We start from the raw sequence: 71,192 nt of genomic DNA on the forward strand, positions 1-71,192 counted from the left end.
AAATATAAAGCATGTCATTGCTGTATAACCTTGAATGAATCTCTAAATAAATATCATAATGCATTTGTAGTACAGAAATCATGTCCTAATAAAATTCACTTACAAACTTAGACCTATACATTACAATCTTCCTTAATTACTTTGGACAACAACACATCTATAATCAAATAACACACAGTAATGCTCAAACCTGGAATGAGCAGCAGCAGGATCAGCGGTGAGAGTCTGGAGTTCATGATCTTCACTTTGTGTAAATTAACATATACAATGAAAGACACAGAGCTGTTCATGCTGAAGAAAGACAAAAGACACTCACTGAGCTTCATTCTGACACATTCGACACTTTATTCGTCTGTTATTATAGTTCATGCAACAAAAAACCAAGGTTACATTTTATGTCCTTGTTACAGTGTAATTGTTTATTTAAGTAATGAGGAATATTAATTAACAACATGTACTGACTGTAGGGTAAGAGTTAGGGCGTGCTTTAGGGTTATTGCATGTAATTATGCATAATATACTGTTATTACTAAGTACATGTAACATGCGCAATGACACTGTAAAATAAAGTCTAGGGACACTCCATCCCAAAATGAAAATTTTGTCATTATTCACTTACCCCCATGTCGTTCAAAACCCGTAAAAGCTCTGTTCATCTTCGGAACACAATTCATGATATTTTGGATTCCCGTCACTTCATATAACCCAGATTGCATGTCTGATGGCAGATGGAGTATTCTGATGACAACTTTCATACCTTTTATGGACCTTGACACTGTTATTTACTTGGCAGTCTATGGGACAGCCACAGGCCTCCCGGTTTTCATCCAAAATCTTTTACGGGTTTGGAACGACATGGGGGTAAGTGATTAATGACAAAATTTTCATTTTGCTGTGGAGTAACCCTTTAAGTCACTTATTGCCTTTAGTCTAAATAAAGCCGGGTCTTCATGTGTACACTCTTTAAAAAAATGGGGTTTTCACAGCAGGTCCACAGAAGAGCTAGTTCTTAAAAACAAAAAACAGTTCTTAAAAGAAACATTTCACTAATCTAAATCAACTTTTTTTTCACTATGAAGAACCTTTTGTTCAATGGAAAGATTGCATGCATGCTAAAGGTTCTTCATGGAACCATAAATGCCAATAAAGAACCTCAATTTTTAAGTGTAGGTATTGGAAAAACTTTGATTTCCCATAAATTTACAACACTATGTTTATTTTAATATTCTTCTTAAATTGTAATGACAGAACCATAAGCTGAAAAGAATAATATATATGTAAATGAATGTATTTCTTTTAATTGCATCAGAAGACTGCCACCCCCCACCATCTTTTGAACTGAGACTAAAGTCAAATCTTCAGGTTGATTGTTTTTTCTCCTGTTTGTACTTTATTTCACGATGAACTAGAACACCGTTTTTTATGTTGATGTTGGATTATGAGCACCTCAGTGTCACTTGGGACCCCTTCACAGCACAAATACTCTGTTGACTACAGGTCACATTCAAGAGGTCCAGTGTCAAGGAACCTGAGCAAGAAAACAAGCTGTTATTGAGATGTTTGTAGGGTATCAGACCCGAATCAGACAATTTAAGATGTTGAAACATGAGGAGCCGAATTCCAAGGGTGAAGCCCAAGACACAGGATGTTCATAAATCAAATTCTCACACCAGCCAGTCTGAAGCAAGCCTAACAATGCAACTCTTTCACAAAACAGATTTCAGCATTAAACAAAAGAACACTTACTGACAATTCCAACGCAGGAAGGAGATTGGCAATTTTTGGGGCAAGTAAGCAAGATTAATGGTCAAAAACACAGCATATCATGACCATCACATGAGGAAAATCATTAGTAGAAACTGCATTGGGTGGTTTCCCCCAACTAGAAGAAAAGAACCAGACTGAGATTCCTCAGGAGACCTTTTAACCTCTCTGGTCTTCACAGAACATGTCCTTACGTTTAGAATGGCACAGAAACTACCTTTCCATGTATATACAGTATGCACCTAAATGACACTTAAAGGACTTATGAGCAACTAATCATTTATATCCATAACTCCATATTATGTATGTAACCCACTTTCACATCTAATTCATTATTGGTGTTCACTATTGACAACATGACCTTACGTTTAGTAAACCCCCAAAAACATTTTTTTGTTTAATTCACGTATGCAGAAACTACCTAATCCATGTATGTATCCAGTACTGCTCCTAAATGACACAAATATTGTAAAGGACTGAAAGTATGAGCAACTAATCATTTTATATTACATTTTTTTCCACCATTGTTGAACCCCTATTTTTTGGCTATTTGTTTGTAGCATACTTGTACACATGTAAAAAATAAGATGTGAATTTTAACTGGTCAATGTGGTGTTAATTAGGTTTAACATGTATCATGTTCATATTATTGTGTGTGTACTTTTATATGCTATTTGAATAGTTTTCAAAAATAGGATGAATTATGTGACGGTCATTTGAAAGTATGTTGTGAGTGTCATTTGGGCTTTATGTTACATCTGCTGCTTAAATGATGGTGTTTTTGTTTTGCATTGTTCACCTTACTATTATGAATATAAACTTCCAAAGCTACTTGTATACTTTGTCAAAAGGTACAAAACCGATTTTAAATAGCAGTGGTGCGATGTTGAATTTACTGATTTACATTCAAATCATGGCAACCACAGCTGCCAAAATTATTTTTGTAAAAATTCAGACTTTTTTTTTACATGGGTACTGTAAATTTTACAGTTTTTGGCCGTATACAGTTTTCTGTATTTTTTACAAAAGTATTCTGGCAACCACAGCTGCCAAAATTATACTCAGTGCTGTAAAATTTGTAAGACAGTTTTTTTGAAGCTGCCAAAATTATGCTTTTTTTATACAGGATATTCCATGCTTTAAATGTTTCTATCAATCAATACTTTGTCAAATGTATCTTATGTCCAAAAATATACTCTGCAAGAGCGGGAAAATGCGGACCATGTGACTGATAAGATAACATTTGATTTATGTATTGGGAGAAAAAAACATTGCAACACCCCGAGCTATAATTGGTCAGGGCACCATTTGGGGTGTGTCTAACAACCTGGTTTAAATATCCAGGACACCATAAAACTTCGCTTTTTGCTTTTAGCTTTTTGCCACTGCTTTAAGCTTTTCGCTTCTAGTCATGATTGCCTTTTAGCTCTTTAGCTTTTTTGTCATGGCATGTAGCCATGCTTTTAGCTTTTTAGCTTTTAGCTTTTGCTTTTAGTCATTGCTTTTTAGTTATGTCTGCTTTTTTAGGTTTTCCTTTTGCCACCGCGTTTTGACGCTGCTTTTTAGTGCTCTTTGAGCGTGCTCTGGCTTACATGCCAGCTCCTCCAAAACCATGAGGAGAAATGCCACCTAGTCTCGTCAAACCCTACTTCTATTTCTTTACTTAAGTTTCTTTTCCCTTCTTTTGAGAGTTTCGTGTTCTGAGTTAAGTTTTGCCAAACGCCATGTATCCGAGTCCAACCCCGAGTGCAGTCTAAAACTTCAACCAGCCCACAACTCTGCAACTTCAGCCGAGTTGAGCCAACAGCCAACCACTGGTTTCCCAAGATGTCACTTTCAAACGACCACTTAACTTCCAGCCAATCAGCAACCTCTGGAAACCTCCTTTTGGCAACCAGACAACAAAGGGGAACCCCTTACAAAGGCAACACAAGTACCTCCAGAATTTAGCTGAACTGGTGCATTTAATATACATTTAACCTCATTGAGGAACTCAATGCGAGGGTTAATTAAGTGATTGATGGTTGTTCATTTCTATGCAATTGCACCTATTGCTATAAACTTGGGATTTCACATTTTCATTCTCTTAAACTTTTTCTTTCCTTACTTTCTATCTTTCTGTAACTTGTGTGAATGCGTGTTCATTTGTTATATTAGTTTATATGTCTTAGATTTATCCAATAAAGCCTTCATATTGAAAAGAGAAGTATCTTGTGTTTCATCCTTACAAGTTAATGTCTTAAACTGCCGATCTTATTACTGCACTAATTAATAGTTTTCACTATACTTTGGATATTAATATCCATTGCAGAGTTGATGTTATACGGCTCGTTCAATGAATTGCTGGCCGTCTCAGTGATCAGCCGTAAAATAGTAATTCTGTCCAATTTCCCTTACATGTTCTTCAGTTCACAAATGCATGTGGCGTTTGAGTATGACCAAGGTAATCAGATTAAGCTTGCTATCTTAACTCTTGAGAGACTAGAAAAGAAGAAATGAAAGTACAGTAGTAATCAACATGTGGAAAAACTGTCACAATAGTGAGGCAATCAGCAGTTTATATACTCTTGCATAATAATTGACAGAATTAGATTAAAGGGTTGGTTCGGCCAAAAATGAAAATTCTGTCATTAATTACTCACCCTCATGACAATCTAAACCCGTAAGATCTTTGTTCGTCTTCGGAGCACAAATTAAGATATTTTTGATTCATTCTGAGAGATCTCTGACCCTCCCATAGAAAGCAATGTAATTACCATGATCAAGGTCCAGAAACGTAGCTGCATCACATGGATATGCTTTCTACGTTGTTTATGCTTTGATTTGAATGAAAACAATGTATCCGCATGACGCAGCTGACACAGAACAGCATACGCTGTTTACGTTCAGTGGATACTCTCCAAAATGGCACCAGGATGATACGGAGGAGATGAATTGTTGAATAAAGTTGTTATTTTTGTATTCTTTGCATAGGAGATTTTCTTGTAGCTTCTTCTTTTGAACCCCTGATGTCATATGGATTTTTTTTACCGATCTCCATGCTACGTTTCTGGACCTTGATTGTGGTAATTACATTGCTGTCTATAAGAGGGTCAGAGAGCTCTCAGAATTCATAAAAAATATCTTAATTTGTGTTCCAAAGTTGAACGGCGGTCTTACGGGTTTGGAACAACATGAGGGTGAGCAATAAATGACATAATTTTCATTTTTTGGTGAACTTTGTTTTTTTATATATATTTATAATACGATTCTGAATTATGTTGAAAAATTTGGAAAAATGTGAATTAATTTGGTAAAATTGCTATATAAAATTAATGTTCAACAAATCTAAAGTGCAAAAGTATTTTACATATTATGTATTTCTTTTTCACTGACTATCTGTCATATACAAATGGAAAAGATTTAGTTAAGCCACAAAGTGTGTATTTACACAAGTCCTAACCGGTGTATATACAGGTGCAATCCAATGACATTGCATACACTACAAGCAGTTGTAAACAAGTAATTATCTTACATTGAAATGTATAGAAATGTACATCTGAATAATTTTGGTGAACAAAACTGTAATCTACTGGTACACAATACTCTTACCTGGAAAGTGCAGCAGTAGGATTAGTAAAGGTCTGAAGTCAATGTTCTCTCTGCATAAATTCACATATACAGCACAAGACACAAAACAAAACAGTAGCAGGGTGATGTAAAGAAACAAATTAAGAAACTAATTTTATTTCCTTCCCTTTTCTACTAAATATCCTGTGGTGGAAAAAAAACACCCTCCTCCACATCTCACTAGGTTACTAGTTTTTGGCTATAAACTATACATGGCACACCAGTTAATAAAATGTTCCCTATTTCACATCCTCTAACTGGTTATAATACTGATTTAGAGGCTGTGCTCACTCATCAAGGCCGTTACATGTTTCTCATTTCCTGTCATTGCTGTTTAACCAAGGGGTCAAAGTTTGCGGGTTCAGAAAGATTATTCACATGTCATTTACAGCTCATGCGATTGGCTAAAAAGCAATCGCAATGTTGCCTGCAAAGCACATAAGCTGTCAGTAAAGATGACATATTTCCCTTTCTTACAACTGACTGTGAGTTTACTCTCAGAACTTCCTCCATTCAATCAACAACCAATAGCTAGAACCAATTTCCTGTCACATATTTATTATATTATTTTCTAAGTTGTATAAAAGAGTTTTTATAGTTGAAGGCCACTATGAAGAAGCTCTTGTTCAGTGGAAAGATTGCATGGATGCTAAAGGTTCTTTATGGAACCATAAATGCCAATAAAGAACCTTAATTTTTAAGTGTAGTTATTGGAAAAAACTTTGATTTCCCATAAATTAACAACACTGTGTTTATTTGTATATTCTTCTTAAACTTTAATGACAGCTGAAAAAAATAATATATATGTAAATGAATGTATTTCTTTCAACTGCATTGGAAGACCCCACCCCCACCATCTACTGAACTGAAGACACAAGATTATGGGTCTTACAAAGACTAAATCAACTGGGGTTTAAATACTGCGCTTGGTAAGGTTTCAGCACAAATCATCTTGATTCCTTCTTTTTTCTGCCTGAAGATGATGTGAAGGAAAAAATATTCTATTTTCTTTTACAAGGATTGCTAATTATATTTCCCAACAATGCTTTTTTTTATTGTTTATTACTGAGCAACAGAATTAGGGTTAAACCTTCACATACTCATGGCTAGAGATGTTGGGTACACAAAGATTCTTTACATGAGTATTTAAATTAATGGAAAGAGGAATAAAATGTTTAATTGTTTGGCTAAATCAGATGGGCAAAACACTATCACTTTACTTTGATTCATTAAACTGGAGCAAGTTTACAGCCATCCATTTGACATCATCCACAATCAAGCAGAAAAGTTAGTTTAGAATTATCATTATACTTTAATGGTTGATTCAACTAAGTACTGTCCACATAGTATGCAAATAAATTCCAATAGAAGCATATATCAAGAAAAAAAAAGCAGGGCCAAGAACAGAACCCTGAGGAACCACAGAGGAGATGAGGACAGTAAAGGAAGTAAATTTCCCTAATTCAAAAGCTTCTCTTTCCTGTTCTCTCCTTCATATGAGAAAATAACTACTTGTGTGCCCCCAAATCCTCACACACCGACTTGAGCAGTCTAAGAGAATCCCATGATCTTCTGTGAAAAGTCATGGTAATATCAAGGATCTCTAAAATACCACAATTCCCTGAATCTACTGGCAATAAATTGTTAGTGCATTTAATTTCATATATATATCCCATCCTTCGCATGAGATGTTAAACTGAGGTCCTGACCCTCTGTGGTCACAAAAATCCCATGGCACTTCTCGTAAAGAAAAAGTGTGTCCTGGTGTCCTGGCCAAATTCCTTCCACTGGCCCTTGTCAGTCATGGCCTCTTAATAAATCCCCATCCACTGAATTGGCTCTATCTCTCTCTCTCCTCTCCACCTGTAGCTGGTGTGTGGTGAGCGCACTGGCACCATTGTACTGTGACTGCCGTCCATTCCTCCAGGTGGATGCTATACACTGGTGGTGGCTGAGGAGAGACCCCCCTCATGATGATGTACAGCAATACACAATATAGTGCTATATAAATGCCTCATTCATTCATTCTTAAAACAAACTTGAAAAATGAAATGATGGCTTATTAATTTTGGTTTGCCTTTTTTTTTTAATTTTATTGTTACAAATACCTCACAAAGATTTTCGAGACTCCTTTCTAGAAATTAAATCTGTTTGCATAATGTAAATTTGCTTTATTGTAAAAAAAATGTGTTTAGCAGTTGAGCAATTTGCTTTCGTTTACAGAAAAAACAAAATAGAACTCAAGAACAGCTTGTTGCTTTGGCATGGGTTCATTAACACAGCTACTATTAAATATGAGTCATCTTAATATATAATATATATATATATATATATATATATATATATATATATATATATATATATAAATAAAATTATTATTATTATTATATATGACACCCATTTAATTGATTAAATATAGATTATCTGTTACCACTGATAAATGACCATCTCAATGGAACCTTAAGTTTTGTATTAAACAGCATGTGGATATTTTGGTCAAAAATAAAAATAAATACAAATAGACATGTCATAATAAATATGATATACAGGTATGTGGATGTTGTGCCTTGCTGCCTAGTTAAATGTAGTGGGATATAATCTGCTGACAAAGGCAGTGTAAAGACTAAAGCAAGAATAAATACTGAATCATCTTCTTTGTTTATGAAACACATACTGATTTAATAATTTGGAAAATAAAAAAACAATATACACATCTATGTTTACCCATTGAATTACTCACCACAAACTTTGGATAATTTCAGTAAAATATGGTTTAGAAGGAGTTACACCGCACTCAAAATCACCAAGGTGCCAGACAAACAAGACTGAAAATCTCAAAAAATAAACTGTCCACACACTTGAATCCTTAAAGCAAATTTAATCACCAAGCTTTCGGTCAAACGACCATCCTCAGGGCATACAGACAATAAATGTAGCAATCAGCTTAACTGTGTTCAAACACATCAGGACAATCAACAGTGATTACCACACCTGTGAAGGCCAGGTAGGAGAGTTGTAGTCCAATGGTGGGAGTTGTAGTTTTTCTTTAACCTACCCGACATACTGAGTTATCTAGGTAATTTACACCTTTACTCCCCATAGTGAAAATCCCCACTACAAGAAACAAACATAAATACAAATATACAAAAATATACTTCATAGACTGCAATATTCAAGACTTATAAAAACAGTATTCAAGACTTATAAAAATGGTACAGCTGTGACTATAGCATGACACTCATGTCGAAGTCCACATTTAAACCTTTGGGATGTAAGGCATCCAAAGTATGAATCCAGTACAGTTCCCTTTGAAATAGCACTTTATCAATGTTGCCACCTCTAGGTAATTTAATCTGCTCAATTACCTGAAAACGGAGAGAAGAGACTGAATGAGCACACTCTGTAAAGTGACAGTGTATTATTACATTGGGCACAATAGCCACAGGGATAGTTACCATACCTAAGAGGTGCTAAGAGTGTTTGGGTAGGAGCTGATTTTATACATGCTTTAACTACCTTATTGCGGAGGTTAGGGCCCAGTCTGGACACAAACAAAGGTGGATCCCTAAATTTATCCTGAAGAGAAGGATCATCAGATATTAGATGCAAATATTTCATAATGGTGTTTTTAATTATAAAGGATCTTGGAGTAAAAGTAGTTATGCAGGAGACATAAAACTTTTTATCCTTTTTAACACTCTTTTTCAAAAGGTGTGGCCGTGGTGTAGAAAGGGCGATATTATATGCCTCTTCAGTACTTTTAGTGGGATAACCCCTGGCTAGAAATCTTTGCTTCATATCTATAGCATTCTCCTTAAACTCTTCAAATGAATGACAAATCCGTCTAAGTCTATAGATTTGACTCTTAGGCAGGCCATTTTTTAGGGCACTGGGATGCGAGCTGCTTGCCAGAAGGAACGAATTGCGATCAGTCTCTTTACCATAGAGGGTTGTGGTCAGTCTACCATCTTCTAGTTTGATCCACATGTCTAAGAAATGCACACGTTTGGAGTCAGATTCTACAGTGAATTTTAGATCTGAGCATTAAAATATGGTTTAAAAATATGTAAATACACAGGATTTGCTTGAAGCTAGAAGCAAAAGCTTGAAACTATGTAGCAGACAGATGCGAATGTTGGATTGGTGAGTATAGGTGTATTTTAAGCTGGGGCTTAGCTAAGGTTCAGCTGAACTTCACAGCAGCATAATGAACATCATCTATGGTTGAATGAACAGCAGTAGGAACCGAAGCTGTGTTCTTTGTGTGAGACTGCTTGAAATTAATAGTTGAATAATGAACGTCCTGATCCTTTATGTGAACTTGTTGTGTGCAGACTGTAGACAAGGCTGCAGTATCATCATACAACATAGCTGGACCTGACTAAGAGTTTGGGCAGAAAAGAGGACAGAAAACAATATATCAGTGAAAGAACGCAAAATATATTTTAGCATGTGTGTGTGTGGGAAATTAAATCTGTTAAATGCTCTCACCTGTGCACTCCCCTTATTGTCCTCATGTTGTTGAGATGAATGATTCTTTCTCCTCCTGTTTAAAAGGCATCATGAGAACTAATATTTTCAGTCAGAGAAGGTGGAAAATGGTCATGCAAATTGTTCCCATGACAAATATTACAAGTGGACATAAGAGAAAAATACAATACACGATATTAAACAGAATTTTACCTGTACCACACGACTCCTATGAGCATAAGAATCAGCAATACAGACAGTATGATTACAGTGCTCAGTAAAGCTGTGCTGGACTCTGGACTTGTTGGGTCTTCAAAAACAAAAGCATAAGACAAGTTCAGATACACTCAAAGAGAAATGAGATATAAATATGATACACACTTGTGACATTAAAGCACTAACTAAATATTATGTACTTCATCTGTAAATATTTCACACTGAAGCACATGTATCATGAGAGATGTGTCATCTTCTACAGCACAGGAATACTGGTGAAGCTCTTCATCACTGACTGAGTCCAGGTACAGCTTGTTGTCTTTAGTGAATCCATCTGTTACCTGTCGTCCATTCTTGTACCAGATGTAAGAGGTGTTGTTGTTCAGAGTGCATTTTGTTGAACAGATTAATAACACTTCCTGTCCCTCTGATACAAAGAATGGGCTTCTTTTAATCTGTGTACCTAAAAATAATAAAAGTCTATTAGAAATTATACAGGAAACATTTTGAACATAAGTTTATTATGATCAGTTACCTGTAACAGTAAGATTGACTCCAGGTGATCCAGAGTATTGGCTGCTTAAGTCTGTCATGTTCCTGAATCGATATTCTCCAGAGTCTCTGATCTTCAGCTCTTTGATTCTCAGTTTGTTCCCCACATACTCCACACGACCAGCAAACTGATGCTCCTCACGCAGATCCTTGAAGCCCCCAGATGGGTAGTGCCAGAATGTTTTATTTACAGTATAACCAGAGGGAAGTGAATATGTGCCGGAAATGTCTACTGTTGAGCCGACCAAAGCACAGACTCTTCTAGAGGTGTAAGTCACATCCCAGCAGCCACTCTTAGAAATGCCTGAAAGAGACACAGATTAACATGCAAAACTCACAGTTACTTTAAATCTATGTTTAAATATACAGTTTGGTCAAACTTTAACATACCTTGCGTTATGTTGTAAATTTTATTTATTTGTCAGTATTTAGGGTGGTTTTGTATAATGCATGTTATATTTTATTTAGTACTGACCTGAATAAGATATTTCACATAAAAGATGTTTACATATAGTCCACACGAGAAAATTATGGTTGAATTTATAAAAATGACCCCGTTTACATAAGCTTGATTCTTAATACTGTGTAGTTACCTTTTTTTGAAGAACAGCGGGCTGTTTAACTGTTCAGGACAAGCAATGGTCTCATGAACAACTATCACAATAAATAAATAAATAAATACAAAAAAAAATTAAAAAACGTGGATCATCCACATAACAACACTATAAATTCAACTATAATTTTCTCTTGTGGAATATATGTAAGCATCTTTTATGAGAAATATCTTATTCAGTTAGGTTCTTTTATGAGAATTAACGTGAATTTTGTATGATCCCTCTTATTTTGGTCAAATAATTAGCATTTTGCAGATAAGTTTGACTGCAACTGTACACGAGTATGAACAAACAATATTACATACTATTCCATTTATAGCTACAGTATATACAGATTTGTTTATTATTTGACACTCACACACAGAAGAGGAGGGATGTTTAAGGTTTGGATCAAAAGAACAAGAAAAGCTTCCAGCATCTCTGCTGACTGACACAGATATTTCTGAGGACTTTGAATTTTTGAAATACTGTCCATTCTTCATCCAGTAATAGTGAACTTCAGAGGTGAAATCACAGGAAGAATCACAGATCAGGTCTACTGTCTCATCTGTCTGGTTTGTAGATGCAGGATTCATCCTCACCTGCAGGACTGAATAGAGTAAAGATTAAGAAAACTTCATCACATGTCAAATGAAAACAGCTGAAGTGAGCAGAATCTCGACTCAGTTTCACCTGTGACTGTTAGACTGACGGCCGCTGAGCTGAGATGTTTAACTCCATCCTTCATGATGAACATGAGCTGATATTCTCCAGAGTCTCTCTCTCTCACGTCTGATATTGTGAGAGTTGAATGGTCTTTTGTGACCGTCTGCTCCACCCGTCCTGAGTAATCTGAGTCTAAAGTCAAATCTTCAGGTTCATTGTTTTTTCTCCAGTTCGTACTTTGTTTCTCGCTGAACCAGAACAAAGTTTTGATTTTGTTGCTGGAGTAAGAGCACCTCAGTGTCGCCTGGGTCCCGCTTAATGCACAAATACTCTTTTGACTACAGGTCACAGAGAGACGGTCCAATGTTACAAAGCCTGAACAAGAAAATGTTACAATGTTACAATGCCTGCTCTCTGCCAACGCAACCACATTGCTCAATTTATTTGTTTGTTTGTTTATTTGTTAAAATGTCAAATATAAAGGGTCATGAAATGCAGATCGTTTGTGATTCTGGCTGTCATCCTTTCTTGCATTGTCTTGAGCCTTCACTTTGCCAGTTATAAGCGATATTGTTAGTAGTCTGGATAGCCCACAGTCATTATGCTACACCATATCGCCCTGCTGGGTGTGAAATGCTCTGCAGTACATTTTGTCATTTCAGAATGTTAAGTTCTACTTCTGTAGTTATTTCGGTGAAAGTAACTCAAAATTAATACAGGAGTCATGTAACGCATTACAATTCTGAGACAGTAATATTGTAAGGTAAGGAATTACTTTTAAATAACAGTAACAAGTAATCTATAATGTATTACAGTTTGGAAGTAACTTGCACAACACTGATGATTACATACGATGATGATGCATGTTATGGGGATGCTGAGAGGAAATAGTGACGTCATGATTCTGCCGATTTCAAAACTGGGTGATTCAGAAGGGTGTAAAATAATAATTTATATTTTAAACTGGTTAGTTCTAAGTTCTGAAACGTGCAGTATATGTTTTTTATTATATGTGTAAATATCAGGATCATTTTGATTCTCCATTTCATGACTCCTTTAAACGTATCTATACTCACATTTGTAAATATATATATATATATAGTCCGAAAATCCTGCCCAATTGGAGAGTTAAATTAGACCATCATTAAGATTGACATTCTGACCTAATGGACACCAAGTTAAAGGTGCCATGTGTAAAAAATTGAGGTAAAAATATCCAAAAAATGACCTACACGCATCAAAAGAATGAGAAGAAATAAGGGCGATGATGTCATTAAAAAAATGTCAAGTTATAGTGCTGCAGAGATATCAACCTTAATTAGCATTAGCATTACAAGCCACTGCCCCGACAGGTGTCGTAATACCAGTTTCGGCCATGGGAGGCGATATGCGGGCAACATAACCACCAGCCAACCTGCAATACACGAATAACTCGTACGGCTTGTGGGCGTACTGGAACCTGATGTCAATCGTGTGGAAGGTACAGCCCACTACTTCATTTCAGTTCAGGGAAGAGAGCGGAAGGATGGCTGAAGCCCTTGGCAAGAGACACCTACCACCACCACCCGCTACAGGGAAACAACCGCGCTCGGAATCACAAATCAAATCCGATAAGAAAATGAGCCGAACCAGAGTAAACATCGGCACTGCTTTCCATCGCTGGAGACAACTGATGGACTTGAAAGAAATGAGGTTCGACTCCGAACTTGCAACATTTCTTTTGGATTGGTAAGTAAGATGCTGTTAGTATTTCGCTAGAAGTTTGTTTTTTATATGTTTGCATATTTTTTTTGGGATGTTATAACATAGAAATGTATCGAAGGCTGTTCAATGAACGTGCTAATGTTAGCGATGGCTAACCGTAGCTGCGTTTGATAATTAGCTAGCTATAACTTACCCACAGATCCGATCCGGTTTTCACCTGTTATCTACCAAAGCCCGTCTCTACCAAGCTGATGCTAAATTGTAACATTACCTAAGAAGCTTGAAATGTCTTCGATGATAATGAACCCGAGAGAGAGAGAGAGAGAGAGAGAGAGAGAGAGAGAGAGAGAGAGAGCGATAGAGCGCCCCGGCCGCGCGCGCACTCACCCACTATATTCAGAGCGGTCAAGTTTTTGATAGCGTGTGAAAAGAGTCAATTGCGTGTGTCTCACGGTGAATGCTTGAGAGTTGGCAGCTCTGGTTACGTTGGTTGGCGCTAGCTTGGTCAACATCAGCTGTCTGATGTTGACCAAGAATGACAGCTGCTGTCTGTCAAATTAATTAATTCAAATAATGTTGTATATACAACTCAAAAATGTAATATGAACAAAACGAATATGAACATATTCACTGGTAAAGGTGAAGGGGAGTAGCTTGAAGATGTCATGTTTCAAAATCACTTGACATCACCCAACGTTCCTCTGGAGGGAAAAAAACGTCCTTTAGGCTTCGGCTATGGCTCTAGGGTTGTTGTGAAGGTAGGGGCGGAGCATAGAGACTATGGCCGTTTTCTCGTTTGTTACTCTAGAGTAGACCAATTCACTTTATTGAGGCATACTGCCCCCATCTGGTATGGAATGTGGAGTATGACTTGATTTTTTTGCCAGACATTACACATGGCTCCTTTAAAGTCTTCTGAAATGATTTCAACTGTTTGAAAGTATAAAGCGATGATGATCTAAGAAATCACTCTTTGAACACTTGAAATATAATTATAGCCACATTTAAAGGAAAACATTACAGAGGAGAAACACACACACACACACACACACACACACACACACACACACACACACACACAAACACAAGAGGAGACAGAGACACACACACACAATGCTCAAACCTGGAATGAGCAGCAGCAGGATCAGCGGTGAGAGTCTGGAGTTCATGATCTTCACTTTGTGTAAATTAACATACAATGAAAGACACAGAGCTGCTCATGCTGAATAGAAGACTTTTGAGTTTGAGTTTAACTGTGACATACTTGAAGGGTTCATTACAGTCAAAATCATGAATACAGTAAAACACTTTAGAAAGGCAGGCTTAAAATGACATTTTAAAACAATTAAATATTAGGTTTACCTACATTAAATGTTGCAGTTGTTCTCTGATGTTAGTTATGATTCGACAGTCTGCTTTCAAAGCTGTGGCAGACACTCTACTGATCTTATTTCCTTCCCTTTTCTTACTGACAAACTTGAACAAAGATATATATATATATATATATATATATATATATATATATATATATATATATATATATTATATATATATTTTTTTTTTTATTTATTTATTTTTTAAATGACATAAGAGGGAATGGGTTTTAAATAACAATGGTGAACATTTAGAATATAGCGATTTTTGTCCATAAATTAAATAAATAAATGTTTGAACATTTTTCTTACAATAATGTGGTAACAGGGAATCAGATGCCCTTTTAATTTGTTTTCACCAATGTCTGATCAAGATGAAAAAAGTTAAGTAAAATAAAATAAATAATATTTGTAGCAAACAAAAGCTTAAAATTTTACAGCTCAGATCATGAAGCACTGAAGTCTACCAAGCTGTGTTTAAACAGGACAAAGCACTGCTCGGCCCTAAAATATTAACACAAATACTGAGTTTTTCCACTTATTAAATTGCTGTATTAAACTTGCTTATTAAACTGTACAGTAAATATGAAACGGTGATAAAAATGTGTTATATAAAAGTAGCACAATGCCTAGACTCAAAGGTCAACAGAAGTACATATCTAAGACTGTGCTAGGTGGGGTTCAACACACAATTTATGATAATCAGGAGCTTTATCCATGGTGCCACATTCAGCTAGACCTGCAGCCAAACAGACAAAAGATGAGTACGGAGCCCAGGACGTCACCTGTAGGAGAAAAAAAATCAATTGGTGGCGACGGTTTTGCAATCCGTCCCCTCAGTTTATAAACCGTGCTCACGAATTCTTAAACTGTTCCCTCGGTTTAACAAATCGTGCCCACGAATTAATAAACCGTGCGCACGCTTTCGCAATCCGTTCCCTCGGATTTGTAAACTGTACTCACGGATTCATGCAGAAAGCTCAAAGGTAGCCTATGTGTTAACATACAGTTTTATTGTCTATTATTATGTGGAATAGGCCTACAGCAAATTTAATAAGAAAGATGTGCATCAAAATCTTGTTTAATTTGTGATAATCTTAGAACTTGATTATTATTGTAAAATAAACCTGGCATTGACTGACTCTGGAGTAATTTGTTCCTCTTTTGTAAGTCGTTTTGGATAAAAGTTTCTTATGCATAACCTGTATAATAATATGTGATAATAATAATAAAAATAAGTTATTTTTATTATTATTATTTTCATTTATAGGCAAAATAAATAAGTGCACTTAAGACAGTAAAAATGTTTGTCATAAAATAATTAATGAATGCTTTATTTTTAAATAACTTTTTACAGTTTTGGAAATGTGTTTGTGTACTATTCTTTCTTAACATGAAAACTTATTTTGGTGATTTTTATTATACTAGCTTTTGTTCCCCCCCAGAGTTAGATGCACGCTTCACTGTTTATTTTTATTATTAAATAATTAGGCCTATTATAACATTGCTTTGTACCTTTTTTTTTTTTTTTTTTTTTAATATTGCAATTCAGGGAATTTTCTATTCTTTTTACCTTTTATTTTAGGCTATAAAACACAGGCGGCGGTGTATTATCCTATTGGTGATTAATGTAAAATAAACGCTAAAAAAGAAGACTAGGATACTATGAAAAAAAAAAAGACGAAGGTACGGTTTACAAAATCTGAGGTTTATTAATCCGTGGTCAGTATTTGTTGAACGTTTTGTTAAGTTTAGGGGTTCAGTTTGTGAGTTCGTTTTTTAGGTTTATGGGGATGGGTTGAAGGATTGTTGAAAAGTTTTGACTTTTTTTTTTTTTTAGGTGACGTCCTGGGCTCCCTAGATGAGTGTCGAGCAAAAGAGAGATATTTGTAGCAAACACAAACAGTTCACTAGATGTCACTGTCTCCAAACTGCTAGGACACTTTCAGAAAAACGTTATTTATTATACTGTTGGTTATGAGCAGATTTATACATTTTCTTTTTGACCAAAAGGTGACGCTGTCTTTTCAGGAAATCACAGACCATGGAAGTATCTCTATCACAGCACTGCTTCGGCAAAAACTATAAGAACACACAAGGTGTTTTTTTTTTTTTTTTTTTTTTTCTTATTAAAAAACTTTTTTTTATTGATTTTGCTGTTGTTTTTTTCCACACAAAAGGCCTGTTCACACCAAGAACTGTAACCATAAAATCGCTGATAATGACATGGAGAAAAAATAAAATGAAATGGTTGCGATCACTTCCAGAGCAATTTATTTATTTTTTAGATGATGAACAATAAAAACACTGACAGCCAATCAAAATCCACACAACTTAATCACTGGTGGTTAAATCTGTTGAAATATAAAATATGAAAGCATTCACTCATACTGAAATAAAGAAAAAAACAGATAAAAAAATAAACAGAACAGAACAGAACTTTCACTCCTTCACTTAAGGAATCTCTTACATGATCTTAAAAATATAATAAATTGTGCTTAGATTTAGTAGAAGAAGGAGAAATAAAAGACCAAAACCTAGATTTTTTTTTTTTTTGCAGACATTTTTCAGTCCTTTTTTGGGAAAAGAAAGAGACTTTGTTAATAAATAGTTTGATGTCTGAAGAAAGGCTCTTACTATGAATAGATCTGAGCATTAGACTTTGCAGACTGACAGTCAATGATATGTCACTGTCTATGACATCACTGTATCACTGATGTTGCTGCTGACAGTTCTGACTGTTGCTAGGTGATGATGTCACAATGGAAGAACACAATGACATCACTGCAGCGGCTCTGATGGACAGACAGCAGATGTACAGACGTGGAACATCAGACTCTGAGACAGACAAATACAAAGACATCAAATACATTGAAACCAACGTCGCTGCCATTGCATCTTTTATATTATAGCAGATTCTCTATATGCATAATTTCTCACCTTCACTTTTGTTTTCAGTTTGGTTTTGAAACGAGATGCATTTTGATGAAAAACCTGTTGAAATAAAAATCACATTTTTATAATCTGAATTAATTTCAATATATTCACTGTATGTCATGGATTTGAGAATTTAACTAGATATTTTACTCACCACATCCACAGAGCTGCTATTATGAGAAACTGAGGTAAAAAACACCAGCAGAGTGACTGTATAATGACTGAACGCTGGTGCTGTCCACTGGATCATCACAACACAAAGAAGTGAATCATGACTATCAGAGAAACCACCTGAACTCATCAAATATTTCACACTCAAGCACATGTATCATGAGAGATGTGTCACCTCCTACAGCACAGGAATACTGGTGAAGCTCTTCATTGCTGACTGAGTCCAGGTACAGCTTGTTGTCTTTAGTGAATCCATCTGTTACCTGTCGTCCGTTCTTGTACCAGATGTAAGTATGTTTGTAGTTCAGAGTGCATTTAGTTGAACAGATTAATGTCACTTCCTGTCCCTCTGATACAAAGAATGGGCTTCTTTTAATCTGTGTACCTAAAAATAATTAAAGTCTATTAGAAATTATACAGAAAACATTTTGAACATAAGTTTATCATGATCAGTTACCTGTAACAGTAAGAATGACTCCAGGTGATCCAGAGCATTTGCCTTTTGTCATGTTAGTGATGATCCTGAATCGATATTCTCCAGAGTCTCTGATCTTCAGCTCTTTGATTCTCAGTTTGTTCTCCACATACTCCACACGACCAGCAAACTGATGCTCCTCACGCAGATCCTTGAAGCCCCCAGATTGGTAATGCCAGAATGTTTTATTTACAGTATAACCAGAGGGAAGTGAATATGTGCAGGAAATGTCTACTGTTGAGCCGACCAAAGCACAGACTCTTCTAGAGGTGTAAGTCACATCCCAGCAGCCACTCTTAGAAATGCCTGAAAGAGACACAGATTAACATGCAAAACTCACAGTTTAAATGAATCTGTTTAAATATACAGTTTGGTCAAAATTTAACATACGTTGCAGTATCTGCAAAATGTTAATTATTTTACCAAAATAAGAGGGATCATACAAAATACATGTTATTTTTTATTTAGTACTGACCTGAATAAGATATTTCACATAAAAGATGTTTACATATAGTCCACACGAGAAAATTATAGTTGAATTTATAAAAATGACCCAGTTTACATATGCTTGATTCTTAATACTATGTTGTTACCTGGATGATCCACCGGGTTTTTTTTTTTTTTTTTTTTTTTTTTTTTTTTTTTGAAGAACAGCTGGCTGTTTAACTGTTCAGGACAAGCAATGGTCTCATGAACAACTATCACAAAAAATAAAATAAATAAATAATACATAAATATTTAAATACGTGGATAATTAAGATAATGGAACTATAAATTCAACTATAATTTTCACTTGTGGAATATATGTAAGCATCTTTTATGAGAAAATAAAAATAAAATCAGTGCTAAATAAAAAATAACATGAATTTTGTATGATCCCTCTTATTTTGGTAAAATAATTAACATTTTGCAGATACTCCAAAATGTATGTAAAAGTTTGACTGCAACTGTACACAAGTATGAACAAACAATATCACATACTATTCCATTTATAGCTACAGTATATAGAAAACTGTTTATTATTTGACACTCACACACAGAAGAGGAGGGATGTTTAAGCTTTGGGTCAACAGAACAGGAAAAGCTGCCAGCATCTCTGCTGACTGACACAGACATGTTGGGGGACTTTGAATTTTTGAAATACTGTCCATTCTTCATCCAGTAATAGTGAACTTCAGAGGTGAAATCACAGGAAGAATCACAGATCAGTTCTACTGTCTCATCTGTCTGGTCTGTAGATGCAGGATTCATCCTCACCTGCAGGACTGAATAGAGTAAAGATTAAGAAAACTTCATCACATGTCAAATGAAAACAGCAGAAGTGACCAGAATCTCGACTCAGTTTCACCTGTGACTGTTAGACTGACGGCCGCTGAGCTGAGATGTTTAACTCCATCCTTCATGAACATGAGCTGATATTCTCCAGAGTCTCTCTCTCTCACGTCTGATATTGTGAGTTGAATGGTCTCATATTTACCAATGATCTGCTCCACCCGTCCTGAGTAATCTGAGTCTAAAGTCAAATCTTCAGGTTCATTGTTTTTTCTCCAGTTTGTACTTTGATTCTCGCTGAACCAGAACACAGTTTTGATTTTGTTGCTGGAGTAAGAGCACCTCAGTGTCGCCTGGGACCCGCTTAATGCACAAATACTCTTTTGACTACAGGTCACTGAGAGACGGTCCAATGTTACAAAGCCTGAACAAGAAAATGTTACAATGTTACAATGCCTGCTCTCTGCCAACGCAACCACATTGCTCAATTTATTTATTTGTTTGTTTGTTAAAATGTCAAATTTAAAGGGTCATGAAATGCAGTTTTAGGATTTATATTGTTTTTTCTCAAGGTTAGTTTATAAAGTTTGAAACTTTTTTTTTGTTTTTTTTTCTTCATAAACATTTAAATATATATATATATATATAATTATATATATATAAATATATATATACGTATATATATGACTTACATGACTCCTGTATTACATATATTCCTGCTCTGTCTAATAATATGAATAGACCCAAGCTATTCACAGATATTTGCAGATAATCACTTTACCTATACCATACTTTTAACAGACTGGGATCATTTGTGATTCTGGCTGTCATCCTTTATTGCATTGTCTTGATCCTTCACTTCTATGATTATAAGCGATATTGTTAGTAGTCTGGATATCCCACAGTCCATTATGCTACACCATATCGCCCTGCTGGGTGTTGAAATGCTCTGCAGTACATTTTGTCATTTTAGAACGTTAAGTTCTACTTCTGTAGTTATTTTGGTGAAAGTAACTCAGGAGTAATGTAACGCATTACAATTCTGAGACAGTAATATTGTAAGGTAAATAATTACTTTTAAATAACAGTATGAAGCAATCTAGAATGTTTTACAGTTTGGAAGTAACTTGCACAACACTGATGATTACATACGATGATAGTGACGTCATGATTATGCCAATTTCAAAACTGGGTGATTCAGAAGGGTGTAAAAGAATAATTTATATTTTAAACGGGTTAGTTCTAAGTTCTGAAACGTGCAGTATATGTTTTTATTATATGTGTAAATATCAGGATCATTTTGATTCACCATTTCATGACTCCTTTAAACGTATCTATACTCACATTTGTAAATATATATATAGTCCGAAAATCCTGCCCACGTGGAGAGTTAAATTAAACCAACATTAAGATTGACATTCTGACCTAATGGACACCAAGTCAAACTCTTCTGAAATGATTTCAACTGTTTGAAAGTATAAAGCGATAATGATCCAAGTAATCACTCTTTGAACACTTGAAATATAATTAAAGCCACATTTAAAGGAAAACATTACAGAGGAGAAACACACACACACACACAATGCTCAAACCTGTAATGAGCAGCAGCAGGATCAGCGGTGAGAGTCTGGAGTTCATGATCTTCACTTTGTGCAAATTAACATATACAATGAAAGACACAGAGCTGCTCGTTGCTGAAAAAGAAGACTCTCATTGAGTTTAACTGTGACACACTTGAAGGGTCGTTACAGTCAAAAATCATGAATACAATAAAACTCTTTAGAAACAGGCTTTAAAATGACATTTTAAAACAATTAAATATTAGGTTTACCTACATTAACATGTTGCAGTTGTTCCTCTTGATGTTAGTTGTGATTTCGACAGTCTGATTTCAAAGCTGGGGCAGACACTCTACAGATCTTGTTTCCTTCCCTTTTCTTACTGACACACGTGACACAAAATATATATATATAGCATCTATATATATATAAAAAATAAAAAAATATATTAGCTATTTTTTAACACATTTCAATTCATATTCAAGTATATATCTATATATATATATATATATATTTAATATATAAAATATAGTAAAAGGGAATGGGTTTTAAAGCAAACAAAAAGCTTTAAATTATAGCGCTTCAGATCCATAAATTAACTAAATAAATGTTTGACTGTGTTCTAACAGGATGTGGTAACTGCTCGGTGCCCTTTTAAAATGTTAACACAAATACTAATCACCAGTTTTTTTCCAGTAAAATAAAATAAATAATATTGTAGCAAACAAAAAGCTTAAAATGTTACTGCAGCTCAGCATCATGAAGCGCACTGAAGTCTACCAATGTGTTTACAGAAAATAAATCAGAAGTTTAAGATAAACAGAACACAAAAGTGCCCCTTTAAATTATCTTTAAAGAATAAAAGGTTTTTTTTCCACTTAGCAAATTGCTTTAAAACCTGGACCATGCGTTGTGTTTTTTTTGAAATATGCAGACTGTCACGCAGTCAAAATGTGTCAGACTGTTAAGAGTAAAACAGATCACTGAATTGCCATTTCTGCAGACTGGACAGTCAGTGATGTGTCACTGTCTATGACATCACTGTATCACTGATATTGCCATTTTCTTTTTCTTTTCTTTTCTTTGTATTCATTAGAACTGTTTTATAATTTCCCAGTTGATGAAACTCTTGAAAACATCCCACTACACACCCTTGGCATCGACTCACTGGTATTTAATAATCATTGAATTTTAGGAGTGTCAAGTCACATTTTATATTTAGTCACATGACAAACCAGTGCATTTGACAATAACGTCTCTTACTAGTTGACAAAGTAAGACTCGAGATCACTTCAAGACCAGCACTTTATTTTATATTAATTAAAACCTCAATTTAATCCTTCATTGTTTTTATGATATAGGCCTAAAATGATGAAGGACTTTTGTTTTATCAATAAATGCTGCTCTACTCTGAAGCCGCTTTTCTTTTCCCCTAAAATTTGGAGATTGGGGCACCACAATACAGTCCCACATAGAACACAAAATATGTCCATTTCATTCCATAATGAAAAGGATGAAATGCCTGAAAATATTATTTGGTTTCCATTTAGTCTAATTGTAATTAAGAAAAGCATTTCTGTTTTCAAGAATATGCTGCTTATAGAAATAATCTAGTTGCATAATGTAATTCTGTATAATAGATATAATATAATAATACAATAAAACATTCTTTTAAAAGATGACATGTAAGCTACATGATAAGTACAGTTTTGTAACTGGAATTTCTCTGAAAGTGTTTAGGAATAGAATTTCCTTTTCTTTTATTTATAAAAGAAGAAAATCACAACTCAAAAACAACTTTGCTTTTTTTTGATTTATTTATTGTTTATGTTGCTTTATAAATTGTTTTAAAAATGTTTTGAGATTAATTTAATTTAAATGTAGATAATTGTTTTTATTAAACCTTTTCATATTTTATGATAGTAAATTACATGTAATGCAAATAAATTTTTTTTTTTTTTTTTTTTTAAAAAAATAAATGCCTAATTTCTTATAAAAAAATAAATGCCATATTATATGTCAATTTGGGGCCAGATTATACTCACCAAGGCTGCATTTTTATGATCAAAAACACATTCAAAAACATTGAATTAATCAGAATTAAATTCTATTTAAAAATAGAATTAAAAAAATATTTTTATATATTTCATTATTTTCTGTAATGGCAAAGCTCCATTTTAAGCAGCGGAAACCATGATACAGTTTGCTTTTTCTGGGTTATTTAATGAACAGAAAAGTTTATTAAAGTTTATTAAAAGAAAAAATGAAAAAATGGAAAAGAAAAAAAATACATATATTATCTACAGGCTCCTATGAATCACACACCTCAACATTTTGTCCATAAATTTGAGTAAATTCTATAAAATTCCGTAAAACTATGCAAATATGCAGGACATTCATAGACATTTGATATGAGCAAAAGCTTGGTCACAATACAGCAGACAGCAACAGTTGGGTTGTTTAGTACTGTAGGTCTATTTTAAGCTGGGGCTTAGCTAAGGTTCAGCTGAACTTCAAAGCAGCATAATGAACATCATCTGTGGGTGAGTGTACCACAGTAGGAGCTGATGATGTGTTCTTTGTGTGAGACTGCTTGAAATTAATAGCTGAATATTGAATGTCCTGATCGTTCATGTGATCTTCTGTGGAAACCGTAGACAAGGCTGCAGTATTATCAAACAGCGCAGCAGAACCCGACTGAGAGTTTGGGCAGAAAAGATGACAGAAAACAAAATATCAGTGACCGAACACAAAATATATTTCAGCATGTGCATGTGAAATTAAATATGTTTGTCCAGATCCTCTCACCTGTACACTCCCGTTATTGTCCACATGTTGTTGAGATGAATTAGTCTTTCTCCTCTTTTAAAAGTTTAAAAGGTATCATGTCAAAAAAAAAAAAAAATTATGGATCTAAAAGACTGAAAGACTTCTTCCTCACAATCTAAACAGTCCACCAACTGAAACTAAGCTTCAAAACCAGCTCGTTCCAAAACCGCAACACATTGACCATCACCACCCATTCATTTACACAGCAGTGTCAACTTTCCGAAGCTCAGCACACACACATTCATGGTAAACCAATGAGGAAGAAGCAAGACAGATGGTATTATTTTAAAAGTCCCATTGCAGTCACTAGTTGTATCCCTTAAAAGTCACCTTTTTAAATTTTATTAAAAAAAAAAATCTTAAAATGGCATGAATGTAACTTTACACCATTCAGTGGCAGTTCTAGCTTGTATGGTGCCCTGGGTGAACCCCCTTTCGGTATAATTTTTATTAGCTGTTTGAATAACTGTGTAAAAGAAAGTGTAGCTTACAATGTTTTTAATAAACTGATCAAGTTAAATACAAATACATTCGTATTAAAATAATTTATGACATGGCCCCCATATCTGGTTTATGATGCGCGTTGGGTAAACATTAGGCAACTTTTAGCCTTATCCCGGACTTTGTTCACCCTCCGTATGCGTCTAAGTGAGAGAACTTTTCTCTGGGCGCACACCAAGGCCCGAGCAGATATTGACCCACGCGGTGACATGATATTGACGTGCCATGCAAATGAGCGGTAAAAACCTGATAGAGCATTTCATTTATTTATTTCTTTTTCTGGTGCAGGCACCTCATGCCACCCCTGGCAAGATGCCGCCCTGGGCGGATGCCCATGTCGCCCATGCCTAAATCCACCACTGACATCATTACCACATTGAGTATCCAGGAATATGCTACCTAGTTCCCGCCTTAACTCATTCGCACTAACTCGGACCTTCACAGTTTCAAAGTTAACAGAAGTAAATGCCATAGTAAACGCTACACAATGGCAATCTTGGATTAATAGTTATCACTATGTCATTCACTATTTTCGAGAATGAATTTGCAAGTGAATATATTCAAATTCTGAATGGATTACAGCCTAGAAAGACAAAGAGCGCTCCCCTTATAACCACCAAAAAGCTGTCACTCCTCTTAGTTAATCGCAATTTCATTAACGTTATAATCAAAGCGCAGTTAGTGTCTTATTTACATCGTGTCACTTGTTTTTTATAGTGAGAGGATCCGGGAGCGCACAGAACTCATCGCTGAACAGAACGTTTTAAGCGGCGAGTGGATTTTGACTAACTTAAGTGCTTCTGATTGGCCACTGCATTCAAGAAATCAACGGATATGTGTATGATTAGCTACATTACTCAATGCTTCAAAAAAAATTTGTAAATAGAAACCTTTTACCAGATATAAAAACCCCACCCTGCAAGTTGACAGGATTGGTTACATGCGGCAGGAAACAGGTGCTTCAAACAGACACTTTGGCACACCACAGTTTTAAGGAGAAAATACTCGCCTGATTGATGAAGTTGCACATGGTTTGTCTTTAAGCATATTAAAAATGCCAGACACACATGTAAACAACATATGAAGGTTTATCTTTGTGAGGTTTGGTTAGCAGTGACTGAAACGCAGCTTTACACACAACTGCCAGTCTACATGGAGAGGATCTTGAGACTCCAGTAGCTTCAAACACCTGTCTGCTGCTCAGCAGTGGCTTTTTTACAGCTGGCATTACAATACAGTTCATTTGTTTGACAGAAACGTTCCTTAATAAATCTTTAACTGACCAAGATCTTCTGTGCTCTAAGTCACTCACAAAACTTTTGACAGTTCAATAATTTCTATTAGCTTTTCGCAAAATATTGTTTGTTTTGATGCCTTTTGGAAGACATTGCATTGTTTCATACTTTTCATCTTCAGAAAGATCTTTCTACCTCACCATATTTCATGAGAACTGTGACTTGCTTAATACTGTGGAACAACCTCTTTAAGTAGGGTTTCTATTTACCTAAGAAGACCTGGCAAACTATTGACCAAACCTGTCTGAGATTGATACCAGTTATCTAAAAAGATGTGAAAAACAATACAAACATAAATCTGACTCTTTATTGTACCAAAATCCTATTGATATGTCACTTGCATAATAATTTGGAACGCAGTGTACAGATAGGCTCCTGCGGAAGCAGTCACTGCTGTGGCAGTGGGGAAATACAGATAAAGGCTCGTGCAGGAGCAGTCACTGCTGCGGCAGTGGGGAAATACAGATAAAGGCTCCTGCGGGAGCGGGCACTGCTGCGGCAGTGGGGAAATACAGATAGGCTCCTGTGGGAGTAGTCACTGCTGCGGCAGTGGGGAAATACAGAAAGGCTCCTGCAGGAGCAGTCACTGCTGCGGCAGTGGGGAAATACAGATGGGCTCCTGTGGCAGCAGTCACTGCTGCGGCAGTGGGGAAATACAGATAAAGGCTCCTGTGGGAGCAGTCATGCTGCGGCAGTGGGGAAATACAGATAGGCTCCTGTAGGAGTGGTCACTGCTGCGGCAGTGGGGAAATACATATAAAGGCTCCTGCGGGAGCGGGCACTGCTGCGGCAGTGGGGAAATACAGATAGGCTCCTATGGGAGCAGTCACTGCTGCGGCAGTGGAGAAATACAGATAAAGGCTCCTACGGGAGCAGTCACTGCTGCGGCAGTGGGGAAATACAGATAGGCTCCTGTGGGAGTAGTCACTGCTGTGGCAGTGGAGAAATACAGATAAAGGCTCCTGCGGGAGCGGGCACTGCTGCGGCAGTGGGGAAATACAGATAGGCTCCTATGGGAGCAGTCACTGCTGCGGCAGTGAGGAAATACAGATAAAGACTTGTGCGGAAGCAGTCACTGCTGCGGCAGTGGGGAAATACAGATAAAGGCTCCTGCGGGAGCGGGCACTGCTGCAGCAGTGGGGAAATACAGATAGGCTCCTGTGGGAGTAGTCACTGCTGCGGCAGTGGGGAAATACAGAAAGGCTACTGCGGGAGCAGTCACTGCTGTGGCAGTGGGGAAATACAGATGGGCTCCTGTGGGAGCAGTCACTGCTGCGGCAGTGGGGAAATACAGATGAAGGCTCCTGTGGGAGCAGTCACTGCTGTGGCAGTGGGGAAATACAGATAAAGGCTCCTGCGGGAGCAGTCCCTGCTGTGGCAGTGGGGAAACAGATGAATGCTCCTGCGGGAGAAGTCACTGCTGCGGCAGTGGGGAAGCAGATAAAGGCTCCTATGGGAGCAGTCACTACTATGGCAGTGGGGAAATACAGATAGGCTCCTGTGGGAGTAGTCACTGCTGCGGCAGTGGGGAAATAAAGATAGGCTCCTGTGGGAGTAGTCACTGCTGCGGCAGTGGGGAAATACAGAAAGGCTCCTGCGGGAGCAGTCATTGCTGCGGCAGTGGGGAAATACAGATAGGCTCCTGTGGGAGTAGTCACTGCTGCGGCAGTGGGGAAATACAGATAAAGGCTCCTGCGGGGCGGCAGTGGGGAAATACAGATAGGCTCCTGTGGGAGTAGTCACTGCTGCGGCAGTGGGGAAATACAGAAAGGATCCTGCGGGAGCAGTCACTGCTGCGGCAGTGGGGAAATAAAGATAAAGGCTCCTGCGGAAGCAGTCCCTGCTGCGGCAGTGGGGAAACAGATAAAGGCTCCTACGTGAGAAGTCACTGCTGCGGCAGTGGGGAGATACAGATAAAGGCTCCTGCGGGAACTGTCACTGCTGCAGCAGTGGGAAAATACAGATAGGCTCCTGCGGGAGCAGTCACTGCTGCGGCAGTGGGGAAACAGATAAAGGCTCCAACGGGAGCAGTCACTGCTGCAGCAGTGGGGAAATACAGATAAAGGCTCGTGCGGGAGCAGTCACTGCTGCGGCAGTGGGGAAATACAGATAGGCTCCTGTGGGAGTAGTCACTGCTGTGGCAGTGGGGAAATACAGATAGGCTCCTGTGGGAGTAGTCACTGCTGTGGCAATGGGGAAATACAGAAAGGCTCCTGCGGGAGCAATCACTGCTGCAGCAGTGGGGAATTACAGAAAAGGCTCCTGCGGGAGCAGGCACTGCTGTGGCAGTGGGGAAATATGGAAAAGCTCCTGTGGGAGCGGTGACTTCTGCAGCAGTGTGGGAATTAGTGTGGGAATTGGGTGAGGATGGTGCTGGTGGGGTTTATTGAGTGGGGATGGGCTGTTATAGATGGATTAGGTGATGTTAAAGGGGGTTAGCTATGGTGGGTCAGGAGTTCTAGTGAAAAGGGATAGACTGGCATTAAAGGGGTCGGCTGATGAGGGTTCGGTGAGCTTCTTTGATATGGAAGCGGTCTGACCGCATGTAGGTCTTGAAGGCCTCTGGCTTCTGACAAAATCTGTGTCTTGATGGTGCTGGCTACGGGGGGTGGTTCCGAGGCAAGAGTGTTTGGAGGGATGGGTAGAGGTGTGGCGGAAGATAGAGAGAAGGAAGGGCGAGCATGCAAGCGGGAGGAGGAAAGATAGCTGCCGGAACCGCTTGCGGAGGCGTGCTCACGCTTGGGAAAGCTCCAGGGGCAGAATAAGAAGATGAAAGAGAGGGGGAATGGCGGGCGTCGGGGCCTGCGCCATTAGCGGAGGCATGCTCACGCTTGAGACGGCTCGGGAGGTAATGCTGAAGAAAAAATGGGTGGGGAAGAGAGGGGGAATGGCGGGCGTCAAGGCCTGCGCCATTAGCGGAGACATGCTCACGCTAGAGATGGACGGTTGGGCTGCGGGCCATGGGTAGGGGGTTGGGAGTGGGATAAGGAAAAGGCTGTGGATGGGTCTGCACCACTAGCGGAGGCAGCCTCACGCTAGCTTCTGCTATGGGAGCTGGGAGCCACTAAAAAAAAACTGTTTCGAAGTAGCAGCAGGAAAGACTGAGATGTAAGGGCTTGTGTTGCAAGCGGAGGCAGCCTCACGCTTGCTTTAGCTGCCGTAGCTGTAGGCCACGGGAAGGGAGTAGGGTGTGTGACATCCTGAAGAACCTATGTAGCTTGTACCGCTAACGGAAGCAGCTTCACGCTAGTGACTGCTACGGGAGCTGTGGGCCGTTGAAAAGGAAAAGAGGTTAAATGTAACAGGAGGGAAGACTGAGATGTGGGGGCCAGTGTTGCAAGCGGAAACAGCTTCAAGCTTGCTTCAGCTGCTGTAGTTGTAGGCCGCAGGAAGGTGGAAGGGTTTTTGACTTTTGGCGGGGCAGGCTGGAATGCCTGGGTAGCCTGCAGTGTTGCCAACTTAGCCATTTTGTTGTTAGATTTGGCAATTCCTCAGGCCTTGTCCACAATAATACCTTTCGTTTGAAACGCATCTTTCTCTCCATTTGGCTTTGCGTCCACACGGAGACAGCGTTTTGTCAAGGAAAACTGAGCTTTTTGGAAACGCTGTCCAAAGTGGATAAGTTTGAAATGCTATTTTCGCATTGTAGTGTGGGCTTTGAAAACGATGACGCATGCTTAGTCATGTGACATAGTACCAATAGACATCTGATTATACCTATAATGTTAATTGTGCAGATACGTGCTATTCATTTCCATGCTGTTGCTAAGATATTTACTTGCACATTCTTCATAATACAGTCCTAAAAAGATGACAGAAAATTACTCACAATTGCTGTCCTTTTATCTGAAAAGAGAATGTGGCTTCTGCAGAAGCAGGCACTGCTGCAGCAGTGGTGAGTGAAGATACGGGCATCCTTTTATGTCAGGACGTAGTTTATCTTTTTTTTTTTAGCAACAAATGACCTGCCTTTTAGCAACTTAACCTAAAATTAATTTGCAACCCGGCCCGTGCGCTAGCGGAGGCAGCCTCACGCTAGCGTCTGATACTGGAGGCCCGGCTGTATATGACGCTGCGGCCGAAAGAGCCGCAGTGAAAGGTTGAGCCGAAGCGGGAAGCGAGTGAGGCTTTGCTGTGGTGAGATCTGGGGCGATCCCAGGCTCATTGATGGCCTGCCGCTATGACCTAGCACTTAAGGGGAGCCGGGTCTTTTGCGGGGTGATGGTGGTGTCGGGCAAGGCGAGTTCGGGGCTTTGCTTGATCTATTGGCCGATTTGGCGGCTGGAGTGGATTTAAGAGTGAGGTTGGCTGATTTGCAGGGTGACGAATAGATTGTAAATATCCGCTTTGTTAACCCTCCACGAAAACAGTGCGTCAGAATTAATCAGCATTTGCCTCAGGCTTAAATGCTGTCTACTTTCCGATTGGAGGAATTGTTGGTGCGGCCTAATGATATGAGGATGCCGGGGAAGTTGGAAGTTTCGGCAATAGAGGCGAGGTTAAGCCTCGGCGTCGGGGAAATCGTGTGGCTGGTCGAGCCGGGCGGAGGCCATGTTGGAGCCTGGGGCTCGGTGGCGATGACTGGCGGAGAAGGAGTGATCCTGGGGCTAGTGGATTGTTGCAGAGGATCCGAAAATGATCCGAAAATCCCGTGTATAGGTCTCGTTGTTTGGACGGGAAAAAATTGGGTCTGTTAAGGCAAAGGAACGAACCGAATGCTGAAAGACCAGAAATAATGAAGGGAAGGCTGCTTTGATTATTTATAGGGGTTCTCTCTTGTGCTGGTTGGATAGATAGTGTAATTACTGATGATGGACTGGCCATGTTAATTATCTGCACGTGCTCCTCCCAAAATTTGTTAATACAACATTACTCATTTTAATGTTAACTTTTTTTTTTAAAATATTTTGTTTTGAGTGGTTGTTTTGTGTAGTAGATAATTTATTTTTTTTTTTTCTCATAAGTTGTTTGTTTTATTTTTTTTCTTGTCACTTTGTGCTTAGAGAAATGTCCGCTTAGAAGACGAGCTAGGTGTGGGATCATATTTACCAGTTTAAATGAGTAAACATTATGAATGAAAGGTAACTGAGTTTCTTCAGGTTTCCTTAGCATTTTCATGTTATCTCTGTATGATGCCTAATAAAATATTGTTTATATGCACAGCTGCATACGGCATAGTATATGCACAGAATTTTCATTCATCCTGTCTGCTGCTTTTGTTTCCATCAGTGCTGTAAATTTTAACCACTTGGTGGATGGAAAAATAAGAACAATTTGAATAAGGTATCTGGAATTATTTGACTGTTTGATTCATAGTTTAAGTATTTCAAATGGATCACATAAACACACAATGTTTTTAACTATTTTCTGAGGGTTTCTTCCTTTTAGACTAGACGGTTACAAAAGTCAGTTTAAACATCATTGAAATTAGTTGTAGTGCACATCGCTAGTTTGCACAGAAGCCCTAATAACTGACACAATAGATGAAAACAAATTTTTACCTGTACCACAGGACTCCTATGAGTGCAAGAATCAGAAACACGAACAGTATGATTACAGTACTCAGTAAAGCGGTGTTCGACTCGATTTCTGGGAACAAAAACAAGAAACATGAAACACACTCAGATATACTCAAAGATAAAGAGAAATATACTTATAATATTAAATATTAAATAATATTACTAAATATTAGGTACTTAATCTGAACTCATCAAACATTTCACACTGAAGCACATGTATCATGAGAGATGTGTTACCTTCTACAGCACAGGAATACTGGTGAAGCTCTTCATTGCTGACTGAGTCCAGGTACAGCTTGTTGTCTTTAGTGAATCCATCTGTTACCTGTCGTCCGTTCTTGTACCAGATGTAAGTATGTTTGTAGTTCAGAGTGCATTTAGTTGAACAACTTAATGTCACTTCCTGTCCCTCTGATACAACAGATGGGCTCTTTTTCACCTGCGTATCTGAGAAAGAAAAAAAAACTATTAGAAATTATAAAGGGAACATTTTGAACAATCAGTTTATCATGATCAGTTACCTGTAACAGTAAGATTGACTCCAGGTGATCCAGAGTATTGGTCTAAGTCAGTGATGAACCTGAATCGATATTCTCCAGAGTCACTGATCTTGAGCTCTTTGATTCTCAGTTTGTTTCCCACATACTCCACACGACCAGCAAACTGATGCTCCTCACGCAGATCCCTGAAGCCCCCAGATGGGTAGTGCCAGAATGTTTTATATACAGTATGACCAGAGGGATGTGAGTATGTGCAGGAAATGTCTACTGTTGAGCCGACCAAAGCACAGACTCTTCTAGAGGTGTAAGTCACATCCCAGCAGACACTCTTAGAAATGCCTGAAAGAGACACAGATTACTGCTGTGAAACTCACAATTAAGGTCTATTCATGTCAAGATAAATGTTCAGTGTGAAAATGTAATGTGATAAACATTTTAATTTGACTCAATGGCTGTTATTGGGAGAGGGTTTCTTATCTCTTTCCCACCCATAGCAAAGAAGTAAAGTAGAGAAGTAAACTGTCCAAACAATAAGATTTGAGCTTTTGGTCACATAAATTTTTGGGTGAACCATCCCTTTATAGCACACTAAATCTCTATCACTGTTTAGGAACAATATCGAGGGTATGCAATGGAACACACCCACTTAGTGAGTGGAAGAACACCCTGCAACTTGGTTGGCACTAGTAGGAGAAACTGTGAAAACAGGAGGAAAACAAATGATTATCTGCTTAAATTAAAGGCAGTTGGACTCAACAGAGATCCTTATGACTTAAAGAACCAGTGATCCATTAAAATTGACATGTGGCCAAGAATAGGGTTTTCTGTCATTTACATGCACCTGATTTCAACACCAAAGTAATAATAAAACAAAGCCATGCAAAAGCCTTTACACTTACTCTGCTAGAAAACACTATAATACAATACAGCTAGAACTAAATCCAGATGATCACTTGTATCATCTTTATATACTGTATATCACCCAGCCCTAAAACTTGTTCACGGCATTAAAGAAATAACATTATGATTTTCTTTAAAGCTGCTTTGAAACTACCGGTATGTGTATTGTGGAGTGCTGTATTGTGGCAAAATCAAAGTGACATGAACAACAATCGATATTCTGGCTGTTTTTGACAGGTTCCTTGTCTTAAATTGCACACTAAGTCCTCATGGTCTTCCTCCAAGTCAATAATTTTGTGACGTAATGGCTCTATTAGACCAGGGTTCCTCAAATAGTTTTCGCTGGGGGCCGAATTCGGCCAACGATACCAAGCCAAGGGCTTATATATGTATATATGTATATATATATATATATATATATATATATATATATATCTATATATATATATATATATTATATATATTATTATTACGCTTATTATATTATTGTTGCTTTTGTTAAATAATCAAAAGATGGTCACAATATAAATATTCAGATTTTTTCCCCCAGTAGTCTGTTTTATTCAAACAATTATGAACATTTTTGCATTTAGATACAGAAGAACTTTGCCTGTTGAATATTAAAAACATATGAATAAACAAAAAATCTGGATCTCCATGTCTGCCATGCAAATCAACTGTTCCTGCTCATCTCCAGACTGGATCTCTTCTCTCCACTTTCCCTAATTGCAGATTCAATTATTCGATCTTTGTGAGTTATTATTTTTTTTATTATTTTTTTTTTTGGGGGTGATAATGTTGTAACGTGTTTTGTAAAAAGAAGTGGTGAGGCGAGGTGATAAGTATTTTTTTCTTACATGTTTTTGTCCTAACCACCCGCGACAGCAACACGTGACAATAAGCGACACAGAATTCTATTTCAGAAATGGATTTTATTTTCTGCGTAGTGATGGGAAGTTCGGATCATTTTACCGACTCGGACTTTTGAGTCTCGTTCAGCCGCGCTGCGCCACATCGAGTGTAGACAGAGTTCTATTGTATTTTGTTGCGTTGCTCCGCGCCGCTCGCTTCCGGTGTAGACACGATGTAAGTTAACGTCGCTTTCTGATGCTGCGTTTGAATTTTCATGCCACTTTATTTGAAATTAGCGCGGGCCAAACATTTTTCTCTCGCGGGCAGTCTATTGAGGAACCCTGATTTAGACACACGAATGCGGAAATTGCACATAATTTACATGACGAACATTAATCTTGGTATGAAAATACCTTTACATGTGTCCACATATATTCATGTGTGAACAAACACTGATATTATATTAGTGCTAATTCAATAAAAATATTAAATGTCACTCACACACAGGAGAGGAGGAGATAAGATCTGCAGTAAGAAAACATGAGTAACTGGCACCAGCTTCGGGTGAAACTTCAATGCTCCTGGAATGACCAAGATCTTCTACATATTGTCCATTTTTTTTCCAGTAGTAATTCTGAGGTCTGGACGTCAAATCACAGGAAGTCTCACAGGTCAGTTTTACTTTCTGATCTCTCTGGTCTGTAGATGCAGGATACATCCTCACCTGCAAGTCTAAATATAGAGTAAAAATTAATAAATCTTGACAAATGAAAACAGCTGAAGTGACCAGAATCTTGACTCAGTTTCACCTGTGGCTGTTAGACTGACGACCGCTGAGCTGAGATGTTTAACAACATTCTCCACGAACATGAGCTGATATTCTCCAGAGTCTCTCTCTCTCACGTCTGATATTGTGAGTGTTGAATGTTCTTTTGTGACTGTCTGCTCCACCCGTCCTGAGTAATCTGAGTCTAAAGTCAAATCTTCAGGTTCATTGTTTTTTCTCCAGTTTTTACTTTGTTTCTCGCTGAACCAGAACACAGTTTTGATGTTGGTGTCGTCATAAGAGCACTTCAACTGCACATTGGTTTCCCTCAGAGCACAAATGCTTTCACAGGTCACAGAGATGTGGTTCAATGATAGAGAGCCTAATTAAAAAAAAAAAGTAACACTGAAACCAAAAGGTTTTGCATTGATGGAGAGATTCTCCTCTGACAAACCAAGTGATTCACTATGAGAGCAGTGAGGCATCTCTCCTTAAAGTCTAAAATGTCTTTAGTCTGTGTTGGAACACATTTTGATGAAATAATTGCAATCTGTTGACACAATAATCTTACCTGAAATGTGTAGAAGTAGGATCACTGATGAGATTCTGAAGTCCATGCTTTAACTTTCAAAATAATTCACTTCTTGGTCTAGAGTAAAACAACAAGAACAACGTAGTGAGGCAAGCACACATTAATTTCAAGCCATTTATCACAATAGCTCCTACATTAATTTGTCTCAAGTTAAAACATGGGTAAAGAAATGTGGTGTCAGTGTCTGAAGTTTAGCAGGCAATCTGATGATCTTATTTCCTTCCTTTTTCTCCAGTCTTTTACCCACTTGTTGTTGGGCAACTGCAGTTAATCACTCACTTCTTGAGCATCTCTGTGTTTGGAACTTAACAGTTAATTTTTTAGATTTTACGTTTCCCAAACAGCTGAGTCAATGACAAATAAGCATAAATCTTGTTTAAAACATGTTTCAAATTTACAGAAATGCATTTGTTCATTGCATACGGTTTTGAAAAATGACTAGGCTTTAATGACTATTAAAGGTGACATATCATGAAAACCAGATTTTTCCAGATTTTAATTGCTATAATCAGGTCCCCGGTGCATCTACCAACCAAGGAAACGTGAAAAAGATCAACCCAGTAAATTTCATAACGTTACGGTTGAATCACTGATGGCAGATGGACTATTCTGATGATGCTTTTCATACTTTCCTGGACCTTGACACTGTTATTTACTTGGCCTCCCTGTTTTCATCCAAAATATCTTAAATTGTGTTCCAAAGATGAAAAAAGCTTTTACGGGTTTGGAAAGACATGGGGGTAAGTGATTAATGACAAAATTTTCATTTTGGGGTGGAGTATCTCTTTAATGATGTGTTCATGTCCCATAAAGGTGATGTCTGTTTGAAGAATGCCATTTGTGGTACTTTTCCACTGCGTGGTACGACTCGGCTGGGCATGGCTCAGTATAGTACGGCACAGCTTGGCTCGGCTCGGCACGGTTTGCATTTCCACTGCAGACTAGTATCGCTTTAGAGTGGGAGGGATTATTCACATGTCGTTATAGTTGCGCCGCCTCTACTGTCGCAACTCCTATAAAACTTTTTTTCATTCTGTGTCGCCCCATCAAGCTCTCACTGGGTCCGCTCCTCTGCTATCAACGAGAGGAATGTCTGTGCTTCCTCAACAGACAACGAAACTTCTTCGTCTGTTCAAGAAGCTCTTGTTTGATCTGCTCATCTATTATAAAGCAGAGGCTGTGCTGAGTTAAATATACTGTAGCAGTTCTTTTGTGTTTGTGTCACAAGTTCAGTGATCCAGGTAGTGGCGATTCTCTTCGGCCAATCCGTGATCAGCAGAGTTTACGGTACAGTTCACTTGGAACCTCAACCGAGGTGGTACTAAAAAAAGTACCAGGTACTGTACCCAGTGGAAAACCCCCCAAAAGTGAACCGTACTGAGCCGTACCATGCCGTACCATGCAGTGGAAAAGCTCCATTGATGGCATAGAAACCATATTACGTGAATTAATACTTTTTCATGGTTTTCTTCAATGTTTGAGGTTGAAAACCGCTGTACCTAAACACTACTTTTCATGCTTTTATGTTGGACTAATTTCAGTTACATTTACATCTTAGGCTATGTAGTTTTAAATTTTATTATTTATTTATATTAGATTTTTATTGTATTAACAACTAAGCTGTATGTGGACACTTTAAATAGTTTTTCAAATATACACAGGGAAGCAGGTTTGATAATAGTATTTCTTTCAGGTCCACTATCGTCAAAATGATTAAAGGGTTAGTTCACCCAAAAATGAAAATTAGCTTGTGTTTTACTCACCCTCGAAGCATCCTAAGTGTATATGACTTTCTTCTTTCAGACCAATCCAGTCGGAGAAAGCTTGCGCATTCATACTAATACATGCCGCAGACAGGTCTGGGGGGGTGAATAAAGCCCCGCTATAGCAAATCCATGTGTTTTTGTAAGAAAAATATCCATATTTCAAACGTAATAAACACTTTTTCTCTCACTTTCCGCTGACTGTCACACACTGAAGCAGTTTCCGGCGGATGACGCAGCAAAGTATGGCGCAGCGCATGTGCCTCTGAGATATGCTAGTCCTCGCGAGTTTAATTATAGGAGCAAAGGAAGCAAAGTTTCCTTACTTTAGCAAAGGAAGACCAGTCTTCTCTTGGTTTATATTGAAATCGTCAGACATTTTTTCTTTACAAATCCTCGGTTTGTACTTTTAATTCGTGACTGGCGTTTTGTTTTGTTCTCTCTCCGCATTCGTCACTAATCACGCAACACCACGCATCTTACGTCATCCGCCGGAGCAGCTTCAGTGCATGAAAGTCAGTGGAAGTGAGAGAAATGTGTTTATTACGTTTGAAATATGGATATTTTCTTGGGAACAAAAACACATGGATCCGCTACAGGGGGGCTTTATTCACCCCCCGAACCTGTCTGCGGCACGTTTTATTATGAATGAGCGAGTTTTATTTGACGACTTGTGGACTGTTCAAATGCAACACCCACTGACTGCAATGATAGAGCTTGGAATAGCCAGGACAATTTTTAATATAACTCTGACTGGATTCGTCTTAAAGAAGAAAGTCGTATAAACCTAGGATGCTTCGAGTGTGAGTAAAACACAAGCTAATTTCAAATTTTTGGGGGTGTGAACTAACCCTTTAAAACACTTTGCATACAGTGTGGATTGGCGGTATGGATCTGTTCTGTTCTGGGCAAAAACTAATAACCCCCAAACAAACCATAGGCTGTCAATATGTTACCACAAACTGATGACAAATCTAAAAAGGAGAAGCATATCCTTCTGAAATTGCAGAGGCTGGGGCAACATGGCCCTTACAGGAGGAGAGTCGCAGCAAAGAGGTGCTCATCTTTATAAGCAGCTGAGAAGAGCGGCATGCCCCTTTAATGCAGTACCTGAAAAGATTAAACAACAAGCATTTGGTCAATACCCAAAGATTACCCCAGATGACGTTGTTAGCATTTGAATAACAACCTTTAGTAGCGAAATTTACATACTGTGCGTTAAGTAAGCACCGATACACTAGATTGTTTTAAGCAACAAGCATGTTTCTGACTTTTACACAGCGTGTTGCAATAATAGTTGGATAAGATTAAAGAAACATAATTACCAATATTAGCTGAGCCTTAAGCAGCAAGCATGTTTCATAAATCAGATAGCCTTAAACAACAGCTTTAAAAACAAGCCTCTGCTGTGGTAAGTTTAACTGGGTATCAGCATGTCGAAATACAACCAATAGGCCTAAAGAAACAAATATGTTACTCAACAACTAGCAATATTTGTCAATATAGCACTTCATGAAGACATTCAGAGATGAGGGAGAAATATAGCCAGCTGTGATGTGGATACTTGATCCCCTTGATATCTTACTCCTTCCAGCAGGGAAGGCAGATCTCGTGATGCAGACACATTAGAACTTCAGTGATGATTTGAGGGCAAAGAGTCCATGTCAATGATATATGGCTGCGAGAAGCGGTGCTTGCTCGGGTCTTCCAATCTTGCATCTCATTTCAATCAACACGGTGAATTTGCGTTCAAGTTCATGAACTTGAATCTGGTGAGAAACCATGTGGGAAACAAACCCCTCTTACAAATTTCCTGATTTTACACTTACCATAGAGACAGAATTCGCCGTCTAAATTTGCTCCTGTGTACAGGATTTCATCCGTCTACTAATTTAATCTATGACTCAATGATTTTAATATTATTAGTGAAATATGCTCATATATTTAATTATGTTAATTAAGTTAATTATCAAAAGTCCGGGATTTTAAGTAAGGTCTGTTTGTATTTGACTTTGAGTTATTTTTGTACAACAAAAAATATTGTAAGGAAAATGTAAAAAATTTTTTAATGAAAATTACAAGACTCATGATTAATTTTTTACAGTGTGGGTAATCAAAAATTTTACACACATTTGAGGTCTTAACAGCATGTTGGTGTTGTCATAAGAGCACTTCAACTGCACATTGGTTTCCCTCAGAGCACAAATGTTTTTAAAGGTCATAGAGAGGCAGTTCGATATTAGAAAGCCTGATTTAAAAAAAAATTAATAATAATAATCCTCTGACAAATCCTCTCCTCTGACAAACCGAGTGATTCACTATGAGAGCATGAGGTATCTCTCCTTAAAGTCTTAAATGTCTTGGGCAACAGCAGTTTAACCACTCATTTCTTGAGCATCTCTATGTTTGGAACTTTCCGATTTATAGATTTTAAATTTCCCAATCAGCATGTTTCAAATGTACAGAAATGTGTTTGTTGATTTCATATGGTTTTGAAAAACCTTTACACCATTTTCAACAAAAGTAAAATGAATGACTCTAAAATGTGATGTAACTGTGACCATCAAAATATATATATATATTTCAATATATATATCCCCCCCCCCATTTCAATATCAGAATGATTAATAACATTCAGAAAAACAGTTCATTTGATTGTCCACAATATGATGGATATGCACTGAAAACCAGTAAACAATTTTTCAGACCTAATCTGAAACCTCAATATATTGAGTCGTGTGCATTTTAGTTACTAAATTAATATCCAACTTAAGCCTTAAAGGAATCTTATAAGATATAATGCTGCCTTCACACACTGTTGTAATTATCGTAAATATGAGTTTCCTAGTCAGAAATTGCACATGAACGGCCTCTCAAGTCATATTTTTAACTGGGACTGGTAACTGGGAAACTCTGAGATCATTTTGATACCCGAGTTTCTGAGTAGTTGGGCGGCTTATAAACTTTAAATATGGCAGAGGAGAGAAACATATCTTATAATATAAAGTTTTATTTGTTTTTCTCAAAATATATATTTTTTTTTTTTGTGATTTTGGTGTTGTGTATTTACGTATAAAAATAACCATTTGATGCATATTTTATGTATTGAACACAGCAAGAACAGAGAAAGTGTAGATTGCACAATGAATGTTCATATAGTTACCAATCAATGGGATGCTACATCTTATTCAAACCTGTTGGATCTTGTCTAAATATCTTCTATACCTTTTGGCTTAAGACTTTCCCAAGAAACAGGCAAGAATGAACTCATGAGTCATGAATGGGCCGTCCACCATGATTCCTGTTCTTTCCGACAGCAAAGCAAATGTGACAAACTCGTAATTACAACTTCAGAAGTGGGAAGTAGAAAGTTTCTGAAAGCACGTGAAGGCAGCATTAAAAGGACATTTTCATAAATACTGCTCAAGAAGTGACACACACACACACACACAACACACACACACACACACACAGGCTACTATAGGAGACTTTATGTAAAACAGCTTACAACTTCATTGTGTTCTTCCATTGTGACATCACCTAGCAACAGTCAGAACTGTCAGCAGCATCATCAGTCATACAGTGATGTCATAAACAGTGACACATCAATGACTGTTAGTCTGCATAATCAAGCAAATCTAAAACAAAACAAAATGATAGTCCAGGTTTTAGGTTTTTCCCCTCCATATGCTAAATGTAAGAAGAAAGTTTTATTCTCTTAATAAGCATACAAACTGGTTATTAAGCAGGATTTATGTTCTAATATTTTGGGCCCAAGCAATGCTGTGTACTGTTTTTAGTTGTTCAGGCCTTCAAGCAGGGCATCGAGTTTTGCAATCATGCATTAAGTATGTAATTAAAACAGTGTTTTATCTGACCGTAAAAATTGGTAAGGGTTTTGTGAGTTTTTCCCATGTTTTTTTTCAAAAGTAATAGTAGAAGTATCTTTTTTATATTATACTAAATGGTCAGTTTAAAATTTTTTTTTGGCTTTTAGTATGTATTGCACCTACATGTCTACTAACTTTCATTAGAGCGTTAGTAGAGTATTAATAGACTGGTAGGGTGAGGGTTAGAAATAAGTTGACATGTACTTGCAAAGTTACTTATATTCAGTAAAATGTCTGTTGGGAGACAGGACAACAAAGAGTTAGCAGATATTAAGCAAACAGTCTACTGATATACTCTGATGAAATTTATTAGACATGAAGGTGCAACACTACTTATTGTCAACAGAATGTTCAAAAGGTACCATCAAAATAAAGTGTTACCAAAGTATTAATGTGTCTGGAATGGGGAAGATCATTTGAATATAGTCCGTTTTTTTTCCAGTAGTAAATCTGAGGTCTGGATGTCAAATCACAGGTCAGTTCTAGTGTCTCATTTCTTGGGTTTGTAGATGAAGAATTAATCCTCACTTGCATGTCTGAATAGAGTAAAAATTAAGAAAACTTAATCACAGTAAACAACTGTACATGCAGGAAAACCCTAATATGGACAAAGGCATCTAGCGATTGCGGTAGCTGAGCTGAATAAAAAGCAGAAACATTGGTCTAGTCAAAAGTAAGCCAATCTACATTTTCTACTACGTAGTTGCCTAGTCACTGTTGTTTATTTCATGTGGTTTATGTGGCAATGACCAAGCATTGTTTTTACTGTGCACTACTATGCACTACTCTCCTGCTGATTTGATAATGGTGATTTCTGTCAGATGTGTGTGTGTGTGTGGTGTGGCCGCCGTGATTATGTTCTTATCGTTATGTTCTTAACACTATGATGACATACAGGCTTATGCTCTGATTAAACTGGTGTATTCAAGCAGGTGTAGTTGTGTTGGCCTATTTTGATAACTAATGCATTTTAGGCTAGGCTCACCCGATTTTGTCTGGGCTACGCTAGTGGTGTGGATGTTGTCATAAGAGCTCTTCAACTGCACATTGGTTTCCCCTTCGAGCACAAATATTCTTACAGGTCACAGAGATGCGGTTCCATGTTAGAGAGCCTGATTTAAAAAAGAAAAAGAAAAGTCTCCACTGCTAAAACAACATACTACCACAACAAAATTAACAATTGTTCTGACTCTCACACACTTTTCAAAACCTTCTCCTCTCTTCTTTGTCCAAAAACATCCGCAACAAGCAACTTTCATCTCTCTCTCTCACTAATTAATTCAAGTAAATGTTATAATTAATTCATTCAAATAAATGTGATCTTACCACACTATTTCATCTGTGTCTGATTTAAAGCAGGCAGAATGCTACAGCCATATAAACTGACGGAATAAATTTTTTTTACAGACAGAAAAATGTGCTTGACCATTAACGACCTTGGACCACAGATATTTCTGGCTGGATGAAGCACCATTACCTTCAGTGTGCTCAGCAAACCCAGATCACAACTTCTCTATACAGCTAGGTTCATCAACCATAAACTCCTTCAAGGATTAGCCAGGAATGCTAACGAGATAACTTTCTGGAAAATTACAGGTGCTTGGACCATTATTGGACCTTGGACCACAGATTACCTGCTTTCTGGCTGGATGAAGCACCATTACCTTCAACTCGTGGTCTCAGCAAACCCAGAACTTCATCACAACTTCTCTATACAGCTAGGTTCATCAACCATAACTCCTTCAAGGATAGCCAGGAACCTTGGAGTTGTGATTGATTATCAGTTAAGCTTCACAGACCATATTGTTACAACGGCCCAGTCCTGCAGATTTGCCTTATGCAACATTAGAAAGATTGGACCCTTCCTATCCGAGCAGGCCACACAACCCCTTGTACAAGCTCTTGTTCTCTCCAGACTGGACTATTGTAATGCTGTCTTGGCGGGCTTTCTGGCATGTACTATCAAGCCTCTGCAACTGATCCAGAATGCAGCAGCGAGATTGGTCTTTAACGAGTCGAAGAAAGCTCACGTCACACCTCTCTTCATCAGGTTGCACTGGATAACAATAGCTGCTTACATCAAATTCAACGAACTGATATTTGCCTACAAGACAACCACTGGTGCTGCACCAATATTTAAACTCACTAGTTCAGACTTATGAGCCCTCCAGAAGCTTGCGTTCTGCAAGTGAACGATGCCATCCTAAAGAGGCACAAAATCACTCTCACAAATGTTTTCCTTGACTTTTCCCAGCTGGTGGAATGACCTGCCTATCTCAGTTTTAGCAGCTGAGTCTTTAGCCATTATTTAAAAAACGTCTAAAGACACATCTTTTTCGCCAGCACCTGACCAATTAATTCTAGCACTTATCTATTCTATTAGCTCTAATTGATTAAAAACAACAACAACACCTTGCTATGTGTACTGTGCTAGACTAACTGAGACTTGTCACAGCACTTGTATATTGTTGCTCTCTCTTGTTGGTCTGATTGCTTCTAATGTTCTCTTCATTTGTAAGTCTCTTTGTATAAAATCATCTAAAAGATTAAATGTAAATTTAAAGAAATGCTTTTACAAAAGCGGTTTTCATTTTGAAAGTTTAGCTGGCAATCAGATGATCTTATTTCCTTCCTTTTTCTCTCCAATCTTTTACCCAATTGTTGTTGACCAATGGTGGTTTGCCAATTCTGTTTCAGTTGAGTCAATGATGAATTATGAAATCCAGTATAAAACTGTCAGACTCTGTTCCATGTTGTGTGTGTGTTTTCACTCTGTGACCCAGTTTTCGTCCTCATGTTGATTATTAATTTGATTCCAGGTGTGTCTCCTTGGTCCCTCGTTATCCTGTGTTTAAAAGCCCCAGTCCTTTCAATTAGTGTTTGTCGGTTCTTAAATGTCATTCCTCGGTTCGTATCTCTTTGTTGATGGAATTAAACTCTATGGAAGTATTCTCCTGTATCTCCTCGCTCCTTTCTTCAAGTGAATTGTGACAAACGTGTTTAAATTTTACAGAAATACATTTATTGATTTCATACGGTTTTGGAAAATCATTACACCACTGTCAGCAAAGTTAATTTAATGACTCTAAAATGGGATGTAACTAACAAAAAATATACAATTTCTCTTATATTTGAAGTGATTTATTGACCATCACACACATTAGTGTCTGCCAGGGTCCTCTATGATACTAATATATATATATGTATATTTTTAATTGTTTTACTCAAATGTTAAGTAGTGAAGCAGTTTTATTTTTTTTATTTTATTATTTTATTTATTTTTTTGAAAGATATAGCAGTAAAGGATAGAGCAACGTGACTTTAGGAATTGCTTTTTCTTTTATCAGATTTTTTTTTTTTTTAATGCTCATGACAAAATAGGTACACTCATGTCATTGTAGTGTAAATGATAATACTTTTTGGTATTTTTGTGTTCAAGTGCATGATGGAAGATTGACACAATATGATAAAACAGAAAAAAAAAGAAAAAAAACTGCTCATCTGATTGTGGACAATATGATGGTGACCAGTTAACATTTACCAGACCTTTAAACATTTAAATTTCACACCTTCTACTATTACTATATTAGAACAAAATCTTTTTAATAACCAGTTTGTCTGCTTATTAAATGATGTCTGAGCATCATTATTGTGGGTTACAGTTCATCCACATTTTTATATAAAATAAAATTTGCACTTATACAGAAATAAAGAAATCATAAAATATTATACACAAAAGTTGTACCACTTTGGATTTTAAGGGATATTTAAAGAGTTTTTTTTAGCTAAACCCAGGACTATAGTTTTGTTTTTTTTGGATTTGTTTGATTATGCAGACTAGACAATAAATGATATGTCTCTGTCTATGACATCACTGTATCTCTGATGTTGCTACTGACAGTCCTGACTGTTGCTAGGTGATGATGTCACAATGGAAGAACACAGTGACATCACTCTGATTGACAGACAGCAGATGTAGATGAAAGACATCTGGAACATCAGAATCTGAGACAGATGAAGAGCAAGACATTAAACACATTTACAACAATGTTGTTGCCTTTGCATCTCTTATATCAAAAGTAGATTAAATATGATATCTACATAATTTCTTACCTTCACTTTTGTTTTCAGCTTAGTTTTGAATTGAGATGCATTCTGATGAAAAACCTATTGAATCATAATGGACTCTCTTATCACCTGAATTCATTTAATTATTCATCATGCAATTATATATTTTACTCACCACATCCACAGAGCCGCTATTATGAAAAACTGAGGTAAAAACACAAGCAGAGTGACTGTATAATGACTGAACGCTGTGCTGTCCACTGGATCTTCACAACACAAAGAAGTGAATTATGACTATCAGAGAAACCACCTGAACTCATCAAATATTTCACACTGAAGCACATGTATCATGAGAGATGTGTTACCTTCTACAGCACAGGAATACTGGTGAAGCTCTTCATTGCTGACTGAGTCCAGGTACAGCTTGTTGTCTTTAGTGAATCCATCTGTTACCTGTCGTCCGTTCTTGTACCAGATGTAAGTATGTTTGTAGTTCAGAGTGCATTTAGTTGAACAGATTAATGTCACTTCCTGTCTCTCTGATACAACAGATGGGATTATTTTCATCTGCGCATCTGAAATACAAAAGCCTATTAGAAATTTTACAGAAATAATTTTGAACAATCAGTTTATCATGATCAGTTACCTGTAAACAGTAAGATTGACTCCAGGTGATCCAGAGTATTGGTTTAAGTCAGTGATGATCCTGAATAGATATTCTCCAGAGTCACTGATCTTGAGCTCTTTGATTCTCAGTTTGTTTCCCACATACTCCACACGACCAGCAAACTGATGCTCCTCACGCATATCCTTGAAGCCCCCAGATGGGTAGTGCCAGAATGTTTTATTTACAGTATAACCAGAGGGAAGTGAATATGTGCAGGAAATGTCTACTGTTGAGCCGACCAAAGCACAGACTCTTCTAGAGGTGTAAGTCACATCCCAGCAGCCACTCTTAGAATTGCCTGAAAGAGACACAGATTACTGCTGTGAAACTCATAATGAAGGTCTGTTCACGTCAAGATGAATATTTGTCATAAAAAATCATTGTTAATAGGAAACAGGTTCTGATCTTTTTCTCGCCCATCGCACTACAAAGTAAACTGTCTAACCAATAAGAATTGCTGTTTTGGTCACATAAATGGCTTCATAAAACTACAACTTGGTGCCAGTCACACAGATATTTTACTGGGCCTGAGCAAATACCCACATTTGTGGCCTTGGCCACTTGAGAGAGAGTGTACATGAGACAGGAAGTAGGTGCACAAGACAAGCCAAGTTTCCTTAACGCACACTAAATCCACACTGTCTCTAGTGGTGTTTCAGATTAAGCGTATCCCAACATTAATAAATTTCAGGATCTCATGTGCCTTGAAATCACTAGAATGAGGAAACCTTTTCAGTGCAAGTTACACTGATTGGACATTACATATAATTTGGTAGAAAAAAAAAATCATTATTGCACATTTTATTGGTACGGAGATGAATATGTGTAGTTTGTAAAACATTTACAACTGATTTTTAATCACTTCTTTAGAAGCATCACAATTACTAAATTGTAATCTGTAATTACATATGGACACATTGTACAGACATTTTGAAGTGAAAAGTATTTGAAGTCAAAATGTGTAAATAAAGCTATCTAAAATGCAATTTTACAACACTGATGTAAGTGTTACGCACACTTAAAAGGCCATTTGAACACTTGGGAAAAGCACATGAAAGACATCATGTAACTAGTGGTCAAGTGCAAAGACTGCAAGTGTGGGGTATTGGGACAGGCCCCCTGTCTTAAATGGCATACTATATCCTCACGGTCTTCCTCCGAGTTTGTATTTATGTGACAAAATGGGACTTGAACAGACAAATCACATGCAGAAATCGCGCATAATTTTCATGACGAACATTAGTCTTGGTATGAAAAATACCTTTAAATGTGTCCTCATATACTCATGTGAACAAACACTGATATTAAAAATATTAAATGTCACTCACACACAGGAGAGGAGGAGTTCATAAGATCTTCAATAAGAAAACATGAGTAACTGTCAGCAGCCTCCGGTGAAACTTCAATGCTCCTGGAATGACCAAGATCTTCTACATATTGTCCTTTTTTTTTCCAGTAGTAATTCTGAGGTCTGGACGTCAAATCACAGGAAGTCTCACAGGTCAGTTTTACTTTCTGATCTCTCTGGTCTGTAGATGCAGGATTCATCCTCACCTGCAGGTCTAAATATAGAGTAAAAATTAATAAATCTTGACAAATGAAAACAGCTGAAGTGACCAGAATCTTGACTCAGTTTCACCTGTGACTGTTAGACTGACGGCCGCTGAGCTGAGATGTTTAACAACATTCTCCACGAACATTAGTTGATATTCTCCAGAGTCTCTCTCTCTCACGTCTGATATTGTGAGTTCTGCTTCATATTTACCAATGATCTGCTCCACCCGTCCTGAGTAATCTGAGTCTAAAGTCAAATCTTCAGGTTCATTGTTTCTTCTCCAGTTTGTACTTTGTTTTTCACTGAACCAGAACGCAGTTTTGGTGTGGATGTTGTCATAAGAGCACTTCAACTGCACATTGGTTTCTCTCCGAGCACAAATATTCTTACATATCACAGAGATGCGGTTCAATGTTAGAGAGCCTGATTTTTTTAAAAAATGAAAAGAAAGAAAAGAAAAGAAAAGAAAAGAAAAGAAAAGAAACAAACAATGAGACCATAATGTTGGCACTGAAGACAAACAAACTTTCACAGTCACTGTGAGAGCAGTGAGGGAACTCTCTCCTTCTTGTGTAAATATATTTAGTCTGTGTTGGAATTTTGATAAATTTATATTGATCCATTAACACAATAATCTTACCTGAAATGTTTAGAAGTAGGATCACTGATGTGATTCTGAAGTCCATGATTTAACTTTCAAAATAATTCACTTGTTTGTCAAGATTAATACTGATAATAATAAAACACAAATTAATTTAAAATCATTTAACCAATAGCTCCAGTATTTAAAGTGATACTTAGTTAAGTAAATGTTCATTTGACATGTTTCTTAAAATAAAAGTAAATTAGTGATTTACATTAAAATATCACGTATACTTACATGATTTATCCTGCTTTCAAGGAAGTGCTTTTACAGAAGTCATGTTAATTTGTGAAGTTTAGTAGGCGAACACATGATCTTATTTCCTTCATCTCCAATCATTTACACAATTGTTGTTGACCAATGGTGGTTTGCCAATCAGTTGAGTCAATGATGAATTATGAAATCCAGTATAAAACTGTCAGACTCTGTTCCATGTTGTGTGTGTGTTTTCACTCTGTGACCCAGTTTTCATCCTCATGTTGATTATTAATTTGATTCCAGGTGTGTCTCCTTAGTCCCTCGTTATCCTGTGTTTAAAAGTGTGTGTTCTTTCAATTAGTGTTTGTCGGTTCTTAAACCTCATTCCTCAGTTCCTGTGTTTGTATCTCTTTGTTGATATATGGTTTAGAAAATCATTACACCACTTTCAGCAAAAGTTAATTTAATGACTCCAAAATGTGAAGTAACTATAACAATAAAAAATAACCAATTATTTCTGATATTTGAAGTGATTTATTGACCATCACACACAGTCATTAGTTTCTGCCAGGGTCCTCTCTATGATACAATTATTATTATTTTTTTTTCCTTAAATGTTAAGTAGTAGTGAAGCAGTTTTGATAGTTTTTTTTTTTTTTTAAGATATAGCAGTAAAGGATAGAGCAATGTGACTTTTGGAATTGCTTTTTATTCATTATATCAGAATGGTTAGTTTTTTTTGTTTGTTTTTTTAATGCTCATGACAAAAAAGGTACACTCATGTCATTGTAGTGTAAATGATAATACTTTTTGGTATTTTTGTGTTCAAGTGCATGATGGAAGATTGACACAATATGATAAAACAGGGAAGAACAAAAAAAACTGCTCATCTGATTGTACACAATATGATGGTGACCAGTTAACATTTACCAGACCTTATCTTAAAGTTCACACCTTCTACTATTACTTAAAAAAACAAAAACAAAAAAAAAAAAACAGGAAAACCCACAGAGCAATTACTAATGCCAATTAAAAACCATCCTTTCCTTTTTAATAAACGTATTAATTTCACGGTCAGATAAAACACCATTGTAATATGTACTTTATGCATTATTGATATCTGAATAAACTAAAATAGGAAACAGAATTGCTTGGGCCCCAAATATTAGAACAAATCCTTTTTAATAACCAGTTTGTCTGCTTATTAAATTGTTTTATTGATTTTTCTGTGCATCATTATTGTGGTTACATTTCATCCATTGATATATAAAATAAAATTTGCACTTATACAGAAATAAAGAAATCATAAGATATTATACACAAAAGTTGCACCACTTTATTAAAGGACATTAAGGGATATTTAAAGAAAAAGTTTTTTTTTTACATTTAACAATTGGAGAATTTTTTTTTAGCTAAACCCAGGACTATAGTTTTGTTTTGGATTTGTTTGATTATGCAGACTAGACAATAAATGATATGTCACTGTCTATGACATCACTGTATCTCTGATGTTGCTACTGACAGTCCTGACTGTTGCTAGGTGATGATGTCACAATGGAATGTCACAACAGTGAACACAGTGACATCACTCTGATGGACAGACAGCAGATGTAGATGAAGACATCAGAATCTGAGACAGACGAAGAGAAAGACATTACACGTATTTACAACAATGTTGTTGCCTTTGCATCTCTTATATCAAAGTAGATTAAATATGATATCTACATAATTTCTTACCTTCACTTTTGTTTTCAGTTTAGTTTTAAATTGAGATGCATTCTGATGAAAAACCTTATGTATCATAATGGACTCTCTTATCACCTGAATTCATTTAATTATTCATCATGCAATTACATATTTTACTCACCACATCCACAGAGCTGCTATTATGAGAAACTGAGGTAAAAACACCAGCAGAGTGACTGTATAATGACTGAACGCTGTGCTGTCCACTGGATCTTCACAACACAAAGAAGTGAATCATGACTATCAGAGAAACCACCTGAACTCATCAAACATTTCACACTGAAGCACATGTATCATGACAGATGTGTCACCTCCTCTACAGCACAGGAATACTGGTGAAGCTCTTCATCACTGACTGAGTCCAGGTACAGCTTGTTGTCTTTAGTGAATCCATCTGTTACCTGCCGTCCGTTCTTGTACCAGATGTAAGTATGTTTGTCATTTAGAGTGCATTTAGTTGAACAGATTAATGTCACTTCCTGTCCCTCTGATACAACAGATGGGCTGCTTTACACCTGCGTATCTGAGAGAGAGAGAGAGAGAAAAAAAAAACTATTAGAAGTTATAAAATGAACCTGAATCGATAATCTCCAGAGTCACTGATCTTGAGCTCTTTGATTCTCAGTTTGTTCCCCACATACTCCACACGACCAGCAAACTGATGCTCCTCACGCAGATCCTTGAAGCCCCCAGATGGGTAGTGCCAGGATGTTTTATATACAGTATAACCAGAGGGAAGTGAATATGTGCAGGAAATGTCTACTGTTGAGCCGACCAAAGCACAGACTCTTCTAGATGTGTAAGTCACATCCCAGCAGCCACTCTTAGAAATGCCTGAAAGAGACACAGATTACTGCTGTGAAACTCATAATGAAGGTCTGTTCACGTCAAGATGAATATTTGTCATAAAAAATCATTGTTAATAGGAAACAGGTTCTGATCTTTTTCTCGCCCATCGCACTACAAAGTAAACTGTCTAACCAATAAGAATTGCTGTTTTGGTCACATAAATGGCTTCATAAAACTACAAGTTGGTGCCAGTCACACACAGATTTTTTACTGGGCCTGAGCAAATACCCACATTTGTGGCCTTGGCCACTTGAGAGAGAGTGTACATGAGACAGGAAGTAGGTGCACAAGACCATCCCAAGTTGGAAAAAAGCCAAGTTCCCTTAACGCACACTAAATCCACACCGTCTCTAGTGGTGTTTCAGATTAAGCGTATCCCAACATTAATAAATTTCAGGATCTCATGTGCCTTGAAATCACTAGAATGAGGAAACCTTTTCAGTGCAAGTTACACTGATTGGACATTACATATAATTTGGTAGAAAAAAAAAAAAATCATTATTGCACATTTTATTGGTACGGAGATGAATATGTGTAGTTTGTAAAACATTTACAACTGATTTTTAATCACTTCTTCAGAAGCATCACAATTACTAAACTGTAATCTGTAATTACATATGGACACATTGTACAGACATTTTGAAGTGAAAAGTATTTGAAGTCAAAATGTGTAAATAAAGCTATCTAAAATGCAATTTTGCAACACTGATGTAAGTGTTACGCACACTTAAAAGGCCATTTGAACACTTGGGAAAAGCACATGAAAGACATCATGTAACTAGTGGTCAAGTGCAAAGACTGCAAGTGTGGGTATTGGGACAGGCCCCCTGTCTTAAATGGCATACTATGTCCTCACGGTCTTCCTCCGAGTTTGTATTTATGTGACAAAATGGGACTTGAACAGACAAATCACATGCAGAAATCGTGCATAATTTTCATGACGAACATTAGTCTTGGTATGAAAATACCTTTAAATGTGTCCTCATATACTCATGTGAACAAACACTGATATTAAAAATATTAAATGTCACTCACACACAGGAGAGGAGGAGTTCTTAGATCTTCAATAAGAAAACATGAGTAACTGTCAGCAGCCTCCGGTGAAACTTCAATGCTCCTGGAATGACCAAGATCTTCTACATATTGTCCTTTTTTTTTCCAGTAGTAATTCTGAGGTCTGGACGTCAAATCACAGGAAGTCTCACAGGTCAGTTTTTACTTTCTGATCTCTCTGGTCTGTAGATGCAGGATTCATCCTCACCTGCAGGTCTAAATATAGAGTAAAAATTAATAAATCTTGACAAATGAAAACAGTTGAAGTGACTAGAATCTTGACTCAGTTTCACCTGTGACTGTTAGACTGACGGCCGCTGAGCTGAGATGTTTAACAAAACATTCCACGAACATGAGCTGATATTCTCCAGAGTCTCTCTCTCTCACGTCTGATATTGTGAGTTCTGCTTCATATTTACCTATGATCTGCTCCACCCGTCCTGAGTAATCTGAGTCTGAAGTCAAATCTTCAGGTTCATTGTTTCTTCTCCAGTTTGTACTTTGTTTTTCACTGAACCAGAACGCAGTTTTGGTGTGGATGTTGTCATAAGAGCACTTCAACTGCACATTGGTTTCTCTCCGAGCACAAATATTCTTACATATCACAGAGATGCGGTTCAATGTTAGAGAGCCTGATTTTTTAAAAAATGAAAAGAAAAGAAAAGAAACAAACAATGAGACCATAATGTTGGCACTGAAGACAAACAAACTTTCACAGTCACTGTGAGAGCAGTGAGGGAACTCTCCTTCTTGTGTAAATATATTTAGTCTGTGTTGGGAATTTTGATAAATTCATATTGATCCATTAACACAATAATCTTACCTGAAACGTGTAGAAGTAGGATTTAACTTTCAAAATAATTCACTTTTTTGTCAAGATTAATACTGATAATAATAAAACACAAATTAATTTAAAATCATTTAACCAATAGCTCCAGTATTTAAAGTGATACTTAGTTAAGTAAATGTTCATTTGACATGTTTTTTTAAATAAAAGTAAATTAGTGATTTACATTAAAATATCACGTATACTTATTTATCCTGCTTTCAAGGAAGTGCTTTTACAGAAGTGGTGTTCATTTTTGAAGTTTAGTAGGCAAACACATGATCTTATTTCCTTCATCTCCAATCATTTACACAAGTGTTGTTGGCCAATGGTGGTTTGCCAATCAGTTGAGTCAATGATGAATTATGAAATCCAGTATAAAAACGTTTCAAATATACAGAAATAAATTTATTGATTTCATACGGTTTTGAAAATCATTATATCACTTTCATCAAAAGTTAATTAAATGACTCTAAAAGGTGATGTAACTATAATAATAAAAAAACATCAAATTTCTCTGATATTTGACGTGATTTATTGACCTTCGCACACAGTCATTAGTGTCTGCCAGGGTCCTCTCTATGATATTAATATTTTTAAATGTTGTTTTTTTTTTTTTTATCAAATGTTAATAAGTTGTGAAGCAGTTTTAATAATAGTCTTTTTTAAAAAGATACAGCAGTAAAGGATAGAGCAATGTGACTTTTAGAATTGCTTTTTTTGTCATTATAATATCAGGTTAATATATATATATTTTTTTTATATGCTCATGACAAAAGAGGTACACTCATGTCATTGTAGTGCAAATGATAATAGTATTTTTGTGTTCAAGTGCATGATGGAAGATTGACACAATATGATAAAACAGGGAAGAAAAAAAAACTGTTAATCTGATTGTACACAATATGTTGGTGACCAGTTAACATTTACCAGACCTTATCTTAAACATTTACCAGACCTAATCTTAAACCTCAATGTATTGAGTCTTGTACACTTTACACTGTAAAAAAGAATTTGAGTCAACTAAAAATACTTTGTTACCCCGCTGCCTAAAATTTTTTTGTTATCTTGACAAAACATTTCTTGTTGAAACAACTTCCAATTAGAGTGGAATTAGTCCAGGTAACAAATTTCTTTAAGTTGACTTGACTATTATTTTCTAGTCCAGTAAACCTAAATCATGTTGTGTCAACAGGGATTTTTTTTTTTTTACTTCAATCAATAATTGTAAACAAATGTTACCCCACTGACTTACATTTTTAAATAAAGATGACAAAACACTTTTTTTTTAAATGTAATTTATTTAATGATAGAGACAACACTTTCATTCACATTTAAATTGAACAAGCAATTTGCTGTCAACACATCAACTGACAATTGATAAAAAAAAATGCAAAATACAAACACACACACACGCATCTAAAGATCTGAACCGACACTTGAAAGTGTGATGTATAACAAATAACATTGGCATGGGATTGAGAAACAAATAGTTGCATTTCAATTCCTCAGATCAAAACCACAGGGATTATTTTTAATTTCATACCTCAATATGAAAATCAGAAGGTTAAACACTACATATTAACCCTGCACAAGTTTACATGCACTTCCCCCACTATAATGCAAGTTATTGGTCAAAATGAGAAACCAAGATATTATATGTATGTGTATATATATATATAAGGCAAAAGCAATCACATTTAGTTACAAAAAATGAGTGTACTGTACTTCTGTATGGAATGCACATGGAAGCACAAAGGTCTGAACCGTCAAGATTCTAAATTTCATAGCGCAACGTGACCACACAAGTGTTAACATCAGAAGGATCTTGAAAGTTTCCAAACTCTCTCCCATCATAATGCTATTTAGTGGTCATAAAACAAGAAACAGAAAAAGGAAAGCAAAAGCACTTGTCAATTTGAAGGAAAATGTGTACATTACTGTATAGGAAAATGAGACGTGAAACAACGTTTTTTTACATGAGAACATGCATATTCCAAGTCATAACATGATAAACTTTAATGTGCATTCTAAAAAGTAGTGAAAGCAGGGTTTCTACAGACATGAACAAGTTAAATTTAAGACTTTTTAAGACCTTTTTAATACCACCTTATATGAAATTTAAGACCTAAACCTGTAATGGAAATACACATTTTACTACATACATACAGTCATGCCCAAAAATAAGGACACCCTTGGTAAATATGATCAAAGAAGGCTGTGAAAATTAATCTGCATTGTTAATCCTTTTGATCTTTTATTTAAAAAATTCAAAAAATGTAAACTTTCATTTGATAATAAGAATTTAAAATGGGGGGAAATATCATTATGAAATAAATGTTTTCCTCTAATACACATTGACCACAATTAAGGACACCCTTTTATTGAATTCTTTTTTAAACCTCCATTTGCCAGTTTAACTGCTCTTAATTTTCTCCTATAATGCCTGATGAGGTTAGAGAACACCTGACAAGAGATCAGAGACCATTCCTTCATCCAGAATCACTCCAGACCCTTTAGATTCCCAGCTCCATGTTGGTGCTTCTCCTCTTCAGTTCACCACACTCATTTTCTATAGGGTGCAGGTCAGAGGACTGGAATGGCCATAGCAGAAGCTTGGTTTTGTGCCCAGTGACCCATTTTTGTGTTGTTTTTGAGGTTTGTATTTGGATTATTGTACGGTTGGATGATCCAAACATGGTCCATTATAAGATTTCTAACAGAGTCAGTCAACTTTTTGATTTTTTTATCTGTTGGTATTTGATAGAATCAAAGATGCCATGTATCTAAACAAGATGTCCAGGACCTCCAGCAGAAATATAGGCCCACAACATCAAAAATACAGCAGTATATTTCATTGTCGCATGGGGTACTTTTTATCCCTGTTTTCACCAAACCCATCTTGAGTGTTTGCTGCTAAAAAGCTCATTTTTTAGTTTCATCTGACCATAGAAGCCAGTCCCATTTGAAGTTCCAGTCATGGCTGATAAATGAATATGCTGGAGTTTTGTTTTTGGATGAGCTAGGAGAATTTTTCTTGAAACCCTCCTAAACAACATGTGTTGGTGTAGGTTCTGTTTGACAATTTTTTTTTTAAGGTGTTTTCTGACCCCGAGACTCAACTATTTTCTGCAATTCTCCAGCTGTGACCCTTGGAGAGTCTTTAGCCACTCAAACTGACCTCCTCACCATGCATTAGGACGATATAGACACACGTCCTCTTCCACGCAGTTTCGTAACATTTTCTGTTGATTGGAAATTCTTAATTATTGCCCTGATGATGGAAATGGGAATTTTCACTGCTCTAGCTCTTTTCTTAAAGCCAGTTCACTAATTTGTGAAGCTCAGTTATCTTTTGCTGCACATCAGAAATATATTCTTTGGTTTTTCTCACTGTGATGGATGATTAAGGGCATTTGGGCTTTGTTTTCCCCCCTATTTTATATTTCTGTGAAAACAGGAATCCGTGGATGTATAATTTCATGTTCATAATCACCCTGGAGTACTCAAAATTGTGAATATGAATGGGAATATACTTCACAGTTATTTTACTCATAAGAACTTCTAGGGGTGTCCTTAATTGTGGCCAATGTGTATTAGAGAAAAACATTTATTTCATAATTGCGAGGATATGTCATTCCAGAGTTTTTATTGGTGTGTGAATTCTGACTAACTTGAATGCAGTGGCCAATCAGAGATTTTAAGAAATCAATAGTTAAGTTTGTGATTGTCTACTGCTCAGTGCTACAAAACACCTTGTCAACAGAATCTTTTGACACTTTCCAGAGTATGAAAACAAATACGCACTGGATCATTTGCCAAGTGTGTTTCGCCAATATCCTATCATTACAGTTTCAACTGAAGGTGCTCTTGCTTTTGTTTGAAGGGTGCTTAGAAAATGACATGTGGTGTGAGAGCGTGGGAACAGTGTCAATTCCCTTCCAACGAGCAAACGGCTTCTGACTTAAGAGATGATGATCCATTAATGGGCTCCAGCAGGTTGTTGTCATCTGGATTGATGGAACTTTCCGAAACTTATACAAACCCTTAAAGAGTGTATTTAGCATAGAAATACTCCATCATACGTCCAAGTGTGAAACTTTTATTTAGCATAAGAATCCAACTCTTTAACAGTGTAAATAACTCAGAATGCATGAAATAGTATTAGACGTCTCCTTTAAGACACTAGTAGAGTGGGTGCTGTGCACTGCGTACACCCTGAATCTGGTTAATAGCATAAACTGCTGCAGTGTTTTTTTTGTTTCATGCAAACTTTGTTAAGCTTCTGCTCTAAATCCACAGGTAGATGGAAAGTGGTATCTACAAGATTGCAGCCTAATAAAATCACCGCACTGAAACACTAAAATCTCTCTCTGACTCCAGATGGACTGCACAGGCCACCAAGGCACTGTGCAGAAATTATTCCAACATTCAAGAGTCAATGATGAAGTCAGCAAACAGAATCTGACAACCCTTAATTATGCGAGGTCACTGCATTAAAAATAACTAATAAACAAGATTGAGACTGATTTTCCTTTGCATTATGTGGAATTCTCTAGCTGTGCCATTCCTGTCTTAAGTCGACACAATTCTCCACCACTTTCAGGGGACAAGTGCCATGAGCCATTATCTGCAACAGTTCTCTGGACTCTCTAGGTCAATAATTATGAAAAAAAAAACAATTGAAACTTTTGCATTTGGATAGCTATAATAGTTTCGTTTAAAATATGGTCTTTACCTAGTGTACCCAAAAAGCCAATCCAATAAATCCTAAAAGAAAGTTCAAAACTTCACAAAATTATGTAGGATCATGCATCATATGATTCTAAACAAGCATGCAAAATTTTATGGAGGCAAAAATTGGCACTATAACGGTTATAAAGGTTAAAAACACTATTTTAATAGTAAATTCCCTGAAATCACCATTATAACCAGTAGATGACAGCTCATTGGTCATTCTGCTCATTAATATACTTCTTTTCTCAGGTTTTGATTTTCGATTTATATTTAGACATAATAAAGTCACTATTATAACATTTAAAATCATATTTTGTCATAGTTTACCACTTCATTTCCACTGAGATATTATTTTTTGCTGTGAGGCCATATTACGACTGATGGTACTGATGACCAATTTGAGGAACTATATATCAGCTGTGTCTGAGGGTGCATTGAAAGTTTCACAAGGGGTTTACAGCCAGTGTGCTTGTCTATCACCACATTAATATTCATACATCTTTACTGTACCATTTTGAAGTTATAGGCCCATGAATTTCATATATATATGACAATACTGCTAAATGGGCCATTACATTTATGGTCCAATTGGAGGCATGGGCCCATAACTTCATGATGCCAACTGCTAACACAGCCTAGTTTAAACTTAAAGGGATAAATGAAAAACTTCATAAGAAAACCTCTTTGACTGTCGGCTTTGAATACTCACGCTCTTCCATTGTCTAAGTGTATGAGAAATGTGTCGTTGCCAAACTTCTCAAATGTTTCATAGTCCATGTTACCTGAGGATGGTAGATGGAAAGTATAATGAAAAACAGAGATTTAAAAATACAAAGAGAGAGATAAAGAGTAGGTTGAAGATTTAATTAAAGTTAATGAGGTCCAAATTTGATGCTTGGACTCTAGTGACTCCAGAAATCTTTTTTTGTATCCCCAAGGAAGAAAAGGTCATACAGCTTTGGAATGACACATTGGTGTGAGTTTTGAGTAAGTACTGTTGCACTTGGATATATGGGCCTACCATATTAAATAATTACCATATTCAAGTCATTTACCATGGTAATGACATGCTAAATAAACCTGTGGTTCAGTGGTAGAGCATTGCGTTAGCAGCGCAAAAGGTTGTGGGTTCAATTCCCAGGGAACACATGTTAGGTAAAAAATGTTAGCCTGAATGCACTGTAAGTCCCTTTGGATAAAAGCGTCTGCATAATTCTAAATAAATGAACGAAAAACGAAAAGAATATCATGGTTTGAGTCCAAAAACATTTCTGTGGTACACGTCAGAAATCCATTGTACTTTTTTGTAAGCGTTCAACCATGAGTGATCTAAACTGATTCATGACTCACTCATGAGAAAGTCCAGAATGCTCAAGTCGATCAAATCCACCAATCGAGTGCCTCGATCGTAGAGAGGAGTCTTTTTTATGGAATCATAATAGTTGGAGTCTGTCTCCCACCTATTACAGAAATAATCATTGGTTACTTATGCTGGATTCTCCACTGCGAATCACACTCTGTAATATGTAATATGTACAAAAACACAACAAAGAACCCAAAAGCAGATACTTTGAAAGTCAGTGGAGTCCAGATTGACGACTTTCTTAGATTTACACTTATACTTTTGTGTTCAACAGAAGAAAGACGGTCATACAAGGTTGGAACGAATTGAGGTTGAGTAATTTTGAGTGAACTATCTCTTTAAATAACAGATTCTCCACCCACTGTGCCAGCTTGCTTCGGCTGTAGGACCACCTCCAGGTACTCCTCCACGAGCAACATGGTGCCAAACTCAGGTCTGGCAACATAGCAGCCATAGACCCCTCTATCTTGAGGGGACAGCCACAGATAGCATGCTCTGTGGAGCAGTAATAGGGACACTGGCCATAAAAACATGCATTCCCCACTGCAGAAAGAGGAAGACAGATGGTGATGTACAAAAATGCTCTGTTTGAGAGGAAGGGATGAAGGAAGAAAATTGTAAAGTGGGATAAACCTGAAGTGAAAAACGTTGTGACCTATTTATGGTCAGTGGTGATGTCTTTGATTTCTTTTATTACATTAATAAGCCTCCTGTCTTAAGTCGAAAGAATTCTTATCAAAATTCAACAAAATGCATTTATGAATTCCATTGGCACTGCATTTCACAGTGTCTGACATCTGCACTCTTGTCTTTTGCAGCGTCTCACAAGTGAAAATGTTCATTCAACTTTTAAAAACCTCATCTATTTTCACACATTTTTTAAACAGAAAAAAAAACAACACCCTAGAGCAGTTCACTAAGGGTGCCTGCCCATAATTAGGAAATGAAATCACCAACTTCAGCTGTGTCCCACCTGATTTTTGCACTGAAAAGTACCACAAATTTGTTCTTGTAAATGAAATTTTATAGCTCACAATTACAACGTTATTTCTCATACTCAACATTTATTTGATATCTGACAGTTGGAACATTTGTTCTTGTAATCGTTACTTTATTTCTCATAACTGCAGTTTTATATCTCACAATTGTGACCTCATAACTGCGACTATTTCTCAGAAATGCATACTGTAGTTCAGTCATCAAACTCTCGTTCCAGTTTATGCTATCTCATTTATTTCCATTTCAACCTGGTCCTGCTGGTACTGCACATATGAGAAGTCTCTTTATACCTCATCCTCCCCAGCACCACCTGTCTTAATCTAGTATCTAGTTCTTTCTACTTTATCTTGCAGCATGCATCATAATACTGTAATTCTGAGTATGTTTTAGCAGAGAGCTTTGCTTATGCCCATCAGATCTAGTCTGCAAAGTCAATACTACCTACAGTCTATTCTTGTTAACTAATCAACTCTACTTTTATCAATAAAATGCTGTTAAAGTGATAGTTCACCCCAAAATGAAACAAATATTCAGCTAACATTTACTCACCAATAAAATATGACTTTCTTTCTTCTATGGAAAGTAAAAGTATATATATATTTTTAAGAACGTTGTTAACCAAAAGGTTTTGGTTCCAAATGACTTCCATTGAATGGACCAAATATTCACTGAAAGCAATGGGAAGCAAAACTTGTTCTCAACATTCTTCAGAATATCTTCTTTCATTTTCCACTAAAGAAATAAATGCATACAGTTTTGTGACGACATGAGGAAAACTAAATCATGACAGAATTTTAATTTTTTGCATGGGTTATCCCTTTATACTTTAGAGTTGTTTTTAATTCTCATGTGATTTTATTTCTTATGTTAAACTTTGTTTTATTTGTCACTATAAGCTAGAAACAGTCTTCTATGTTCTTCTCATCCTCCTCCCTCCCTCTTTCTCATATAAAGGCCTTGCTTTGCAAAGTTTAAGGTCACCTACCTGTACTGACGATGCGATGGGATGTCAGTTGCTGAGTCAGCGCTGACAGATTGGGGTCTTTGTGCTGATACATCTGTCAGCGAGATATACCAAGGTGAAACCGAAGCCAAGGTGGATGTGTCTCAGTACTGGCATTCCAGAGGATAGGATCATATCCGTCCTCATAAGCACTCAGCCTAAGAATGGGATTCATTCATGTGTTTTTGACAGTACAGTAGTCATAATTAAAGTCGCAAGCAATTTAGTTTGCTTAACAGCAGATACAGCAGCCGTTTTGGACCTTATACTGACACCTAGAGGCACAAGCAAGTACTTATTTCTTTGACATAAAAATGATTTCGCCTGCCATGTAGAGAACTGTTGCAAGTCTTCTAGACTCCAAATCAGGTGAGACAGGTGCAAAATGGGTCTCGTTTTGGGGTCTCATAATCTCACCCTGTACATCTGATGGGGGACCTCCTCACCATGGCAACCCAGAGACAGACTGGCACTAGGATCTCTCATGCAAGCATGCGCCCACATTCACCAAATATCAGCAGATGAATAACCCAGAGAACATCTCACACCGCCTGGTGCTTTCGTGATCAGATCTGCACATTTGCTCATGTTGCATAATGGCATGCAATCAGAGATCAGATACACAGCAGAAGTAGAAGTGTATGGCGTGACTTTATGCCAGTTATGATAGATAGATAGATATCTACACATCCTTGATAATTAGTTATCATGAGGCACCCTGTACCATGAGGGTAGCTGATTATGACTATGTGGGTTGCTAAGTAACAGTTTTGAAATGAAGCTGATCAAAAGGGAGATGCCAGAAGGCCAAACGATTAAAGCAAAGTTGTTCAGAGCGTGGGAGGTTGCGTAAATCCCTTTCAGGAGTATTAAGTGTTGCAGACCAAAAGATTGACTGATTTGGTAATATGCCAGGGCCAGGGAGAAAGGATGCATTTCACCATAATGCATTTAAAGCTCACACAAATGTGGAAATTTAATTTTATAAATGCATATTTTAGACCTTACTGAGAACAATTAATCTGTAAATATGATTCATTTTTTAAAAAATGTTTTGAATTCATAATGAACTTAAAACTTTGCACTTCGAAACTTAAAAATCTGTTGACTTATGCAAGACTTAAATCATTTACTCTGCTTAAACTCCGCCCCTGCAAGCACAAGCCATGCCCATATCTCAACATCCAATCAACAACATTTTTTATATTTTTGAAAATCCATTACACTCAGATGTATGTCACAATACAGAGGAAAAGATCTACCTCTACTTAATTAAACTTACAGTAAAAAATAAAATGGCAGCTGTGGTCATTGTGGAAAAACATATGGTGAAAATGTTTTGCCGATATTACGGGATGATATATTGGTGCCTATAAATTTTTAGATTTCATAACTGCATATGTTCCACATCCGTATTTCCTTAAGTGCTAATAATGCTAATATATCAAACTTTAATTATCTCAACTGTCATTGCTAATTTTTCCACCGCATATGGAAAGGTAACCTACAGTTAGCATGTTTTTACTGTAACATTTTGACTATTTGGCATGATGCATTGGCATTTAAGTTTAAAAGTACAGGAATGCAAATAAGATTTGAAACCTGCAGTGGAGATTCCAGTGAATAATGGCACTTGAAATATAGCAGTTATCATAACTGATCAAACTTTTTGTCATTTTCCGGATCTTGAGAGCACCTGAGCCCATGCAATTTTATTGGATGGAAAAGAGCAACATGAACATTCAGCTAAACATCTTTTTTTTTTTTCACAGGGGAATTTTTTTTTTTTTTTTTTTATGGAAAGAAGGTAAGTTAATGGTGAATGATGATTGGCATTTTTGGGCGTTAAGTATTGCATAAGCATAATGTGAGAGGCCAGACACACAGGAAAATTTCATTTTGCTGTAAGTATGAATATTTAAAAGTGAAAAGGTAAGCAAAGAAAGGTTAATGTGTGTCTATTGGTATGGAGGGCGCAGTAACCTGACAGCAGGTCAGTGTGTGTCTGAGTAAACAGATACTCTGAGCCAGATGTCTTCACTCCCTTATGCAATAATCAATAAATAAAACATGCTTCAAATATCAAAGCATTTGAACCTATGCTCTTTTAAACCACACACTTTGTCAATACATACATACCTATTATGCATCTAATTCTAAGGATCAAGTCATTTTTCTCCATTGACAGCTCATTTAAAAGTATTAATTTGTCATCAGAATGAGAGTCCAAACAGCTGATAAAAGCATCACCGCCATCCACAAGTACTGAGCATGACTCGTGTCCCTTCAATGGCTTTTTCACTGAAGAAAACAATATTATGGAGAGAGGACTCGTATTTTTGAATGTTGGATCTTTTCACTTCAAAATATGTTAATTAAATTAAAATTGAATTAAACTGGAGTCATGTTGATTATTGTGATCATTCTGACTGCACCCATTCACTACAGAGGATCCATTGGTGAGCAAGTGATGTAATGCTTAACTTCTCCAAATCTGTTCCGATGAAAAAACTCATTTACATCTTGGATGGCCTGAGGATGAGTTACTTTTCAGCAAATGTACCGTTTTACTCTATGTGAACGATTACTTTAAGTGTCTGTTTTTGGGGGAGCATGTATTTTTTTAAATCAAATTTTCTGTCTGTCATTTGAAATTATGTATAGCAGATACAAAAGAATTTCATTTCTAATGAGGTTTTATTACACAAGACAATAACAATAGTTATTAAGAAAAACAAATACCCATTACAGCTGTGCAAAATGTACAACTCCTATAAAATATCTGAAATTTAAAAAAAAGTATGTATTCACATATTAATTGAAAAATAGCATTTTATCATATAAAAATACTTTGTCCTTCAGAAAAAAATGAAAGGGGTGGAAATTATCATGAATTCATTCAGAAAAGAGACAGATGACGAAAGAGTGGCAGAAATGGACAATAAACCCCACAGATGGCCTGCCAGCTTTGAGAGAACAGTTAAAATGGAGATGAAAACATAAAATGCTACATTCAAAATAAACCATATGAAATGATGCACCCTGTTCAGTACTGCATATAAATAAACATACACATGTGGCACATTCAGTATAAAGTGTTTGTCAGACAGTCATTTAGCATTTGGGTTAGGAACACTTCCACACGCACACCGCCAAACCTCCACCGAAGAACATGTAAAGCAGATTCTTCACTTCGTGTGTAATTTCGAAACCAAAGCCCTCGCCTATCACCACATGCCAAGAGCTCCCAAACTTCTTATCCATTGACTCCTTTATCATTTTAGCAGCGCTCTGTTGAGATAGAAGCACACACAGGAATGAACAATCCCACAGAAGATATCATTAATATCTCAACTGTTTCTCCTAGATGGCAATGAGAACTAACCTCATTATTAGTGGCAAACTTCTCGCACGCAGTAACGCAGAGCTCCATGGTCTCCACCCGCATCTCCTCAGGCATATCCGTGTGCTGCGGAGGAAATATATGTTTCGGGTCAATTGTTTGTGTTTTTCTTTAAGTTTTGTAACTTTTAGACTCATTTTGAGTTGTGAAACTTGCATTATCGGAATTTATATCATGATTGAGATCTTCGCAGGTCATTCTGACCAACATATTTAATGGTTAAAGGGATACTCCACCCCAAAATGAAAATTTTGTCATTGATCACTTACCCCCATGTCGTTCCAAACCCGTAAAAGCTTAGTTCATCTTCAGAACACAATTTAAGATATTCTGGATGAAAACAGGGAGGTCTGTGATTGTCTCATAGACTGCCAAGTAAATATCAGTGTCAAGGTCCAGAAAAGGTATGAAAGACATCGTCAGAATACTCCATCTGCCGTCAGATGTGCAATCTGGGTTATATGAAGCAACGGGAACACTTTTTGTAAGTGAAGAAAACAAAAATAAGGACATTATTCAATAATTCCTTTGTCAACGGTCTTCTCTGTGTCTCTCCATATCACTGTATGCTGCGTATCCTCTTCTGTATCATCTTTCATACGTTTTCTGGACCTTGACACTGTTATTTACTTGGCAGTCTATGAGACAATCACAGGCCTCCCGGTTTTCATCCAAAATATCTTAAATTTTGTTCCAAAGACGAGCTAATCTTTTACGGGTTTGGAACGACATGGGGGTAAGTGATTAATGACAAAATTTTCATTTTGGGGTGGAGTATCCCTTTAAAGGCAGCTGCATAGACCCAAAATAAAAAAAAATTTTGATGCATTTTCTTATGTCAGTTATTTCTCAACTACCATCATACATTTGACAGACACTTTTATCTCAAAAAAAAGAAAAATACGTACATTTTTATCAGTTCGTGCATGTAACAAACCAATGATTTCTGGTGTTACCATGCTCGACTGTTTGAGTTCAGGAAAGCACTCAGAAAACGTTTAAAACGTTTTTTGTTTACAGTTGTTACAATACTGTTTATAATTTTCATAATTTGTGATCAGTGAAGATTCAAGTCCATTCACGCAAGTTCTCACCCGTATGAGAGGAAAGCTGTGTAGTCTCTTATAGTCTGCCTCGTCCTTCTTGCCATCGGCTGTCTCTGCCATGATGTTCAGCTCTAGATGAGGAAAAAACGGACAGGTTTAAGATATCAGAAATCTGATCTAATAAATCTAAGATGGATATTAATTGTATAGCTTTTGAAACTGTGGTATCAGTAATACCATGGTACTTTGACATACCGTAGTACAGCAAGGTTACTTAAAGGAATACAATGATATTTCAATTATAAGGTTCAATAACATGACAGTTCCATGTCCAAACAATGCTTATAACATAATACTTTTTGTTGATCTAAATGTCATATAAACATATTTGAGCATATTTTAGAATAGTTAGTAATAGTCCTGCATGCTTCTGAAGCGATTATTAGCTTTGTTTTGGAAAGCGAGCAGTATCTTGTCAGGAAAACTGCTAGCTTGCTTAGCTAATTTGTGTAACAACCGCACGGAGTTCAGGAGTCACATTTGTATGGCTAGGTCACTCGATTTTATTTCCATTAACATTATATTATCTACCTATAAGTTTAACGTTGCGTATAAACTAGCTTGTGAAGTATAAAGAGACTTTTACGTACCGTAATGAAAGAAAATTGAAGTTCGATGTGCTTAAACCGACATCGCTAGAGAGACATGTCCACCATGGCAACCACTACTACGCGACAGCTGTGTGCGTAACCCCGCCCCTCGTAACGCGTCGCTTGTTTTGATTGGTCCGTGGGCGTGTCGTTCGTTTAGAAGCGAGTCATGCACCAATATGGGTCTACTGAACTTCTATGGTCATTTAGCAAGAATTTTTTAGTCTTTTTAATTTGTGGGGACAGGGCATGAAAAAAGGCGAATTAAAGAAGTATCCTTAAAGGAGAAGTTCAACCATAAACGAAAATTTGCTGAAAATGTAAATATGTAGATGAGTTAGTTTGTTCAGATTTAGAGAAATTTAGCATTCCATCACTTCAATCCTCTGCAGTGAATGGGTGCTTTAGAAATGAGATTCCAAACAGCTGATACAAACATCACAATAATGCACAAGTAATCCACACCACTCCAGTCCATCAGTTTATTCCTTGTGAATTGAAAAAATAAAATAAGAGTCATCTCTAGGCTATTAATGTTGCTTTATCCAGTGGAAAAAGTCATCTCGTCTGAATCAGGAGAGAAATATGCACAGATCAAGCACCGTTCACAAGCAAAAATAATAGATCTAAACAAATATGTCGATTGATTGTGATGTGAGCATTATGTATAGACTGGTATTTTGGCCAGAAGCTACTCTTTAAAGTTAAAAAGTCTTAATGATGGGTTTATTTCTTACAAACACGCAGCTTTTCACTTCACACGACATTAAATATAATAAATAAATAAAATCACCAAAAATGAATATTCTGTTCTCATTTACTTGCTTTGATATCATTCCAAACCTTTAGGCTGAATACTGAGACAAACCACAACCCGTTTATCCACAATTTTTTTTTTTTGGTTTCTCTTTAAGCTCTGTACTTTCTGAGCACAGACACCAGCTGTGTTTTATCCCCATGTAACCCCACTGCGGTCTGAGCAGGGTGAAACCTGCTGTCCAGATGCTGCATTGGTCCCGCTACATTCATCTGTGTGGTTTACTCTCTTGCTTTTTACTGACCTGTATTAAGCTCTAGATACATCTGTGCACAGCTGGAGCATTTGCCCCAGATAACTGTCACACAGATCTAAGACCTGTCAGCAAGAGTATAACCAAACAGATGCTGGTAGCTATTGACGTTTTAAAAAATTTCCCATACTATAGAAGTCAATGGCTACCAGAAACTGTTCGGTTACCAACATTCTTCAAAATATTTTCTTTTGTGTTCTGCAGAACAAGTTTTGGAACAACTTGAGAGTGAGTAAATGATGACAGAATTTTCATTTTTGGGTGAACTTTCCCTTTAAATGTCAACAGTGGATACACTTTACAACACTGCGATAAAGCTAAATGATTTCTCACGTACTAATATAATATTCAGGGAGAGCATTAAGCTAGCCATTTGTAGGTTAGGATGTACAGCATGTAACGCATTGGATGGTGCAGATTTTGAGACCCAAAACTTGATTATCTAAAAGCTTTCTATGGGTTTCCCAGACAGACCATGTTTTGATTTGTGGATTAGAGGAGATTTTCAGTTTCTATTTACAAATAAAAACAGGGGGAGGGGATAATTAACCGCAGATTTTTAGCAAGAATATAAGTAAGAATGGTACCTAGAGGAGAAGAGAAGAGAGGAGACTTGCAACAGATAAGAGTCTGGCTGCACATTAAGCATAATAACACTTACAGATCGTTACAACCAAGAAAAGCATCACTTTATGAATGTGTCTAGTCTAACCAATGCTGTGAGGAATAAAGGCAGCCATTGTACACTATCCATGTCGTGATGTTATTTTTATGTGATTGTGTGAAATATATATGAAGGATACAGAGCTGGATTATGACTATTAAACTTTTCAGTATTAAAAGGGTTAAATTAAGTGAAACGGTGAATACAGAGACTCTATAGAAGATGAAATACACACACATGGAAAAGGATGTTTGCTGGTTGCAGAGAAGCAGCAGGGGTCAATATGATGGAGGGGGTGATTAACATACATCTATAATTCAACAACAGCAGCAGCAGAATGAAGAGAGCGAATGCAGGATGAGAATGGCAATACAGTAACAAGGATTTGCATGAATTTGAGTCATTCTTGACACTGAGCCAGTGATACTATTGTGGATAAACAGTGTTTTGTTTTGGATTGGTTTAAGGAGTAGTGGATAAATAATCATATAACAGTCATGATCAAAATAATGTAGTGATGATAAATTTATCTATCTATAGACAAGTAAACAAGACGATGCACTCTCATATTTCATGTTCTTCACAGTTTTATTTTTTTCATCCACATTTGTCACAATATCATTGTAGATCCTTGATGGTGCAAATATGAAGAAGCACTATACTGACATAACAGCTGATCATCAACCAATAGCAAGAGTCAAATAAACAGACAGGCACTTCCCCATTAGCTTTTCTCTGTGAGGGGGCAAGTAGAGCTAGATGCAGTGCAATGGTAACACAACAATTACAGTTTTACATTCATATTTTCATAGTGTGTGGGCTGCACATCAGATCTTCAAAATTTAATGTGACGCTTAAGATATTAAGCTTCAAATAACACATTTTGGATTCTGGATCTCGCTGAATCTGTGAGAGAAAGTACACTGCAGGGTAAGGACCCATTCGAACAGATGCCAAAAGACAAAAATTTAAGACATGTTATGATAGACGTTGATAAGATAAGATGTTGTACACCTTTAAGTACTGTAGGACTGAAATAACAGTGTATAACAAGAAAAGTGATCCTAAGGGACTGGTAATAAAAACGAGAAAGGAAAAAGCTGCTCTGGGAAACAAGCGAAAGCTCCACTTTACACAAATAATGAAACAAGAGCAAGACAAGTGCTACGAGAATGAGCCACATCCATCGCATTAGAAAAACATTCTCTATATCTGACGGGGCTATTGTGTGGTAATGCTTTCAGAAGAAGGAGATGAAATAACACAAGCAACACAAGACGCAAACAGGCCTATAAAAGCCTTCGACAGCAGCTCTATCCGAAGTAACACAACCACACGCACAGACAAATCCCTTTCCTGCAGAAACAAACACTCAGTGAGAGTGTAGCTCTCTGGTAAATATATTCTATACACAGACCGGGACCATGGCACAGTTGTCATACCTTTCAGGCCATTTTTATCTCATTTAGCCTGACCTTAAAAAAAAGAAAGGTATCAAGCCATGGCTCTTCTCACTGCCGGGGATGGGAGCTCTGAAGGCAGGGGTCCACAGGGTCCTTGACGGCCCCTCCAAACACGTCCACATCTCGGTCCGTCCAGGGGACTATGTTTCCCAAGCTTGGCGATTCTGCACATGCCGCCAGAGCGGCAACCTCTGTTGGTGACAACACTTTGTCCCACAGGTTAAACAATGAAAGCTCTCCAACAAGAGCTTGGGATGCATCAAACCTCCCACCGAGGGTGTCCTGCAGTGGAGCCAAGGAGAGCCAAAGGGTTACACATGGATAAACACAATGTTGAATCAGAAATACTGTGCACAAATGGTACCTTAAAAGGTCCAACATTTTGTCACTGGGGTAGGACCCTCAAAGGTATACCTTTGTACCTTAACAACTCCTGAAGGATGCAGACATTGTCAGGAAAAAAATTGCAAAAATTGCACATTTAGAGGCTTATCACTGGTGTACTAACCTTAAAAGGACAACTTTGTACCTCATCTACCCCTAAAAGGTGCATATTTGTACATTAGAGTAGACATATGTATCCTTAAGCTACTACTATGAACAATTTAGGAGTTAATAAAGTGCAAAGATGTTCTGTTGAGGGTACTGCCCCAGTGACAAGCTTTGCACCACCAAAAGTACAAGAGTGAAGGTGTACCTTTGAGGGTGTATTCAGAATCTTCCAGGTCTTGCTCACCTGTTCCTGTCCTAACACCAAGACGCCCCCGGATTTGATTGGGTGCCACGCGGATAACCCTTCACCCCGTCCTCTCAACTTTCCGCCTTGATATGCTTTCCAAACTCCGTCCCGTAGGGTCCAACTCACACATATGTGCTGCCAGATGCCCTGGGGCAAAGAGAGAGGCAGCTGTGCCACCTGTAAATGGAGGTAACGACTGAGTCCATCAGCTGTATTGTGCAAGGTTGCTAATAGAGGAAGGTGCAGTAGTACAGGGTTCCTCAAACCTGAGAGTTTAGCTTAAACCTTGATCAAACTCACCTACCTATAATTTTGTAGGAATTCTAAAAGACCTTGATTAGCTTGCTCAGGTCTTTGACTTGGGTTAGAGCTAAACTCTGCAGAGCAGTGGCCATCCAGGCCTGGATTTGAGGAACCCTGGTGTAGTGGGTCTTACCTTATCATTGATGAGTAATTCTGCTGGATTATGAATGCCCTGCAACAGGACAAGTTCATTGGGTTGTTCCGGTACAGCATAAGAAAATGGCGTCCCAATTCCACTCTCAGCAGGCTTGAGCCACAGACACGCCGTAAAGGCGTACATCTCTGGAATATTCCGCCTGACAAGCCCGTACATGTAGTTAGTCCTCACGGGGAAGGAAAGTTTATACCCTTGTGGGTAACTGTAATCTGTAAGACCTGGGAAGGAAAGATAGAGAGAGTGAGTTGAAAATGAAGAGACCACTTCATCCCCTGAGTTTAACCAAACCTTCCTCCTTACTGTGTTCCAGCTCTGAAATGCGCTCTTGCAGGGTGTTGATTCCCTGGTCGATGTGCTGGTGGTGGCTCTGGGTCTCTTTCTGGAGGTTCTTCCTCTCCTTCTCCAGCAGCCTAATCTTTTTTTCTAGCTCTCCCTCCAGATCCTCCACAGGCCTGCCAGGCTCGCCCACCACTACACTCCCCAGTGTGCTCACAGTATGCTCAGTGTGGTTCATCGCTGCGGGGCCTATCTCCAACTGCGAGAGAATTAGGCAAGAAGTCATTATTGCAAAACTTAATACGTCCTGTTCAACATGTGTATCTGACTATATTAAATCCATTTGAATAAAAGGAACTCAAAAAAATTATTTGTTCTTGAATCAGACATACTTTTCGAATTAGTTCTGATTTAATATGTCAATATTTTGAGTGAACGATGACTTACATTTCGTTCTGTTCCTCAAACACTTATTATCTGGTTTCAGAAGACTTGGAATATGATGCATGAGTTATACAAATGACCTTTTTAAATCTTTTATGGTGCTTTTACATGCTTTTTGAAGCTCGAAAGCTCCCTGTAATTGCACAGAAAACAGTGACCACTACATTCTTCAAAATATCTTCTTCAGTGCTCCACAGAAGAAAGTCATATGGGTTTGGAAGGACAAGAGAGTGAGTAAATAAATTCACATTCATTTTTAAAGCGCTTTTTTACAATAGCAGCTTTACAGAAAATATGTTCCAATAATAATGAAATCTTTCCCTAATGAACGGGAAATCTAGCAAAACATCAAGACATTTCCTTTAAATTATGACAGAATTTTAATTTTTTGCCTGAACTAATCCATAACATGTTATGTTAATTATATAATATATATAATAATATATATTACATAATATATAATTATAGTATTTATTGATGTTTTAAAATAGCTTTTATTTTT

General features: G+C 37.1%; 6 protein-coding genes, 2 long non-coding RNA genes and 1 pseudogene across 12 annotated transcripts in view; all 9 read right to left on the reverse strand.

Moving 5' to 3' along the window:
• LOC109047597 overlaps positions 1-540 on the reverse strand; it is a 12,939-nt gene extending 12,399 nt beyond the window's left edge. For 2 of the 3 annotated variants that reach the window (XM_042711945.1, XM_042711943.1), the window contains exon 1: positions 191-534. In XM_042711945.1, coding sequence (XP_042567879.1) covers positions 191-326 — 136 coding nt within the window. In that variant the 5' untranslated portion in view covers positions 327-534. Of the gene's footprint in view, positions 1-190 lie in introns of all 3 variants that reach the window. The other variant, XM_042711944.1, reaches the window with a different exon arrangement.
• Positions 541-8,236: 7,696 nt separating this feature from the next.
• On the reverse strand, positions 8,237-9,383 carry LOC122134886. The gene is made up of 2 exons (XM_042711948.1): positions 8,890-9,383; positions 8,237-8,738 (listed from the first exon to the last, which is right to left on the reverse strand). Exons 1-2 carry the CDS (start codon positions 9,358-9,360, stop codon positions 8,598-8,600), a joined length of 612 nt encoding a protein of 203 aa, XP_042567882.1. The 5' UTR covers positions 9,361-9,383; the 3' UTR covers positions 8,237-8,597.
• A 125-nt stretch (positions 9,384-9,508) lies between these two features.
• On the reverse strand, positions 9,509-20,221 carry LOC109109871 (sialoadhesin-like). The gene is made up of 7 exons (XM_042711947.1): positions 19,879-20,221; positions 19,565-19,795; positions 18,513-18,836; positions 18,231-18,440; positions 10,057-10,153; positions 9,865-9,919; positions 9,509-9,754 (listed from the first exon to the last, which is right to left on the reverse strand). Exons 1-7 carry the CDS (start codon positions 19,937-19,939, stop codon positions 9,557-9,559), a joined length of 1,176 nt encoding a protein of 391 aa, XP_042567881.1. The 5' UTR covers positions 19,940-20,221; the 3' UTR covers positions 9,509-9,556.
• Positions 17,476-18,095, reverse strand: LOC122134894. The gene is made up of 3 exons (XR_006153189.1): positions 18,039-18,095; positions 17,888-17,941; positions 17,476-17,785 (listed from the first exon to the last, which is right to left on the reverse strand). It is a non-coding gene; the product is annotated as an uncharacterized LOC122134894 (long non-coding RNA).
• A 3,337-nt stretch (positions 20,222-23,558) lies between the features above and the next one.
• Positions 23,559-48,184, reverse strand: LOC109106954 (sialoadhesin-like). 2 transcript variants are annotated; one of them, XM_042711938.1, is made up of 9 exons: positions 47,939-48,184; positions 47,699-47,787; positions 47,143-47,481; positions 46,832-47,065; positions 32,027-32,344; positions 31,743-31,952; positions 31,488-31,575; positions 24,170-24,224; positions 23,586-24,058 (listed from the first exon to the last, which is right to left on the reverse strand). In XM_042711938.1, exons 2-9 carry the CDS (start codon positions 47,742-47,744, stop codon positions 23,864-23,866), a joined length of 1,485 nt encoding a protein of 494 aa, XP_042567872.1. In that variant the 5' UTR covers positions 47,745-47,787; positions 47,939-48,184; the 3' UTR covers positions 23,586-23,863. The 2 variants fall into 2 exon arrangements, with proteins under 2 accessions (XP_042567873.1, XP_042567872.1); XM_042711939.1 differs by lacking the exons at positions 46,832-47,065; positions 47,143-47,481; positions 47,699-47,787; positions 47,939-48,184 and adding exons at positions 34,259-34,489; positions 34,567-34,905; positions 35,095-35,311 and having other exon boundaries at positions 23,559-24,058.
• A 1,296-nt stretch (positions 48,185-49,480) lies between these two features.
• LOC109112585 lies at positions 49,481-49,946 on the reverse strand. The gene is made up of 3 exons (XR_006153188.1): positions 49,767-49,946; positions 49,637-49,690; positions 49,481-49,529 (listed from the first exon to the last, which is right to left on the reverse strand). It is a non-coding gene; the product is annotated as an uncharacterized LOC109112585 (long non-coding RNA).
• A 7,869-nt stretch (positions 49,947-57,815) lies between these two features.
• Positions 57,816-60,650, reverse strand: LOC109110430 (annotated as a pseudogene).
• Positions 60,651-63,157: 2,507 nt separating this feature from the next.
• On the reverse strand, positions 63,158-65,721 carry LOC109110705 (dynein axonemal light chain 4). Its single transcript, XM_019123689.2, has 4 exons — positions 65,575-65,721; positions 64,973-65,055; positions 63,861-63,944; positions 63,158-63,766 (listed from the first exon to the last, which is right to left on the reverse strand). Exons 2-4 carry the CDS (start codon positions 65,042-65,044, stop codon positions 63,602-63,604), a joined length of 321 nt encoding a protein of 106 aa, XP_018979234.1. The 5' UTR covers positions 65,045-65,055; positions 65,575-65,721; the 3' UTR covers positions 63,158-63,601.
• A 2,156-nt stretch (positions 65,722-67,877) lies between these two features.
• LOC109046673 (neuronal pentraxin receptor-like) overlaps positions 67,878-71,192 on the reverse strand; it is a 4,621-nt gene continuing 1,306 nt past the window's right edge. The window contains exons 2-5 of one of the 2 annotated variants that reach the window (XM_019064445.2): positions 70,271-70,505; positions 69,947-70,188; positions 69,469-69,687; positions 67,878-69,053 (exon numbers count right to left, since the gene is read on the reverse strand). In XM_019064445.2, coding sequence (XP_018919990.2) covers positions 68,820-69,053; positions 69,469-69,687; positions 69,947-70,188; positions 70,271-70,505 — 930 coding nt within the window. In that variant the 3' untranslated portion in view covers positions 67,878-68,819. The remainder of the gene's footprint in view (positions 69,054-69,468; positions 69,688-69,946; positions 70,189-70,270; positions 70,506-71,192) is intronic. The other variant, XM_019064446.2, reaches the window with a different exon arrangement.

This window comes from Cyprinus carpio, chromosome A22 (assembly GCF_018340385.1).
Source record: "Cyprinus carpio isolate SPL01 chromosome A22, ASM1834038v1, whole genome shotgun sequence".
Taxonomy (NCBI): Eukaryota; Metazoa; Chordata; class Actinopteri; order Cypriniformes; family Cyprinidae; genus Cyprinus; species Cyprinus carpio.

Excerpts from the sequence above, each read along its gene's own strand:
- LOC122134886 (XM_042711948.1), bottom strand. The coding sequence starts at position 9,360 with ATGTGGATCAAACTAGAAGATGGTAGACTGACCACAACCCTCTATGGT. Across the intron at positions 8,739-8,889 it reads GCCCTAACCTCCGCAATAAG|GTAATTGAGCAGATTAAATT; the intron begins GTAGTTAAAGCA and ends CTCCGTTTTCAG.
- LOC109109871 (XM_042711947.1), bottom strand. The coding sequence starts at position 19,939 with ATGTTCATGAAGGATGGAGTTAAACATCTCAGCTCAGCGGCCGTCAGT. Across the intron at positions 18,837-19,564 it reads ACATCCCTCCTCTTCTGTGT|GCATTTCTAAGAGTGGCTGC; the intron begins GTGAGTGTCAAA and ends TGTCTCTTTCAG. Across the intron at positions 9,755-9,864 it reads ACAATAAGGGGAGTGCACAG|TCAGGTCCAGCTATGTTGTA; the intron begins GTGAGAGCATTT and ends CCAAACTCTTAG.
- LOC109106954 (XM_042711938.1), bottom strand. The coding sequence starts at position 47,744 with ATGGACTTCAGAATCACATCAGTGATCCTACTTCTAAACATTTCAG. Across the intron at positions 47,482-47,698 it reads CCTACTTCTAAACATTTCAG|GCTCTCTAACATTGAACCGC; the intron begins GTAAGATTATTG and ends TAAAAAAATCAG. Across the intron at positions 31,576-31,742 it reads GTATTCCTGTGCTGTAGAAG|AAATCGAGTCGAACACCGCT; the intron begins GTAACACATCTC and ends TTTTGTTCCCAG.
- LOC109110705 (XM_019123689.2), bottom strand. The coding sequence starts at position 65,044 with ATGGCAGAGACAGCCGATGGCAAGAAGGACGAGGCAGACTATAAGAGA. Across the intron at positions 63,945-64,972 it reads ACAGCTTTCCTCTCATACGG|CACACGGATATGCCTGAGGA; the intron begins GTGAGAACTTGC and ends TTTCCTCCGCAG. Across the intron at positions 63,767-63,860 it reads AGTTTGCCACTAATAATGAG|AGCGCTGCTAAAATGATAAA; the intron begins GTTAGTTCTCAT and ends CTATCTCAACAG.